Source organism: Acipenser ruthenus, chromosome 53 (genome assembly GCF_902713425.1).
Source record: "Acipenser ruthenus chromosome 53, fAciRut3.2 maternal haplotype, whole genome shotgun sequence".
Classification (NCBI taxonomy): Eukaryota; Metazoa; Chordata; class Actinopteri; order Acipenseriformes; family Acipenseridae; genus Acipenser; species Acipenser ruthenus.
The window spans coordinates 3,128,753-3,189,700 of NC_081241.1; the positions used below are offsets into that span (position 1 = coordinate 3,128,753).

The following is a 60,948-nucleotide window of genomic DNA, read 5'->3' on the forward strand; positions in this document are numbered from 1 at the left end:
TATCACATTATACATTATTTCACATTATACAGATATCACATTATTTTTACATACAATTACCCATTTATACAGTTGGGTTTTTACTGGAACAATCTAGGTAAAGTACCTTGCTCAAGGGTACAACAGCAGTGTCCCTCACTGGGGATTGAACCCACAACCCTCCGGTCAAGAGTCCAGAGCCCTAACCACTACTCCACACTGTTGGTCACATGGCCTGGCTGTGGCTTAACCATTGGAGTAAAACTGAGCAGCAGCACAGGAAGTGATTTAATTCCAGCAAGTACCAGATACTACTGTAGCTACAAACCAAACGATGAGGTAAGAAACTGGATTTATAACTTGTGTAGCATAAACCCAGTCCGGGATCGCTCAGTTCTTGCACAATTTTGTGAGTAGTTTATATTTTGTGTTGAACTGACTTCCTCCCTCACACTATGCAGTGGTTAAAATGTGGCCCAGCAGTTTTTCGAAATCTTCCCTGAGGCAACACACCTGAAATTTAGCAAGGCTGTGCAAGATCAGACCGTGTGGGTACATGGAAGTGACATCATCCTCTGAAGGAGACAGAGAGAGCGAGAGAGGGGTGGGAGAAGGAAAGAGGTGAGAGAGAGAGAGGGGAACTTTCCCTAAACATCTTTTGCCACTGATACAGTTTTAAAGTGGACAAACAAATAAGAAACATGTCTGTTATGCTTGTCCTGATTCATAGGCTAAAAAGGATTGGGTCCCACGATCACACATACAGATGCTAAAGAACCTAGGTTGTGTTGTCTTTGTATGTGTGACATGGGTCTGTTTTGACTTGTAGCTGCTTGATCTATCTGAGCAGATCACAATCCTAGAAGAAGAAGAAGAAGAAGAAGAAGAAGAAGAAGAAGAAGAAGAAGAAGAAGAAGAAGAAGAAGAAGGCCTGACTCCGTTGCTGCGGCTGCAGCTTAGTTTGTCTTTCTGAGATCTGAGCAGATCACAGTCCTAGAAGAAGAAGTACTGAGCAAGGTGGTATGGATCTGTAATTGACTTCACTGTGGATTGTTGCATCTTATTTCAAGTAGGATCGGGGGATGGGGGTGTCAAGCCTGCTTAGTTCACCAGCAGTCAACGGCCATTTATTAGAAACACAAGTCTTTTAGGGTCAGTGCTTATTTATCATCAACACAGCTTTGTCACCAAGCAACATGCCTGCATCCCAGAGATATGCTATTGTCCAGTGTGCTGTGTCTGAGAATGAGTGTGGGGGCGTGTATGTGGAGGGCTGAGAATGACTGAGGATGATTCACTGAGTTCTATTGGGAATAATAGCGCCCCACTCTGGAAACCAACAGGCTGCAGGGGGTTGCAGACGGCCATTGTTGCAGTGAATCGGGGAGGAATTCGGAAATCCTAGACAAGGGTATGCTATCGACTGAGCGATTGAAAGAAGGGGAGATGGAGGGTCAGTTGGAATTGAAAGGGAGGGGTTTTTTTTAACAGCTGGATTAACAAAGCTTTTGTTATTAGCAACGTTTTCTCAAGAAACAAAAAACATCTTTGATACTAGTTTTGTATAGTCAATAGGTGTTTTTATCTTTCCAAAATTAGGAGTTAATAAAAGACTGGACTTTTGAAAATATGCCCTTTGTAGTGTATAAAATGGATATGGCTACTTACATTTATGCATCTATCTGGAGAGCCACTTATACAATGGTGATTTCATTACAACTTTTCAATACATACTGTTGCTATATGTCATGGGCACCAGCTTCATCATCATACTGATATCTCTTATTCTATATATATAGCCTGGTGGAGGATGGATGTTAATGACATACTTGTTATTATGACTATGATTATCATTGTTATTGTTATGATTATCATTTATGATAATAAATACTTTATCAACACCGTTATTATTAATAATGCCCACTCTTTCTCTTCCCTCACCCCTCTGTGGTGGAACCAGCTACCGGAGAACTTCAGGACTGCCTCCCGCCACCTCCTCAAAACCCCCCTGTTTAGACTGCACCTGTAGATCTCTTGATCTACTCCTCCTGCTCTGCACTGGATTTGCCTGACCTCAGCACCACGTTACTGGATCCTCAGCTAATGCACTGTCCTTGCACTACTAATATGTCATTGTAGATATAACTTGTTGTAATCCTTACTTGTTGCATCCAAGTTCATATTTCATGTTAGTAGTATTATTTGCACTTACTGTAAACTACAATGTTTTTAAATATTAATCTTGCATTGTAATCTTGGACTCCTCTGTAACACCTGTAAGTCACCTTGGATAAAGACTAGGGGGTAACTATGCATCACAACTGCTGCTGCAGAGTCACATACAATAGCACCTTGTTTGTTTTACGTCTCATCCAAAGTACAGAGCACTAGGAGGCTAAGTGACTTGTTCAGGGTCACACACAGTGAGTCAGTGGCTGAGCTGGGATTTGAACCTCCTGGTAAAAAGCCCCTTTCTTTAACCACTGGACCACCAAGCCTAGTAGCAGAAGTAGTAGTAGTATCATTATGATTTATATTATTATTGTTATTTTTAATTGGACATTATGACTCAGTGTTCTCTTACAATCTTACAAGGATGCATGGTTTTCCCTGTTAAATATTAACTGTGAATGAACAGCACAACACTCCCACGCACTGAGCTCATATTAACTGTGAATGAACAGCACTCCCCCGCGCTGTGTGTGAAAGCAGTGTGCTGGAGGAAGCTCTTGAGACGTCTCTCACCTCAGCTTCAGGACTGGCATGCAGGTCTGTCTCACTCAGTGCGATTCAGACCTCAGTGAGAAAGTGTTTGTGTCTGCGAGGGTGAGTCTTACCTGTGCATTGCGTCACGCAGCGTCCAGACAGCACACACCGCTCTGAGGTAGCTTGCGAGCAGAGTGTTACCACAGCAATGCCTTAAAGCATCTTCTCTGATTCATTTCACCTTTTCCTTTATGATTGTTAACTCCAATCCTAGGATTAAACTTGAAATACTACAGAGCATCAGATTGAACTTAGTTTTTTGTTCCTGCTCCCTTATAAATGTTTCCCATAGTAAAAGCCCAGCAAAGTGGAATAATACACAGTAAAATCATGGTAACGCATAGGGAAGCATTGTAAAGCACAGCGAGGTCTGGCAAAGCATAGGGAAGCATTGTAAAGCACAGCGAGGTCTGGCAAAGCATAGGGAAGCATTGTAAAGCACAGCAAGGTCTGGTAAAGCATAGGGAAGCATTGTAAAGCACAGAGAGGTCTGGTAAAGAATAGGGAAGCATTGTAAAGCACAGAGAGGTCTGGTAAAGCATAGGAAGCATTGTAAAGCACAGAGAGGTCTGGTAAAGCATAGGAAGCATTGTAAAGCACAGAGAGGTCTGGTAAAGCATAGGGAAGCATTGTAAAGCACAGAGAGGTCTTGTAAAGAATAGGGAAGCATTGTAAAGCACAGCAAGGTCTGGTAAAGCATAGGGAAGCATTGTAAAGCACAGAGAGGCGTGGTAAAGCATAGGGAAGCATTGTAAAGCACAGAGAGGTATGGTAAAGCATAGGGAAGCATTGTAAAGCACAGAGAGGTATGATAATGCTTAGAGAAGCATTGTAAAGCACAAAGAGGTGTGGTAAAGCATATTAACCATGGTAGACTATGGTAAATGCATAGTGTAACCATGGCAAAACATGGGAAAACTGCAAAATTACACTTACATTTTTAGGATATTTGAAATTGTCCTCATCCCTTCATCATCTTCTCCAGTTATTAACCAACCAGCTGAAATGTTTTGCAGCCAATGCCATGAAGTGAACCGCCCTAGGAAATAAAGCTTTCTTTAGCCTTGTGTAATAACAGGTATCATTTTTAAAATGACGTGTTTCTTTAAGAACTCCACATGTGAAATCCACACAGTGAATGGATGACAGGTACGATTTAAGGAATGTATTTGTGTTAGGGTTGGGGTTAGGGTTAGGGTTAGGGTTAGGGTTAGGGCTGGGGTTAGGGTTGGGGTTGGGGTTGGGGTTAGGGTTAGGTTTAGGGTTGGGGTTGGGGTTGGGGTTAGGGTTTGGGTTGGGGTTGGGGTTAGGGTTAGGGTTAGGGTTAGGGTTAGGGTTAGGGTTAGGGTTGGGGTTAGGGTTAGGGTTAGGGTTAGGGTTAGGGTTGGGGTTGCTTGTTAACTGTAATCACCTTAAACGGGGCCTGGTGATAACACTGCATATGCTAATAAGAGGCAAGCAATTGGATTATATAGCCATGGTTAACACTGCTTCAGGGAATTTGAGAGATTCTTAACTTGTTTTTCAACAGCACTTTCCATTGAAGAAGGTCATATCAAAAGTTAATTCCTCATCAGCAAGCCAGTGCTGTCTGAAACAACAGAACTCCCTGCTCCCTCCCTCCCGTACCTGCCACCCTGACATCACTGCCCTCTGTGATAACATCGGCCAGGAATGCGCTCCTGCTCTGACTCACTGATACTAGTGAACCAGGCTGTCTATTGGAGCAATGTTGAGTCATCCTGCTTTGGGACAAACATGCTCACTGACAAACAACTCCACTTGGCAGCAATGGAGCCTGTTTCTGTTATTTACACTGGTGTGATCTGGTCAGAGCTCTGAAAGATTAGCTCACCAGCTGCAGGGTGAGAAAAATCAACTAAGCAGCTACAGCAGCTACAGGGTCGTGCCTGGTTAGTACTTCTTCCTCTGGGATTGTGATCTGATATCAGAGAGATAAACTAAGTGTACTGTAATCGCAACGTGTTAAACACTGCACTAATGTCAGGGAAGCTGCTTTAAATCTGGCCTCGATGCAGTACAAGTTTAAACCAGATTAAACGTTATGGGCTAGCGATTGGGCACAAGATCTCTTCGTCTCAGTCACATGTGAATAGTAAAATATTTCTTTGCTTCATTTCACACTAGGTTGTGTTAGCGCCATTCAAAAATAAAATGCACAATCGTATGGATTATTACCTGTTTAATGATTATGTGTGTTATAATTAATATTCTGTTTAACGTCCTGGACCATGACTAGGTTTTCTTTTTAAATTTTATCTTGCCAATGCCATCAGCCAAGTTAGCCTTTTAAGTTAGTCTCAATTGGGTCCTGCTGAGTTTATCCATCTACTGTATATATACTATATACAGACGTGCTCAAATTTATTGGTACCCTTACAGCTCATTGAAATAACGCTTCATTCGTCCTGAAAAGTGATGAAATTAAAAGCTATTTTATCATGTATACTTGCATGCCTTTGGTATGTCATAGAATAAAGCAAAGAAGCTGTGAAAAGAGATGAATTATTGCTTATTCTACAAAGATATTCTAAAATGGCCTGGACACATTTGTTGGTACCCCTTAGAAAAGATAACAAATAATTGGATTATAGTGCTATTTCAAACTAATTAGTTTCTTTAATTAGTATCACACATGTCTCCAATCTTGTAATCAGTCATTCAGCCTATTTAAATGGAGAAAAGTAGTCACTGTGCTGTTTGGTATCATTGTGTGCACCACACTGAACATGGACCAGAGAAAGCAAAGGAGAGAGTTGTCTGAGGAGATCAGAAAGAAAATAATAGACAAGCATGGTAAAGGTAAAGGCTACAAGACCATCTCCAAGCAGCTTGATGTTCCTGTGACAACAGTTGCAAATATTATTAAGAAGTTTAAGATCCATGGAACTGTAGCCAACCTCCCTGGGCGCGGCCGCAAGAGGAAAATCGACCCCAGATTGAACAGAAGGATAGTGCGAATGGTAGAAAAAGAACCAAGGATAACTGCCAAAGAGATACAAGCTGAACTCCAAGGTGAAGGTACGTCAGTTTCTGATCGCACCATCCGTCGCTTTTTGAGCGAAAGTGGGCTCCATGGAAGAAGACCCAGGAGGACTCCACTTTTGACAGAAAAACATAAAAAAGCCAGACTGGAATTTGCTAAAATGCATATTGACAAGCCACAATCCTTCCGGGAGAATGTCCTTTGGACAGATGAGTCAAAACTGGAGCTTTTTGGCAAGTCACATCAGCTCTATGTTCACAGACGAAAAAATGAAGCTTTCAAAGAAAAGAACACCATACCTACAGTGAAACATGGAGGAGACTCGGTTATGTTTTGGGGCTGCTTTGCTGTGCCTGGCACAGGGTGCCTTGAATCTGTGCAGGGCACAATGAAATCTCAAGACTATCAAGGCATTCTGGAGCGAAACGTACTGCCCAGTGTCAGAAAGCTCTGTCTCAGTCGCAGGTCATGGGTCCTCCAACAGGATAATGACCCAAAACACACAGCTAAAAGCACCCACCCAAGAATGGATAAGAACAAAACATTGGACTATTCTGAAGTGGCCTTCTATGAGTCCTGATCTGAATCCTACCGAACATCTATGGAAAGAGCTGAAACTTGCAGTCTGGAGAAGGCACCCATCAAACCTGAGACAGCTGGAGCAGTTTGCTCAGGAAGAGTGGGCCAAACTACCTGTTAACAGGTGCAGAAGTCTCATTGAGAGCTACAGAAAACGTTTGATTGCAGTGATTGCCTCTAAAGGTTGTGCAACAAAATATTATGTTAGCGGTCCCATCATTTTTGTCCATGCCATTTTCATTTGTTTTATTATTTACAATATTATGTTGAATAAAAAATCAAATGCAAAGTCTGATTTCTATTAAATATGGAATAAACAATGGTGGATGCCATTTACTTTTGTCAGTTTCAAGTTATTTCAGAGAAAATTGTGCATTGTTCGTTTTTTGTGGAGGGGTACCAACAAATTTGAGCACGTCTGTATATATATATATATATATATATATATATATATATATATATATATATATATATATATACAGTATATATACAGTATATACAGTAAATGGATAAACTCAGCAGCAGCAGCAGCAAGGTCGGTCCTTCTCAGAGCATTTCAATTATTCCTTATTATTTATGTTATTTGTTATAAAATGTTACAAAATGTTATTTATTGAAATCTCACAAGATGCAAAAGGCATCAAGAATATAAAACACTTAACGTTTTCCTTTTAGTTTTGAACATCAAAAATAAGACATGTGATAACTAAAACCTATTAACTGAACCTAAACTGTAATTAACTTTGGTATAAAAACAGCAAATAAAGCTGTCAGTTTAGGATCAGAGAAGTTCGTAATTCCAGGCTTTACAGGGTTCTGACGAATCCCTTTGGATAAAAGACTGTTTAGGAAAAAACTAAGAAGACAATAGCCCCCAAATCTCCCCTCCCCATCTATATTCGGGACAGTTGTTTCAGTGCAACCACCCCCCACCCCTGACACAAACAGAAATTCTACAAACAGGACTTCAGATAGAAATCTGTACTGAGCAGTGAATACACCTGCAAGTACACAGTCAAGCGATAGATCTCTCAGTGATAGATCTCATTTTCTTTTCTTTGATCATTCAGGTCCTTAACATCTCTCACTCTACTGCCTCGCCCCTTATAAAAGTGTCCCATAGTAAAAGAAAAGCACATAGAGGTATAGTAAAGCATAGGGAAGCATTGTAAAGCACATAGAGGTATAGTAAAGCATAGGGAAACATTGTAAAGCACATTGAGGTATAGTAAAGCATAGGGAAGCATTGTAAAATACAGAGAGGTCTGGTAAAGCATAGGAAAGCATTGTAAAGCACAGAGAGGTCTGGTAAAGCATAGGGAAGCATTGTAAAGCATAGAGAGGTATAGTAAAGCATAGGGAAGCATTGTAAAATATAGAGAGGTGTGGTAAAGCATAGGCAAGCATTGTAAAGCATAGAGAGGTATAGTAAAGCATAGGGAAGCATTGTAAAGCACATAGAGGTCTGGTAAAGCACAGGGAAGCATTGTAAAGCACAGAGAAGTATGGTAAAGCATAGGCAAGCATTGTAAAGCACATAGAGGTATAGTAAAGCATAGGGAAGCATTGTAAAGCACATAGAGGTATAGTAAAGCATAGGGAAGCACTGTAAAGTACAGAGAGGTCTGGTAAAGCATAGGGAAGTATTGTAAAGCACAGTGAGGTCTGGTAAAGCATAGGGAAGTATTGTAAAGCACAGTGAGGTCTGGTAAATAATAGGGAAGCATTGTAAAGCACAGAGAGGTCTGGTAAAGCATAGGGAACCATTGTAAAGCACATAGAGGTCTGGTAAAGCATAGGGAAGTATTGTAAAGCACAGTGAGGTCTGGTAAAAAATAGGGAAGCATTGTAAAACACAGAGAGGTCTGGTAAAAAATAGGGAAGCATTGCAAAGCACAGAGAGGTCTGGTAAAGCACAGGGAAGCATTGTAAAGCACAGAGAGGTATGGCAAAGCATAGGGATTCTTTGTAAAGCACAGAGAGGTATGGTAAAGCATAGGGAAGCATTGTCCACCAGCTTTCACAGGCCCGGGAGTCGTTACAGACAGACAGACAGGCAGACAGGCAGGCAGGCAGATAGACAGACAGACAGACAGACAGACAGACAGACAGACAGACTGGCAGGCAGGCAGGCAGGCAGGCAGGCAGGCAGGCAGACAGACAGACTGGCAGACAGGCAGGCAGGCACAGAAGTCTTTATTACGGATCCTACAGATGCCTTGACCAGACTGCACCCAGCTACCTCCAGACCCTCATCTCTCCCTACACCCCCACTCGACCTCTCCGCTCCGCCTGCACTAGAAGACTGGCTCTACCTCCGCTACGCTCCCCTGCCTCCCGAGCCCGCTCCTTCTCCACCCTTGCTCCGCAGTGGTGGAACGACCTTCCTACAGATGTCAGGACTGCCCAGTCCCTGACCACATTCCGGCGCCTCCTTAAGACTCACCTCTTCAAAGAGCACCTGTAGAACTCCTCTGTTGTATCCTGGGACACTATCACCCTTCATTTAAATATGCTTTATTTTGCTCTTATCTGCCCCCTATTTTACTGCATTTAATCCTGTACTTCAGAATATTGTAATCTGCCAAGTGTTTAACCTGTAGTATTTTGTACTTAATCATATCCTGATGTAACTATCACTATTTAATCATATCCTGATGTAACTTTCACTATTATCTGCTGTATTATTGAATTGTGGTTTGTCACACTTGAAAAAATTATTGTATTTCTTGCTCTTATTGTATGACTTGTATTGTAACACTTGAATGAATTTGTATTTGCTTGCGATTGTAAGTCGCCCTGGATAAGGGCGTCTGCTAAGAAATAAATAATAATAATAATAATAATAGTAAAGCACAGAGAGGTATGGTTCGGCATATTTAAAAAAAACAAACCATGTGCTTTTGGAATAATAATGAAAGGTTAGCAGTTTACAAAGCAGGTAGCAAACAGTACTAATTCAGGATCCGAAATAAAGACTTCTGTGCCTGCCTGCCTGTCTGCCAGTCTGTCTGTCTGCCTGCCTGCCTGCCTGCCTGCCAGTCTGTCTGTCTGTCTGTCTGTCTGTCTGTCTGTCTGTCTATCTGCCTGCCTGCCTGTCTGCCTGTCTGTCTGTCTGTAACGACTCCCGGGCCTGTGAAAGCTGGTGGATTGACAAAGCTAGAGACTGACACGCTCTGTCTGTCTGTCTGCCTGTCTGTCTGTCTGTAACGACTCCCGGGCCTGTGAAAGCTGGTGGATTGACAAAGCTCGAGACTGACACGCTCTGTCTGTCTGTAACACATCCAGCTCTGTCGAGCTGTTGTTTAGGATGCGCATTATCAGTCGACGCAGTCATGTTTACAAGACAGGGCCTGACCCCACTGAATCTGTGGAGCTTTGATACAGCCTCTATTGAGGGGCTTGTGTTCTTCCAGCTCTAGAATCACTTTTTCCATCGTTTCAAGCTGGTTCAAACCCTGCCAGCTTTTCTCTCGCCCGGTCTTTGCGTCAAAGCTGTGTCTGAACCCGCTAACAACTCATTGTTTCAGTGTTTAAATGTCACCCCCCCCTCCCCTCCCCTCCACCCCCCCGCTTTCTAACAATGGGCTATTCTCACGATCAGGGACACACCCTGCCCCAGACGGGACCTTTCAGGCTGTGGGACAGGGAGACACCCACAGTGGTTGTTTTTTTTTTTTTTGGGGGGGGGGGGGGGGGGGGGGGGATAATATAGTCTGGGATACAGCCATTCATTTCCAGTGACTTACACAAAAAAGCTAATTGAAGTATTTTTAGACCAACAACCTTCAAGTTATGTAAGGGAACAGTCACTTTTTCTCAAATGTATTTATTTGTTTTATTTCAGCTTGAAAAGGCCTGTTTATCTCCACACAGAGACCTTTATTGTGCTTGAATGTGGTGGCATTAAAAAATGTTGAATTCTTATGCCAGCTCGCTTAGTTCACTGCGAATGCAAACTACGCTTGGCATCGCACACAAAGTTCTCATACAAACCTGTTTGAGATGCAATGTGCAAAATACTCCCAAACAATAATTCACAGAGATGGGGTGGCATTTGATGCCTATTTTACCCCACTGCTCCTTTGCATTTAATAAAGCCTCATTTTTAACATCACACAAAAATGTTAAAGTAATCGTAGCTAACAAAATAATCTGATTCACTGTAGAGGTCTCCAATGTGCAGTTTTGAAAGAAACACATGTTTTCACAAACATGTATTTTCATTTTTAAACAGAAATCGCTATTCTAAGTGAAAAAAAAAAAGTTCTCTGTTTGCTTGCCTTGCCTCCCAGGAAGTCTGTCATTCCTCCTTGGTCATTTCACCCCAGCAGTGTCTTCTGGGTCATGTTACTGGCTGAAAGCATGTCAGTCGATAGGGGAAGCAGCTGATTGGTTATTGACAAGAAAGAAGCCAGTGAAGGGGAGGGAACAATTTCACTCTCCAGGTGGCCCAGAAAGGCTTGCAAACAGAGATGTATTTAACCTAATGAGGTACCAGATATCTTGTTTTAAAATGCAAATGCATGTTTTGCAAATCATGTGTTTCTTTCAAAACTCTATATTTGAGACCTATATAATGATGGCAATTTATGGAGTTATGGAACAATGTTTTGAGCAGTGTTTACTGTAATAAGCAATGGCAGCCAAAATGGTATGCGTTTACTGCTTCTGAAAGCAGAACGACTGGGAAGTGCCTCTTTGGATTCAGGATGTACTCAAAAGGAGCTGGCAACTAGGATTCAACAGGCTCAGATAATACCATGTGAATTCTGTTACAGAGAAATACAAATTCTGGGAGCAACATCCACTCAGAATGACTAGAAACATCATAAAAGGCACATAGATAACTCTACTTGAATTTAATCTAAAAAAAGGGAAGGTTGGGGGGGGGGGGGGGGGTATTTTAAATATTCTCAAGAGTTTTAAACTGTGGGTGGCTCCAGAACAGAGTTTGGTTCGTTTGTTGACGGGATTTTGCTGCCATGGTGTGTAAATGTGAAGTAACTTGTTTTTATCGCTCAGCACATTATTCTTTCTGCACTGAGCTCCGAGGGGGTGAGAACTTCAAACACTTTCCATTTTATTCTCTTCCTTTCAAACCATTAAAGTCTGGCGAGAGGCCAAGGTATGTGCAAACTTTGAAGCAAGATTTCTGTTAATTGCAGTTTGACTTTTTCTATATTGGGACAGGTCTAAAACCTGAGCTACTCAAATCCACTGCCTTCCACACTGCAGCCCAGCGCTTTCTTTATCTAACCACTGAGCTCCTCAAACCCCACTGCCTTCCGCACTGCAGCCCAGCGCTTTCTTTATCTAACCACTGAGCTCCTCAAACACCACTGCCTTCCACACTGCTGCCCAGCGCTTTCTTTATCTAACCACTGAGCTCCTCAAACCCCACTGCCTTCCACACTGCAGCCCAGCGCTTTCTTTATCTAACCACTGAGCTCATCAAACCCACTGCCTTCCACACTGCAGCCCAGCGCTTTCTTTATCTAACCACTGAGCTCCTCAAACCCCACAGCCCTCCACACTGCAGCCCAGCGCTTTCTTTATCTAACAACTGAGCTCCTCAAACCCCACTGCCTTCCACACTGCAGCCCAGCGCTTTCTTTATCTAACCACTGAGCTCCTCAAACCCCACTGCCTTCCACACTGCAGCCCAGCGCTTTCTTTATCTAACCACTGAGCTCCTCAAACCCCACTGCCTTCCACACTGCAGCCCAGCGCTTTCTTTATCTAACCACTGAGCTCCTCAAACCCCACTGCCTTCCACACTGCAGCCCAGCGCTTTCTTTCTTTCTTTCTTTCTTTCTTTCTTTCTTTCTTTCTTTCTTTCTTTCTTTCTTTTTCTTTTGTTATCACATAGATAAAAAAACAAAACATTATTGATACCTGATATTTTATTTGAGTGTACATTTAAATGTGCATTTCTAGCAAAATGATAGGACTTTTTTTAATATCATTTGGTAATGAACTATTTCAGAATCTATAATGTTTGCTTTAATGAAAGTAAAATGAAAGGAAAGCAAACAGCTTTGAATGGTTACTTACTGACTCTCAGTAAACATTTCCGTTGGCGGTCTCATCACCATGCATTGCTCTGCATTGTATTATATTTTAGATGTGATATTTTATAGAGAACACTAGGAATGTGCTGATGTCTTTAAGAAGTATTTATCATCAGGTATTAAATAAATCTTGATTTTATAACAATTACAATTGAGCACCAATCACCACAATTAACTTCCACATTTCAAAAGCTTATTGGAAGCAAATTTTCCAAAATAATCAAAATAGAAATCTATACACAGCATCCATAAGAATCTTATTTTTTTCAAATATTTAAAGTGACCAATTATTTTGCTGTCCCTCAACTCTGCCCTCAGTGGGTCTAAGAAAAAAGGCAGCATGTTGCAGGGGGGACAGGTTAATGGTTACACTCTGGTGTACCAGCTGTGTTTAGAAGGAAGACATGTTTGAAAGGGGTCACAGAGGGGCTTTAAACACTTTTTAAAAACTCAACAGGATGTGATAACTGAAAGAAGCAAATCTAAACTAGAAGAAGAATGCATGGGTTATTATAACCGTGAGCTAGTTGTTCTTGAAGTTAGTGATTACACTGACATGGCAAAATTAGCAGAAATGCATGTCATGCTGAAAAAAGCAGGCCTGGGGTATTTCTGACGTGCCCTCGTTATCACAGCAGGCAGGAACATGGACCAGCTGTCAGGTGTGGCCACAAGAGAAGGAGCTGGATGTGGGAAATCAAAGAGCCCACTTTGTACTGAGAAACAAAGAGAGACTCAATGAAGAAACCACATGAACAGCAGTCAGTATTTATACATCCTGATATAAGGGAGAGGGGTGAGAGTAGGAAGAAGATAGGAAAGAGGGAATGAAAGAAGGTGGAAAGAGAGGAGAGAGACCAGGGGAGAGAGAGAGGAGAGGGAGGGAGATTAAGAACATAAGAACATAAGAAATTCTAGAACGAGAAAAGGCCATTCGGCCCGCCTATGCTCGCTCGCTTAATGCAAGGAGAGGAAAAACAGAAAACAAAGCAGTAAACTTTGAGAAGGGGCTGGTTTGTTATCTTCTCTGTGCTTTACTACACCGTGCAGTGCTTACCAGGGGATGCCCAGTAACAATGTTGGGGGGGGGGTGCGGGGTGGTGGTTGCTCACACACATACTAGCTCGGACAGTTGAAAGAAAATTATTGAAAAATATTTTTTAAAAGACTCTTTTGTAAATCAGCACAAGTATTTGATGTCTGAATGACAGCTTGAGTGTATTTGTGTTTTCAGTAATTCTTTAGAAATGTTGCTTCAAACATCAAAATCCAGACACAACAAAAGTCGAATCAAGCATTCACGGTCTACTAAAGACACAATATCAAACACACTCACAGATACGTGAAATGCACAGATTTTGATTAATTATTTGTTTCCTTTTAACTCTCTTGCAAGTATCCTATAATCTTTACTTTATGTTTTCACTTATTTTACTTTGAACTCCCTGTGCAGCATGTATTAGGACCCCACATCCTGACACCCCCACACTGTAGATTCACTCTCCCTGTGCAGCAGGTATTAGGGACCCCGCATCCTGACACCCCCACACTGTAGATTCACTCTCCCTGTGCAGCAGGTATTAGGACCCCACATCCTGACACCCCCACACTGTAGATTCACTCTCCCTGTGCAGCAGGTATTAGGGTCCCCACATCCTGACACCCCCACACTGTAGATTCACTCTCCCTGTGCAGCAGGTATTAGGGACCCCACATCCTGTGACACCCCCACACTGTAGATTCACTCTCCCTGTGCAGCAGGTATTAGGACCCCACATCCTGACACCCCCACACTGTAGATTCACTCTCCCTGTGCAGAAGGTATTAGGACCCCACATCCTGACACCCCCACACTGTAGATTCACTCTCCCTGTGCAGCAGGTATTAGGACCCCCCATCCTGACACAGTGGTGACGTCAGGCCAGAAAGAAACACACACAGTACTGCGGTGAAATGATAGAGGCTCTTTCTTGAGCCGGTTTATTGTAAATCAAAATGCAACAGGTATTAGGAACCCACATCCTGACACCCCCACACTGTAGATTCACTCTCCCTGTGCAGCAGGTATTAGGGACCCCACATCCTTACACCCCCACACTGTAGATTCACTCTCCCTGTGCAGCAGGTATTAGGGACCCCACATCCTTACACCCCCACACTGTAGATTCACTCTCTATCTGTGCAGACTCTCTGTCTGTCTGTCCCACTCTAAAGACATGATTTTGCACAGATCTTCACCAAACGTTTATCACACACTCCTCGCCTCCTATAGATGCCCCGGCTATAATCCAATAAACTCCCGATTTTTTAACCATGACCATTTGTTGCAACCCTATAACAACTAAATGTAACAGCGTGAGGCTGACAACAAATCTGGGATTACGTCTAAAAGCTGTGCAACAGCGACACCGTGTGTGTAACGATTAAACTTCATGCAGTGTAAGAATCGCCTGGGGTGACATCATATGGAGAAAGTGGGATCTGTTCTGGGAAAGTCAAGCAGGGGCGGGAGGGGAGTCTGCTTGTCCCGTTATTAGAATGACCTGAAGAGTCACTGAATCGCTGCAATGCAATCAGGATCGTTGTCTATGTAGTACTGCTTATAGAAGCGTTTGAAGTTAGCAACAATCATATCTTGTTTAGCTTGGACGCTTTTAATTCATAACTTCACTAAACAAATGCTTTCAAACTTGTCCTTTTTTGTATTTGTGGCAATGTTATACATAAAAAACATAAGAAAAATTACAAACAAGAGGAGGCCGTTCAGCCCATCATAGCTCGTACGGTTCCTAGTAGCTGCTTGAACTCAGAACTTTGTTCAGTCTGGTCTTAAAGGATCCCAGCGATTCAGAATTGACAGCGTGGCTAGGTAGCCCATTCCATAAAACTGGTTTTGTATTTATGAAATGTTTTGGTCAGATATTATGTTACTGTGATTCTAGCTACATAATATACTCTGTAGTTTACCTCAATAAATTATATTATATATTATAGACTGGTCAGGATTTTCCACAACACATTACAGAGAAACTTATTCACAACATCAGCATTTAACCAGAGTCACTGCCTGTGTCAAAGATCACTTCATCGGATTGATTGATTGTAGAGTTGGACCGTGACTGCCTGGTTGAAAATACATTTGGGACCGGAGGTGATTTGCATGCTGTGTGTAAGAAAGAGATGAGACGTCAAACCGAGGTCCTATTGTAAGTGACTGTAGCAGCAATTGATGATGAGCAGAGTTCACCCCCATGTCTCTGTAAGTCGCTTTGGATAAAAGCATCTGCCAATTATAGGAGTGTATGAATTAATGCCAGATTCACATTGTGATGTCTTTTTCCATTATGCAGAAAATTAAATTTGCCAGGTGTGAGTAAAGCTCGGACACAGGTATTTCTTCTGGATTTCTGTGCTCTCCGACCTCTGTTAGATAAGATTTTACCAGAGCCAAGTATAATTTAGTTTTCTTGGATTACATTTTCTTGTTGACTAATAAAAGTCTTTCAAGCATCGGTGTCGGCTGGCTGCTGAAAACGTTAGGTTACTTACCGTAACCCTGGTTCCCTGAAAGAGAAGACGACCACCAATGACATTACGTATGAGATATGCCTGCCCATTGGGTAGGTATTACTGAGCTCTCTATACCAGAGCTGCTGATAGGCTGCTTCATGGAGGAGGTACGCTCCTCCTGGGATCGTCCGGCCTCAGGTCCTAGCATGTTAAAACAGGACACACTGCTTGCCTCTCTAGAAGACGTGGAAAAGCTTGGCCTTGCGGGGTTCCCCCCGGTAGAGTCCACCATCGCGGCCCTGGTTAAGGCCCCGCCGGAGGGTGGGTTGGCTAGAGACCCAGCGTTCCTGAACCCTCAATTCAGGGTGAGGGAAACTCATCTCAAGCGGGCTTATGCAGCAGAAGCGTAGACAACTCGCTTGTCAAACACGACAAGTGTGCTCACGGCTTATTTGGACGGTGTATTGCGCGATGCCCCGCTCCCTGAGCCGGTGGCCACAGTGCTATGTCTCCTGTCCAGCATGCTGCTACAGATCTCCTGTCTCCAAGGGCAAGTTCCTGATGCGGATAAGGCCACGCTGCTAGACGCGCCTATATCCCCAGGACATACCTTTGGGCCAGCTGTGGAGGAGATCTTACAGAGATCCCACCGGGAATGCAAGGCGTCCCAGCAGGTGGCCACGATGCTCCCTGGTACCCAAAAAAGATGGCGGCACCGTCACATTCCGTACTTGGGGCTCCGGCTGGACTCCAATACGATGCGCGCATACCTGTCGGACGACAGAGTTGCAGTTGTCCAAGGTTGCCTCTCCCTGTTTCAACAGGGATCGCAGGTCACCCTCCTATTGTGCCAGAAACTATTGGGTCTGATAGCTGCAGCCATATCGGCCATTCAGCTGGGTCTGCTTGGCACCCACTACAAGCGTGACTCATTGCGTTCCACTTCAATGCCAAGCACAACAGACACCGTCTGCTGACTGTGTCTCACGCGTGCTTGGCAGCCCTACGCTGGTGGAGGACGACCTCTCACCTGCGCGAGGGTGTGCGGATGGGAGTAGTGTTAAACTGCCAAGTGGTGACAACAGACGCCTCCAATTTGGGTTGGGGGGCGGTCTGGGAAGGCAGAGGAGTACACGGATCCTGGCCGGACCGCTGGACATCCCTGCACATAAACATGCTGAAGTTGCAAGCGGTCTCCCTTGCTCTCCACCACTTCCTCCCAATGATGAGCAGTACACATGTGTTGATCCGGATGAACAACACGACAGTGGTGGCGTATGTAAACCACCAGGGTGGCCTACAGTTCCCGGGGTTGCATCGCATGGCCTTCAGGCTATTGACATGGACTCAGAGGAACTTGCTGTCCCTATGGGCGACACACTTTCCCTGAGCGGTGAGCTGGGCAGCGGACCTCCTCTCCAGGGGCAGTCTGCATCCGTCAGAGTGGTGACTCCACCCTCGGATAGTGGAGTGCATTTGGGAACTGTTCGGGAAGGCGCAGGTCGATCTCTTTGCCTCGGCAGAGATGACACATCTCCCCCCATGGTACTCCCTCCTCCGCTTAGGCGGTCCACACGGGGTAGACGCCCTAGCGCACGAATGGCCCAAAGTGTTTTTGTACGCTTTCTCGCCTATACCGCTGCTCACGGCCTTTCTCGAAAAGGTACGGTTAGAGGAATCATCAGTTCTCCTAGTGGCCCCCAAGTGGCCCAGGAGAATCAGGTTTTCGACCCTGTGCCAGCTGTTACACGGCCAGCCCTGGGAGTTTACAAACAAGAGGAGGCCATTCGGCCCATCTTGCTCGTTTGGTTGTTAGTAGCTTATTGATCCCAAAATCTCACCAAGCAGCTTCTTGAAGGATCCCAGGGTGTCGGCGTCAACAACATTACTGGGGAGTTGTTTTCAGACTCCCACAATTAGCTTAATTAGTCCAAGTTCTTACCTTTCAAATAAGCCGTTGCAATTTGTATGCTAAGAAAAGGGGACGCTATATAAAAAGTTTGCGCACCGCTGCTCTATGTAACACGTTTAAACAAACAAATTAAAATGAGACTATGAAAAATGTGAAGGAATGGGAGTTTGTCAACAAAAATAAAGATGTAATGGTTTGTAAAATTGATGTTTAAAAATAAACGGGCTATTCAGAATAACATCAATATGCTGTATGAGTGAGTACTGTATTGCCAATATGGCGCAATTCACATCTCGTACCACCAGGCGTCGCTGTAGGTTGGAAAGGAAGTATAACTACAGTGTAGGAAAATGAAAAGAAAATGACGGTTGTGCCTTGAAAAATCACAAGTTAACTGCGCCGTGTTTACTTTCCTTTCTACACAGCTAAAGAACTGCTTTGGTCCGGAACGTCGTGAAATAAATGCTTGTTTAATCATGTTGTGTCATTTAGTGAACATTAGCCAGTAATTCAGATAGCAAAGACCAAAATACACCATTTCTGGTCGTTTATAACCACTTACGCAACTGTAAATATGTGTTCATGACACAAATACTGGCACGTTTACATAAAAATTGTGCAACGCAGCAGTGGTAGTCAAGACAAAGGAGTTGGATTCACGTTAGAGAAAATCAATAGTAACAAGCTAACAACAAAGGAAACGGCTACAGAACAGAATCAAAGAAACATGAAATACCAAAATCCACAATCAGAACATAATCAAGAAGCACCACAGAACAAATTCAACTGAAAGGCTTGAAAGAAGTGGACGACCCAAGAAAATTACGGGTACAGCAGGTAGGAGAATCGTCCGAGCAGCTGTGTGTGTGTGTGTGTGTGTGTGTGTGTGTGTGTGTGTATTTAGTCAAATACACCAAAAACATAAAATACAATTGAAAAACAGTGTTTGGTTTCTTAATTGTTAAGGCAAAACTACATACACAAAGGTACTTTTTTTTTTGTTTGTTTTTTTGTTTGTTTTTTTAATTATTATTATTCTATTAAGTCTGTGTGTGGCAATACAAAAGGGCAGACCGATGAGTTATGGAATTAATTTTAAAATGTGATATATAAAATGTATTTGAGCTGGCTCAGTCATAATTGGTTTGTTAAGTGCTCGTGTGTGTACAGTATTTATATTTCATAAGTCAAGTCCCCACTATTAGCAGCCACTACATTTATAATCATCTCATTTATAAGCATTCGATACGTTTAAACCACAACATGATCAATATAATCAGATTCAACGCGTCAATATGGCGGTTTCATCTGGTTTGTATTTAGTTTTAATGGTATAATACGTTTCTAAGTATTTGTTGGCCCCCTCTGATCAAATTGAGTGTATATTTCCTTCCACCGCAAAGAGTGCGCGAGTATACTCTCTCAACATCTAGAAACATACATTATCGTTATTGTTATAAGCATTTATCATAATACTAATAATAAAGCGACACAGTGACTATCTTTCTGTCTCCATGGAGCTGGAATAGCCTGATGTCATCCGTTTCATCACAATCTGATTTGCAGTAGTTTGACTGGCTGTATCACAGACCTTCATTTTAACCATATCTGTCTCTCTGTCTGCAGAAGAGATTCAATTTATTTATTCCGGGACCTTTTAAAATGTAGAAAACATTTGACGGTTATGATGATATCCACCCGTTCATTCACCTGGGAGATGTGAGTATACTAATGATAAGATGGAAATATAGTAATAGATACGGCTAATTTCACTTATTGCATATGCATATGGCCCTTATGTTTTGTTAATTTTTATACAGATGAACCCCATTTGTAATTTGAAATACAGCACTATGCTATGACGTCACCAGTATTATGACAGAAGCGGTGACGCCCCAGTTGAAAGGGCTTGTTGTGGTTTTGCTCTGACAGCAATGTGCTCCGGTTTACTTGACTGCAATACCACCTAGTGCCCACGCGAGGGAGACTGGACGCGGACTGGCTCCATACAGAGCCAGGCATGCTTCGGGTTAGATTCATTTCGGAGACGGAGAGAGAATAGGAGAGACTTGCAGCGCTATTGCAGCACCGTCGACCCGGATATCGTACAGAACGTGTTACTGCACAGGGAGAGCCTCACAATACAAGGAACGCCAAAGCAGCGGGCAAAGGTATCGCAATTGAGCCGGTCTGATTGTTACACAGACACACCCGCAAGCACAGTTTGGAGACAGATTTATATAAAGCAAAGGCTCGCACACCGGCTCAAGCAAAGCTTTATATTTCAAAGCATCACTTTATTTATCAAGAGAAGAAATACATCTTCGGAGACACGCAAGGAGGGAGAGCCGTACAGGAAGAAGAGAAGAGAGAGCATTCACGGTAAAACTACCGGCGCGGCCAAGTTATTCTGTAGTTGCAATTGTTATGAAATATGTAAAACTAGTTGCAAAATATATGTTTAGGCACGTGCTCTAGTACTGTCTGTAGCTAAAGAGCCAGTAAACATAGCTTCTGGGTATAATATATAGTCATCATATTGACGGGTTGTGCTCGGACTTGTCATTCGGGACCCTCTCTAAAACGAACGAAAAAAGCATTCATATTTGTTTGGTATGGTAGTACAGTATTGCATTGTGTGTGTGTGTGTGTGTGTGTGTGTGTGTGTGTGTGTGTGTGTGTGTGTGTGTGTGTGTGAGTGAGAGATAAATATATATATATATATATATATATATGTCAATGCTTGCTTTTTTCAGTGACTACTCCTATTTGCACTTCTGTTAAAAGTAAATACTGTACCCGGGAGTATTGTGAACAGAGTTGGAAAAGACTAGGATCTTTTGTCTGGTGGTGGGCGTGGCAGAAAGAAAGAAATGTATTTCTTCTTTTTTATGCCATCATCTTTTGTGCAATTGTGTTTTGTAACAGGGCGTGTTGAAATAAATGCTGTATTTTGGAAGCTGATGTGAGCGTATTGAGCATTGCAGTTCATTCGGTGATTCGTATGCTTGCGATATACTTCAGCAGAAGCCGCGCTTTATTAAATGTGCGTGTGTTTTATGTAATGCTGTCGGTAGCATTGCGTGCCACTGCTGTAGCTGGCACACCCGCTTGGCACATCTTTGGGTTCAGGAAGTTGCCATCCCCTCTCTCTCTCTCTCTCTCGCTCTGCCTCTAGTTTTTCTTGCAGACTGTGGTCGGTATAGAGTTGCGGTTTTGCAAGACCGTTATTTTGTAGCAATACTTCTTGAGGGCTGGGGCCTTTTCGACAAAGTGTGGCTGCACCAGTGGCAGAATGCATTGTACTAGAAACTGCACATTCCTGCAACTGCATTTTTGCCTGTCGGCTTTGTACTGCTGCTTGTGTCAAGAAGACCCTCTGTAGTGACTCCACAGAGCACACACCTGGCACTGGAGCCCCACAGAGCACACACCTGGCACTGGAGCCCCACTGCTGCAGGTAGCATCTGGAAGTCGCTTTAGTTTATATTAAGCTGCGGGAACAGGAAGTCACTTTATAGCTTGGAACTTATTTAGATTCACTGTCCACGTGGCTGTGCCTTTACCAGGGGAGACCCTCGGGGACCCCTGCACTCCCCTGACTGTGTGACTCCCCTATGCACACCACACGTCCGTGCCTTTACCAGGGGAGACCCTCGGGGACCCCTGCTCTCCCCTGACTGTATGACTCCTCCTGCACACCACACGACCGTGCCTTTACCAGGGGAGACCCTTGGGGACCCCTGCTCTCCCCTGACTGTATGACTCCTCCTCCTGCACACCACGCGGCCGTGCCAGCAGCTTGGAAATAGGATCACACCAGTTTCCACCACACTTGGTTTTGGGTTGAAAATGTTTCTGACAGATAACTGTCCAGAATATTTCCGGTTGGTAAAATGAATAGAAGGCGTTTTCATTCTGTTTGCGTTCATGCTAAGTGAGCAGTCACACTTTCATTTTCGTTAGAACTGATAATACAAGTGCAGGAACCTGGTTTGGACATTCCTTGCACATTGCATATTAATTAATTATGAATTAGTCATTTAGCAGACGCTTTTATCCAAAGTGACTTCCAGAGACTAGGGGGTGGACATTAACAACTCCTGCTGCAGAGTCACTTCCAATAGGACGTTTTTGTTTTACCCCTCATCTGAAGGACGGAGCACAAGGAGGGTAACACACAGTGAGTCATGGCTGAGTCAGAATTTGAACTGGAGACCTCTTGGTATCCTTAGAGCTCCAGGTTTTAATGTTCAGTCAGTACTGGAGGACTGGACTGGCTCTAAGGAGATCATATCTGGAACGTAATATCTGGATAAGACTGTCTGAATAGATCGTCTGCTCCTCAAAACCAGGTATTTTAATTACCAGGACCATTAAAAGACAATTCAGTGCAGTGCTACCCTTATACAAGTTTGCCATAGTAAAAGCATAGCAAAGTGTAATGAAGTGCAGTGAAAGCATGATAAAACATTTATTTATTTATTGCATTTATATAGCGCTTTTTATACAAAAATCTCACAAAGCACTGTACAGTACATAGCAGAAAAAAGAACCAACCACAATACATTTGTATAGCATGACACACATACAACTGCCACAATCAGACCATTTAAATAACAGATTTAAACAACAGTATACACATAATAATAATAGAAAACCAGCAATTTTAAAGTTACATTAAAACCCACTAAGATAAGAAAGCCATTTTATAAAAGTGCGTTTTTAGCCCTGACTTGAAAACTGTAACAGTCCCAGCTTCCCTGACAAACGAAGGCAGAGCATTCCATAATTTAGAAACTCTACAAAAAAAAGCCCTACCTCCCTAGGAATAACCAGCAACCTTGCATCCTGTGGTCTCCTGTGCGGTTTGGAAGATACGGGGTCAGTAACTCCTGCAAATAACTGGGTGCTAATCCATTCAGGGCCTTGTAAGTTAGCAGCAAAATCTAAAATCAATTCTATACTGCACAGCGAGCCAATGTAAAGAGACCAAAACAGGGGTAATATGTTCACTTTTCCTGGTTTTAGTCAGGATTCTAACGGCAGTATTGTGAACAAGCTGTAAGCGAGACACCACACGTTTTGGGATACCAGCAAAAAAGTGCATTACAATAATCAATTCTAGATGAAACAAAGGCAAGCATTAGTCTCTCGGCATCAGATACGGAAGTAATTGGTCTAAGTTTGGCTATATTTCTCAAATGGTAAAAAGATACTTTAGTAACTTCCTTAATATGAGTCTCAAATGAAGCATATTAAGAAACCTGGCAAACCAGGGTGCACTCTGGGAAACCCACAGTATAACCGCGGGGAAAGCAAACGTGGTAAACTTTTATAAGAGCAGTCCTGAATTATCAGTTTTCTTGAAAAGCAGATTTACACGGTGGACTCGTCTCAAGACACATTGAATTGAGTGAGGTGGTGTTTGCAGTAAAATCCTTGCTCCCTGCTTCCTTGTCTTTTCACATCGCTGCACACTGTTGTTTTGGCAATAATAATTTGTTTATAAATACCAGTAGGGGCTTTCCGTGTCAAATCAACCAAAATCGAGGAAAATCCCTGCCTCAAGATTTCGATTTTGCTTATATTTTAGTGCAAGATACGTCAGGTATGAAACCACGGCAGTGTCTCATTTTGGAGTGATTTTGAGGATCTAAATATTATATGTAGAATGTCATTAGCCCGATGAATGCTTCTGTACAGATAGTCAGGTAGTCAAGTGAATTATTTCACCACAAGTCCTTCAGGCGCTCATCTGTAACCCATGAATGCTTGATTCAGAACTTTGCTAGAATCCATTTTTAAAGATGGCAACAAAGAAGAAGTAAGAGTTGAACAGTACCTCTGTAGCCCCGTGACAAACTATTTACATATAAACATTTTATGGTTTTAGTTTTATGGATTTATTTATTTATTTATACACATTTTATGGTTTCAGCCCTTCAAAGATGGGGCCATATTCAGTACTTTAACCCTGAAGCCTTTTTGTGGGGTCATTAAATCAGACAGTAAAGTAGGCAGACAGTAGCAGAGCTGCATACAGAAACTTTAGAAGGAACATGCACTTAAAAATCACTCAGGAATTTGACAATTGGACAATTTTTCAATTTTAAGGCCTCCAGCTGCACAGAAATACTGGTGGTACTTCATTTCCATGAATTCTACAGACCTCCCTGGCTATCTGTACAGAAGCATTCATAGGGCGACAGACTGTCTATATTATTTATAGATCCTCAAAATCACTCCAAAATCTTCATATGAGCTTAAATATCTGGCCTGGTTTCATACCTGACCTGTATCTTCCACTACACAAAATATAAATCAAAATGTTGAGGTAGGAAGCTCTGGTTGAGTTGACACAGAATGACCCAGTAGTCATTCCATAACAATCTTATGTTTAAACAGAAAGGAAGTAAGTTAATAAAGGAATACAGTAACTCATCTTATATTTTCGCACCTGTTTCATTTCCTTTTGTCTGTTTTGCTTGATTCTATATTGTCTGTTCTGCTTTAATATTTAAGACTCATCAGGGCTGAGTGGAGCGGGGAAGCATATTATTGTTGCACCTGCTTCACTGCACAATGCCTGAGCACTGTGCAACGTTAATATGCTTCCCCACCTCACTTCCTCATTGTAAAACATTTTCCTATGGGCAACAACTCTCAGTAGAGCTCCCTTCCTTTATCAGATTGAAGTGCTTGCTGAGGGTTCAATTTGAATCCCAGTGTGTTGGCTGTTGAATAAGTTGTTGGTTCCCAGCACTGGCAGCAACCGGGCCAGAGTGCAGTGTCTTCTGGAAGAAGAAGTCTGTGTCAATCTTATTAAAAAAAAAAAAAAACAGGAAAGGGACGTCGCCCCCTGCCTTGACTGAAGGCTTCTGGGAAATTAAACAGCTTTTCATAGTGCCGTCTGTGTGGGACTTGTGAGTCTCTCTCTCTCTGTCTCTCTCTCTCTCTCTCTCTCTCTCTCTCTCTCTCTCTCTCTCTCTCTCCCCCTCCCCACCTCTCTTCTCATTTCTTTCTCTTCCTTCCCTCTATCTTCCCCTCTCTTATCTTTCTCTTCCCCTCCCTCTCTACCCCCTTTATCTCTCTCTGTTAGTCTATATAACCCTGATCATCTTCACATGTCACGGTGCCTGATTCCAATTCTAATCCAAAAGAGCGTTTGAAAAGGATCAGATAAACTCCAGTGATGCGCAGCCAGACTGAGACACTGCATGTCTCTGCAAAGACCTGCCCAACAAACCACAATGCAAACCAGCTTCCTCTTCGACAGGCATGTAGCACGAAAACACAAATAAAAAGTGTGACACAAATTGCTGGTGCAGACAGGAAATGGCTCTTAACCCTTGAGAGACTCATATACAAGCACAGTGAAACAGCATCTTCCCTAATCCGGTCAAAAAACATCTGCAATAATAATAACAGTTTGCTGGTTTGCTTATAATGCTTTCTGTTTATCTTTGACTGCAATTGAGATATTAAATATACTTGAGTATAAAGATGATTTGTAATCTTGTCATTGCATTAAATGGGATTTTAGTGTTTTATGTGTGATGTAATTGTCTGCATGCATCAGATTGTTGTAACAACATTTATTTGATTTTTGTGGTGCATGTTAATTGGCCGAGCGCTGCCTGGGTGGGGGAGGGGTTAGGTCGGCCAGGGTGTCCTCGGCTCACCGCGCACCAGCGACCCCTGTGGACTGGCCGGGCGCCTGCCGGCCTGCCTGTAAATTGCCCAGAGATGCGTGATCCTCTGGCGGCTGCATGGCGAGCCTGCAGGGTGAAAAGAAACGGACGGCTGACGGAGCACGTTTCGGAGGGCCCATGTGTCCGTCTTCGTCTCTCCTGAGTCAGCGCGGGGGTGGCAGTGGTGGGCCAGGTTGAAATAAAAATTAATTGGGCACTTCCAAATTTATAAAAAAAAAAAAGAAAAAGACAAACAGCTCTGATGGTAAACTGGGCGTGAACCGGTGACGCCGCGCACCGCAGGCCTTAACCGCTGTGCAAAAGAGCCTCTGCATTTACAGTTATAGAGGTTTTACCCTTTGCCACACCGACATCACACAATACTGCCTGTTACACCAGGGATGGGAATAAGACTCCTATTGCACAGCAGTTTCACCTGTTCCAGGTTTTGCTACAAGCTTGATTAGCCCCAGTGTGCATAGGCAACAAACTCAAGAGTGTCTTATTAAACTCTTAGTAAAACCAGTAATGGATCAAACTGCTATGCAATAGGAGCATTTTCCCATCCCTGTACCCTTTAGCACTAGAAACTTTCTTTTTCACTAACTCCTACCCATCAATTAGGCCTACAAAATAACCAAATTAATTTAATTTCCATAAAATACTAAGATAAATAAGCTGATTCCAAGGTATTGGGTTTGATATTCATCTAATTGGTTCCATCATCGCTGTGTTGGGGTATTTGCAGTGACGTCACTTATTAGATAAATATTGTACCTAATAGTCTGGAATCCTATAGCTAGTGCCATAGGCTTTCACCTTCCTTCTAGTAGAAGTTATAATGTAAGCTATTGCTATGAATTACTCCAACCCTTTGCTGTTAAAAGTAGGCCACTACCCACACAGATTAGCTTTCGTACGCACAGGGTCGAAACGGCATCAACAGTTTAATTGCATATGAAAGACTGAGCACAGAGGGTGTTATTTAGGAGAGTAGTGTAATTACTGCTCTTCGCTAATCCGATCCGTGCCCCTCGCTGTTTAAACACACCACCGGAGAGCAGGTCAGGATTCAAGTGCTTCAGAAGGGACTCTTCAGAGAGGTGTTTGAAGTGCTCGGGATGAAGAGGGAGGAAAGCCGTCAATTGGTGTTGATTCTCCAGCTCTCCAGAGCTGTTTTTTTTTTAAACCCTATAGATTTTTTTAATGTTTCAGAAGCAGTGAGGGGAATGTTTTTGCAGTGGTGGGTGCGTTTCGGATGTGAGAAAGCAGAAGCAGGGCTGTAGTAACACTAAGAATAGAAGATGAGTTCTCACCTCCCTCTCAACCAGAAAGATCACAAGTCGCTGTCACGCGTTCACACAACCACACACACACACACACACGCTAGATCCTGAGGGTCAATTGCAACAAACTGAAAGCAGCATATTAACTGGGGATGATCCCATGGTTAGTATGGAGGTCTGTACTAAACTAGAACACAACTTAAATACCAATTACAACGAACTTGGCAGCTCAAGATAGTCCCCAGCTGCGTATTAAAAATGTTTTCAGTTGCAACGAACCCAAAGTAACTGCTGCTGCCTTCTTGAGGATACTAAAGCACAGGACTAAGTTAGTCCAACAATTTCTATGAACCAAAGATTTATAGTACCGTACTAACCGGAACAAATGTGAAAAATCCCAAAATGTATTGACAGCTTTTATGTAACTGAACTATTCATAACCAAAAATCTGTATAGTTTACCTATATTTTACATATTAAACACATATTTACATACTGTGTGTGATTCATATGTAAAATATAGGTCAGCAGTTCTTGTGGTATTACTATGGACCACTGGATTACATATTGAATATTTTGGATTACAAACATCTGTATCACAGTTTATTGGATCCAAAAACTGTACCACTGACTAATGGAAAGTTTAAGAAAAAAAATGAATTCCTCCCCATTCATTGATAACATTTTAGGCTATGTATTGTAGCAAGGCGGGGGGCGGGGGTTGGGGGTTGGGGGCTGGGGGCTGGGGGCTGGGGCAGGGGGGAGTGGGTTAAAATCCTCCTTGCCAAACACACGTGCAATGTGTGTGTGTGATTTAATTTAATTGTTTTGTTGTTTTGGCAGTTGGCCTCATTATTGTAAATTAGAGCCAGCTGCCTATACCTGTTTCTCTGGGGCATATAGGCCCCAGAGGTAGCTCATTCAGGGCTCTGCTGTGTGAAGAAGCACAACTGATAGCGTGCGCAATCGTATTCAAAGGTACTGTGTGAAGCCTTTTGTTTTTGGTGTTTTGTGAAACTGTGTGCTGTATTTTGTCAGCCGGTCAACAGCTTACCTGTCCTGTTATTCAGGGAGGTTCCTGACATGTGTAGGTAGTGCTCCAAGAGAGCTTGTTTTGTTTTCGTTTTGTTTATTTTTGGTATTATTAAAAGTGCACGTCAGCACTAAACTTCAAGTCTGTGTCTGGTCTGTCATTTAAAGGGGCAAACGAACCGGACTGAATGCAGCTCTGCTACAAGATCTTCTTGATAAAGTTCACCCCTTGTAAATATTTTGGTTTTGTGTACATGTAGTACATTTTTAAATTGGGGCCAATATGGCATTCAATGTTTAGAATAGACACAACACCTAAGTGTGTCGGTGCCTGGGATGGGATCTCATTCTGAAAAAAAAAACATGTGCATGATGAACTTAGGGGCCCCCATCATTATACCAAGCAGCATTACACAACCGGCTACTGCTGCTCATAAGCAGTCATTTGAAAAGTAAATTTGCTACATGGGGGTTGGGAGTTGTGTCAGTTTTCAACATCACCGGAGCTAACGCTTTTTGTCGCTTTTAAGCAGTTGTAATTTTGTAAGATAATACAATTCTTTGTATTTGTGCGCTTTCTGCTTTTGTTTTAATACGTTTAACTTCTCCTCGAAGAAACATTTATCTCTTACTTCCTGTCCCAGTAATTAACTTTTTAAATTGTGTTCTTTCTCTGACAGATCTAACATTTTCTTCTCAAAATGAGGAAGAGCTTGCTGGTGTACAGCTCAACCCATTCATGGTAGCTGCACACTGTCCCTGCTCTCCCTGCATCTCCTGTCTCTGCACCGCCTCTCTCCCACATTAAACAATGAGGACTAATAAAAGTTTTGTTTATCCTCCAACACAGCTTCGTTAACGAAAAATAACACTCTTAAAATAGAATTAGCTTGCTGGATCAAATCCCTCAGATTTTGAGCCCCCTCTTCAGGTCCTGTTTGGTAGCACACCAACAAAGCTTCATCCTCAGTACAGTACTAAACCTGGGGATCAGCTAGTCCCCAAATTTGTTCTGCAACTTTTTTTCATTGCAATTGGTACTAAGTTAGTACGCAGCTGGGGATGATCCTGAGATAGTACCGTACTAGCTTGTACGCAGCTCCGTACCAACTGCAGGTTCGTTGCAATTGACCCAGAGGGTTCCCAAAGCATTCACTCCAGTCTTGAATCAACATTTTTATTTTTGTGGTTAATTTAGACCAGGGGTGGAAAATCATGGTCGTGGAGGGCTACTCCACTCCTGGTCTTTGTTACAGCCCTATTCTAAGTTGTTTAGCTGAACCAAGTAAACCTCCATCCAGACCCTGAAGTAGTTCATTATCTAATTTTTCCTGTTAAACCTGGAGTGGAGTGGCCTCCAGGTCCGTGATTGGTTGGACACCCCTGGCTTAGAGGATTGATACTACAGTCATTTTGTAAAGTCAGTAGATATTTTCTTCCTTTAAAACAAATAGGAGTTAATTAGAGACTGGAGAAAATGTTTTGAAAATACACCCTACTCTTTAGTTGCATGATGGAAATAAGCAGTTTGATCCATTCCTGGTTGCACTATGAGTTTAATAATAAGACACACCTGAGCTTCTTACCTGTACACACTGTGGCTAAACAAGCTTGTAGTAAAACCTGGAATTATTGAAACAAACGTTCCTAAATATTGAAATGCTTACCTGAAAAACAGTAATTTGTAGAATATTTTGTTCCACCTTTTAAAGACATTCTACTTGCACTGTTAGTGAGTTATTAAACAGAATTAAAAACCTAAATAAATGTAAAAGTAACAACAGACACATGAAATCTCCCCTTCTAGTACCAGACAGAGAGACCTTTAGCAGAAATATTTCCGATCTTCAATGCAGCTGCTGTCTTTTTGTGTTGAAGACATGTTAAAGACATCGTGCAGCTCTGTGCAGTGTGTGTTCAATCAAACCAAACCAGCTGCCAGGTTCCTAAATTCAGTGTAGCAGGTAGTGCGTCGATAAGACAAACGTTTGCTGTATTTATTTTTAAGTGATACAAATATGTATATTTACACTATTCTTTTAGAAATAGGAATTTTCACAGGGAACTACATATTACACAGCAATGGATAAGTTCCAGGGAAATCTGTGATTAACTGTGAAAAAAAAAAATACAGCCTTAGCTATTGTATACCAATAAACCCCATTGGTCAAGCAGTAGTGTTTCTGGTACAAGGTTGCAGTGCACTGATTGGATTGAGTGTAGACACAGATACAGTACAGATTATTGTGCTGGCTGGTACAATGCACCGAGTGTTTTACTTCATTGTTTGAAAGAGTTATTGTGTGAAGCAGTTGAGGCATGGGGCTTTGGTCGTGACAGGACGTTACGAAGGTTAGGATTAATTGGAGCAGGATTTGTCTGAACTCATTTCCTAATCAGCTGTTCCACGGGACAGTCTGACTCCTTTTTAATTCTGCTATTGCCTGATCCCCACACAAAGTAAAGGCGGACATACTATATCACACTTTAGTTTTACGGACACCTAATTTTCCCATTGTTTAGCACGGGATATGTCCTCTTCCATCACAATGTTTATTAAATTAAAAAAAAAACTAAAACAGTTTGTTCGAGAAGTCCTGCCATTACTTTGAGAAAAACTATGTATTATAAAATAGATACATAGATAGGAAACTTGGTACAATTGTACACACAGTGACTGAAGGGGATATGTCTGTCTGTGTATTCATAAAACTCATACATTCATTTAGAGAAGTCCAGTTGAAGCAGAACATCCTAAACACTGTGGCTGACGTTAGCCCAAGTCACTACCTTTTGTGCAGAGAGTAGAACAAGCAGGCACTAATGAAGCTGAGTAAAAGTTCAGAACAGAAAGTAGCAAGAACTTATTTACACAGAGTTATAAACACACAGAGTAGCCTGCTGAGTGAAGTATCTAACACACAAAGCAAGTCAGATTCTGTCCCCTTAGGCGGGGCATATGGTGTGCTCAGAAAGGAAGGAGAGTTCTTATTGAACTTGACGGGCGATATTTTCAAAGGGTTTACTCCAGTCCTTAATGAACTCCTGTTCATTTTAAAAAAACCAGAAGCAAGCAGATAAGTAACAGAATCTGAGTTGTCTTCAGCACTCTCTAAGAGTTTGTTTCTCATTTTGTAAAGTTTCCATAATGTTTTCATTTAAGGATGGTGGAGACGCGTTGAAATCTTGTCTGTCTGCCTTATATTTTCCCATGTGCATTCAGGGGAAGTGTGGCAATGTGCCCCGTCCCTGTGTGCATTTGTGTGTTGCGTGCGTGTGTTAATGTTGGTGTATAGTCATTGGTACACGGGATATAAACGGGTTTGTGTTTCACGTGTATTTAAAGTGTAGATTTGTATTTAGGCACGAGGAGAGCACAAATCACTTCACGTGCTGGTTAAATGTAATATGTGAGCACGGGGTTGCACAGAATTAATTCACGTGCTGGGATTCAAGTGAATAATTAATTAGTAATTGAATCCCAGCACAATAGTATATATAGACGCACATTTCTTGCACTCAGGGTTAGGTGTTCGGTGAGTGGAGAACGAGTGTGGAGAAGGAGAAATTAAATAATAAGAAAGAACGTAAATATAAAAGTGAATAACTGTCTCACTCACCGTGTTTCGTTTGTCTGTCTGTTTACTGTCTAGTCCGTTTTGTTTGTCTTTTTTATTTTGGCGTGTAGTGCCGTGTCCTGTGTTTTTGTTGTGTTCCAACCTTTTATTTTCTGTGCTGTTTTATTAAATGCTGAGCGAAACCATTCGCTCAGCTCCACCAAACTCCAAGTCTCTGTCTGTTTGTGTTCCTGTTTTCTGGTCTGACGCCACCCACTCTGGCCGTCTTTGTGACACGTGGTGTCCTGCGTGGGATCGACAGCGCCTCCAGGACTCAGGCCAGAGCAGGAACCGCAGTTTGGATTTAAAAAAAAAAAAAAAGAAAAAAAAAAAATGGCAGAAGACGCCATCAAAATGCGGGACTGGATGCTGGAAAATGCTGGGCTGGAGGCCCAGTCTATCCCAGTAGTCGTCCAGTTCCTGGAGTTTATGGACAGAGAGCGATGGGAGGCATATGCAAGGGAACAGACTGTAAGCACCTGGGAGGAAGGTGTGGGGTTGGTCCTCAGCTACCTGGAGGCAATTATAAGTGGAACAGCAGCCCAGGTAGCAGGTCCACCAGCAGAGGAAGAATGCCTGCTGTCCCCGTCTCCACCAGCAGAGGAAGAATGCCTGCTGGTTTTGCCTCCACAGCCCAAGCGGGAGGAGCCTGAGCGTCCACAGCCCAAGCGGGAGGAGCCCGAACGTCCTACGCCTGAGTGGGAGGAGCCCGAACGTCCTACGCCTGAGTGGGAGGAGCCCGAACGTCCTACGCCTGAGTGGGAGGAGCCCGAACGTCCTACGCCTGAGTGGGGGGAGCCCGAACGTCCACAGCCCAAAAGGGAGGAGTCGGTGCGTCCACAGCCCAACAGGGAGGAGTCGGTGCGTCCACAGCCCAACAGGGAGGAGTCGGGGCGTCCACAGCCCAACAGGGAGGAGTCGGGGCGTCCACAGCCCAAAAGGGAGGAGTCGGTGCGTCCACAGCCCGAAGAGAGGGAAGTCGGGGCTTCCACAGCCCTAGGACCCAAGCTGCCAGCAGAGGGTGAATACCTGCTGGTCCCACCTCCACCAGCAGAGGGTGAATGCCTGCTGGTTCCACCTCCACCGCAGTGGGAGGACTGCTTGCCCCTCCCACCTCCACCAGCAGAGGGTGAATACCTGCTGGTTCCACCTTCACCGCAGTGGGAGGACTGCTGGCCCCTCCCACCTCCACCAGCAGAGGGTGAATACCTGCTGGTTCCACCTTCACCGCAGTGGGAGGACTGCTGGCCCCTCCCACCTCCACCAGCAGAGGGTGAATACCTGCTGGTTCCACCACCGCCAGGAGCAGAGGAGCTGGAGCTGCCTCTGCCTCCACCACCGCCAGGAGCAGAGGAGCTGGAGCTGCCTCTGCCTCCACCACTGCCAGGAGCAGAGGAGCTGGAGCTGCCTCTGCCTCCGCCACCGCCCAGAGCAGAGGAGCAGGAGCTGCTTCTGCTGCCCGTACCTCCGCAGGGAGTACGGTGGCCGGAGCCCCAGAAAGGGGAGCTGCCGGCCACGAAGAAGGGGGAGGAGGTCTGGAGACCTGCTCCCACTGCAGCAGTTTCGCTGCCGGAGATCGTGGGGGAGGTCAGGAGACCTGCTCCCGCTGCAGCAGTTTCGCTGCCGGAGATCGTGGGGGAGGTCCGGAGACCTGCTCCCACTGCAGCAGTTTCGCTGCCGGAGATCGTGGGGGAGGTCTGGAGACCTGCTCCCACTGCAGCTTCTTCGCTGCCGGCAGTACTGTGGTCGGAGCCCCACCAAGGGGAGCTACTGGCTACGAAGGAAGGGGGTGAGGTCAGGAGATCAGCATCCCCTGCAGCAAGTTCGCTGCAAGCATGGACCAGCAGGCTGTCAGCCGTGCCACTACCGGCAGGGGTGCTGACAGCATTGCCAGCCAAAGGCCCACTGAAGCCTCCCTTCCCAGCCCGAGACTTTGTCCTGGACTGCTGGATTTTTAAGGGGGGAGGTGGCCGTTGAGGCCATGTGTGCTGCGCACAAGGGGGGGTATATGTGGCAATGTGCCCCGTCCCTGTGTGCATTTGTGTGTTGCGTGCGTGTGTTAATGTTGGTGTATAGTCATTGGTACACGGGATATAAACGGGTTTGTGTTTCACGTGTATTTAAAGTGTAGATTTGTATTTAGGCACGAGGAGAGCACAAATCACTTCACGTGCTGGTTAAATGTAATATGTGAGCACGGGGTTGCACAGAATTAATTCACGTGCTGGGATTCAAGTGAATAATTAATTAGTAATTGAATCCCAACACAATAGTATATATAGACGCACATTTCTTGCACTCAGGGTTAGGTGTTCGGTGAGTGGAGAACGAGTGTGGAGAAGGAGAAATTAAATAATAAGAAAGAACGTAAATATAAAAGTGAATAACTGTCTCACTCACCGTGTTTCGTTTGTCTGTCTGTTTACTGTCTAGTCCGTTTTGTTTGTCTTTTTATTTTGGCGTGTAGTGCCGTGTCCTGTGTTTTTGTTGTGTTCCAACCTTTTATTTTCTGTGCTGTTTTATTAAATGCTGAGCGAAACCATTCGCTCAGCTCCACCAAACTCCAAGTCTCTGTCTGTTTGTGTTCCTGTTTTCTGGTCTGACGCCACCCACTCTGGCCGTCTTTGTGACAGGAAGTCATAGTGATTCACTTCATGTTACTGATCCAATTCCAATGCCACTGACATACTTGTAACGAAATATATTTTTTGTGTCCTGTTCTCATGCATACTCAATAAAGGAGTTCCGTTTTTCAGATCGACAAAAACAATTCAGGACTGAAAGGAGTAACCTTATTGTAATTTTACAAAACCAGGTGATACATTTCCAGTCCTCTTCAGCACTCTTTTGTATGTCATTAGTTTTGGGGATCCAGTGACGTGGTGCGTAGCCCAGGGAAGTCCAGTGCATAGTAGAAGGGGTAGATAGAAGAGATCTAGAAGTGCCTCTCGAGGTGCTACCGAGAGTCTGTTTGTTTGTATTTGCAGGTTCCAGTGTGATAGAGGCACACAGACCTCCTGAGGAGAGTGTGTGTTAGAGGGGGAGAGCGTGAGGATGTCCCGGCGTAGCCAGCGCCTGGTCAAGGGGCGGTACTACCAGGGCGAGGATGATTCCATCAGCAACAGCTCCACCGGATCAGCTTCAGGGAACCCTGTGTCCTACAGAGAGAGCCCAGTCAGGTACCGCAGCGACCAGCTGTGCTGTACACAGAGCAACAACATGACATAACACTGTCCTACCCTCTAGAACTACAGCAGTTACCCAACATGCCTTTAAAAAGATCTGATCCTGTGGCATTGCCTGCTGTGTGCTGTGCTGTACACAGAGCAACAACACGACATAACACTGTACTACCCTCTAGAACTACAGCAGCTACCCAACATGCCTTTAAAAAGATCTGATCGGGTGGCACTGCCTGCTGTGTGCTGTACTGTACACAGGGCAATGCTGGCGGGACCACACTGTATAACTAATATAAAACCCTGTATAGAACTACAGCAGCGTGGTGTCTATATAAGGTTGACAGAGCCTTGCTGTGCTGTCCTGTGACAGTAACTGTCTCTTATTAAAAGCACCTGATGTTTTGTCACTTTCCTGTCTCTTTCTGCACAGGATATTTAAGAAGAAGAGCACCACTAAACGTCAGACACCCCAGTACTCCGCCTACACCTCCAACGAATCACTGGCCAGCTACACCAGTGATGCCCTGGAGGAGCCCATCAAAAACTGGGGTGGGTGTGTCTAGAATCCAAGCAGTCTTGTTGGTTTCTCCTAGTCAGCTGTTCAGAGCATTCCCAGTATACCACTGTACTTTTGCGCTGTAACTGCAGTTTTCACATGCTTTTACTTTGCATTGACCATAGCATACCCTGGTTTGCCATGTTTTTTAAATATGTTTTACCATAGCTCGATTGGTTTCATTAATTAATTAATTAGTCATTTAGCAGATGCTTTTTATCCAGAGCGACTTAGAGACAAGGGGGTGAATTATGCATCACAACTGCTGCTGCAGAGTCACTTGCAATAAACCTCGGTTTTTACGCCTCGCCCGAAGGACGGAGCACAAGGAGGTTAAGTGACTTGCTCAGGGTCACACACAGCGAGTCAGTGGCTGAGCCGGGATTTGAACCTCTTGGTATCAAGCTCCTTTCTTTAACCCCTGGGCTCACAAGCCTCCTTTATAGTATAAAGAGGCATCTTATAAAGTGTGAGCACTGCAGCAGAACAGTCATTTTGAACTGCTTCTTGGCAGCGTTAATAAGAGACTCCCAACGCAACTTGTACAGTAAGCAACATATTTTCAATTTTCTAATTTTGTCAGTATTTGGAAAACTACAAAGCGGTGTGTAATTCAATACGGTAATGTAACATTATTCAGCAGGTTTCATTCGACTTCATGAAGCAAGATGAGTTCATTCTATAGGGGATGCAAAACTACTGCGATTTGTTTTTGCTTCTAAACTCCCATCGCTGGTTTTATTTAACACTGAGCAGCTGTTTCACATGCACACGCAGTGCTCTGCTCCTCACCAGCTTGTTTCACATGCACACTCTGCTCCTCAGCAGCTTGTTTCACATGCACACTCTGCTCCTCTCCAGCTTGTTTCACATGCACACTCTGCTCTTCTCCAGCTTGTTTCACATGCACACTCTGCTCTTCACCAGCTTGTTTCACATGCACACTCTGCTCCTCACCAGCTTGTTTCACATGCACACTCTGCTCCTCACCAGCTTGTTTCACATGCACACTCTGCTCTTCTCCAGCTTGTTTCACATGCACACTCTGCTCTTCTCCAGCTTGTTTCACATGCACACTCTGCTCCTCACCAGCTTGTTTCACATGCACACTCTGCTCCTCACCAGCTTGTTTCACATGCACACTCTGCTCCTTACCAGCTTGTTTCACATGCACACGCAGTGCTCTGCTCCTCACCAGCTTGTTTCACATGCACACTCTGCTCTTCTCCAGCTTGTTTCACATGCACACTCTGCTCTTCTCCAGCTTGTTTCACATGCACACTCTGCTCCTCACCAGCTTGTTTCACATGCACACTCTGCTCCTCACCAGCTTGTTTCACATGCACACTCTGCTCTTCTCCAGCTTGTTTCACATGCACACTCTGCTCTTCACCAGCTTGTTTCACATGCACACTCTGCTCCTCACCAGCTTGTTTCACATGCACACTCTGCTCCTCACCAGCTTGTTTCACATGCACACTCTGCTCTTCTCCAGCTTGTTTCACATGCACACTCTGCTCTTCTCCAGCTTGTTTCACATGCACACTCTGCTCCTCACCAGCTTGTTTCACATGCACACTCTGCTCCTCACCAGCTTGTTTCACATGCACACTCTGCTCCTTACCAGCTTGTTTCACATGCACACGCAGTGCTCTGCTCCTCACCAGCTTGTTTCACATGCACACTCTGCTCTTCTCCAGCTTGTTTCACATGCACACTCTGCTCCTCACCAGCTTGTTTCACATGCACACTCTGCTCTTCTCCAGCTTGTTTCACATGCACACTCTGCTCTTCTCCAGCTTGTTTCACATGCACACGTAGTGCTCTGCTCCTGACCAGCTTGTGTCTCTCCCTCCCTGATAGTTAGCAACGTGAGCATGCGGAACGGCAGCCCAGGTTCCAGGGGGAGCAGCAAAGACAAACTGCTCTCCTCTTCAGGGTCCACGAGCCCAGCCTCGGACCTGCTGCCTCCCTCCAGCCTCCTCTACAACAGCAACGCCTACAGTGACAGAGTGCCAGCGAGCAGGAAAGCACTGAGCGACACCAGCAGCAACCGCAGCTCCACCTACGAGAGCCACGCACCCCACATCGACCCCTTCGGAAACTCCTCAGGGTACTCGTCAGAGGAAGACTACATCGGTGAGGAAGGGGGGGGAACGCCCTGACGTCAGATTAAACATTATAAAGTGATACAGCCATCTAAACTGTCTTTAGAATATGTGCTAGACACTGATATAAATGTGATACAGCCATCTGAAATGTCTTTATAATATGTAGCACTAGACCCTGATATTGAAGAGATACTGCACTCTGAAATGTCTTTATAATATATAGCAGACCCTGATATTGATGCGATGCAGCCATCTGAAATGTCTTTATAATATATAGCACTAGACCCTGATATTGATGTGATACAGCCATCTGAAATGTCTTTATAATATATAGCACTAGACCCTGATATTGATGTGATACAGCCATCTGAAATGTCTTTATAATATATAGCACTAGACCCTGATATTGATGTGATACAGCCATCTGAAATGTCTTTATAATATATAGCACTAGACCCTGATATTGAAGAGATACTGCACTCTGAAATGTCGTTATAATATATAGCAGACCCTGATATTGATTTGATACAGCCACCTGAAATGTCTTTATAATATATAGCACTAGACCCTGATATTGATGTGATACAGCCATCTGAAATGTCTTTATAATATATAGCAGACCCTGATATTGATTTGATACAGCCATCTGAAATGTCTTTATAATATATAGCACTAGACCCTGATATTGATGTGATACAGCCATCTGAAATGTCTTTATAATATATAGCACTAGACCCTGATATTGATGTGATACAGCACTCTGAAATGTCTTTATAATATACAGCACTAGACCCTGATATTGATGCGATGCAGCCATTTGAAATTTCTTTGTATCAGATGTTTTGTATCAGATGGGAATTGTCACATTAAAATTAGCTACACTGTTTAATTATTTTTATATAGCTATACATTATAAAAACTATATCGTAAGGTGCCATGTAAGATACAAGCAGAGTAGTCACTCGGACCTCTTGAGTAGGTATCCGCTTGTATCGTACGGCACCCTGTATTGTATTGTATTGTATTTTATTGTATTGTATTGTGTTATCAGATAGTGTTGTTGCCCTGAGATTTTATCTGTGTGTGTTTTTTAGGTCGACAGCAGTCTGATGCAGGTACAGCCCAGGGATTTGCTTTGAGGGATGTCCTACTCTTACCAGGTACCTGATTTAATAATGTGCTTATAGGATGAGACGGTGAGCTATATCAAGCAAGGTCAAACTAACTCTACAGTACGTAGAGCGACAGCCCCATCTAGTGGTAGTATGTGGAAATTACAATACATATTGAGGATTCGTGTGACCAGGGTTGAATCACCAGCAGATATTACTGTATTTTGAATGTTTGATTAAATTAAGTCATGAACTTTGACCCTTGTCTCTCTCTCTCTCTTCCCCCCCCCAGGCAAGGCGATGGGCATGCTGTTCTGGTGGCTGGGGACGGCCTGGTACTGTCTGACCAGTGGGGCCTCGCTGCTAGACGTGTTTGTACTGACCAGGTCAGGATGAAAACCTTTTTCTTTCTTTCTTTCTTTCTTTCTTTCTTTCTGTTTCTGTTTTTTTATATTTACCTTTTTTCACTTTCTTTGCTGGAAATATTTCATAAGCACCTCCTGCTGCAAGTACATAAACCTTTATAATAGTCCACATGCAGATCTTGTTGTTGTTGACATACGTATAATCATGTAAAGTAGATACTGCCATTTCTGGGAACTATCAATCAGATGTTTCTCATGAGCACTAGAGGGTGCTGTTCTCACTGTGTGTAGTAGATGTTTGTCATGAGCACTAGGGGGTGCTGTTCTCACTGTGTGTAGTAAATGTTTCTCATGAGCACTAGGGGGTGCTGTTCTCACTGTGTGTAGTAGATGTTTCTCATGAGCACTAGGGGGTTCTGTTCTCACTGTGTGTAGTAGATGTTTGTCATGAGCACTAGGGGGTGCTGTTCTCACTGTGTTTAGTAGATGTTTCTCATGAGCACTAGGGGGTTCTGTTCTCACTGTGTTTAGTAGATGTTTGTCATGAGCACTAGGGGGTGCTGTTCTCACTGTGTTTAGTAGATGTTTGTCATGAGCACTAGGGGGTGCTGTTCTCACTGTGTTTAGTAGATGTTTCTCATGAGCACTAGGGGGTGCTGTTCTTACTGTGTGTAGTAGATGTTTGTAATGAGCACTAGGGGGTGCTGTTCTCACGGTGTGTAGTAGATGTTTCTCATGAGCACTAGGGGGTTCTGTTCTCACTGTGTGTAGTAGATGTTTCTCATGAGCACTAGAGGGTGCTGTTCTCACTGTGTGTAGTAGATGTTTCTCATGAGCACTAGGGGGTTCTGTTCTCACTGTGTGTAGTAGATGTTTGTCATGAGCACTAGGGGGTGCTGTTCTCACTGTGTGTAGTAAATGTTTCTCATGAGCACTAGGGGGTGCTGTTCTCACTGTGTGTAGTAGATGTTTCTCATGAGCACTAGAGGGTGCTGTTCTCACGGTGTGTAGTAGATGTTTCTCATGAGCACTAGAGGGTGCTGTTCTCACGGTGTGTAGTAGATGTTTCTCATGAGTACTAGTGGGTGCTGTTCTCACTGTGTGTAGTAGATGTTTGTAATGAGCACTAGGTGGTGCTGTTCTCATTGTGTGTAGTAGATGTTTGTAATGAGCACTAGGTGGTGCTGTTCTCACTGTGTGTAGTAAATGTTTCTCATGAGAACTAGGGGGTTCTGTTCTCACTGTGTTTAGTAGATGTTTCTCATGAGCACTAGGGGGTGCTGTTCTCACTGTGTGTAGTAAATGTTTCTCATGAGCACTAGGGGGTGCTGTTCTCATTGTGTGTAGTAGATGTTTGTCATGAGTACTAGTGGGTGCTGTTCTCACTGTGTTTAGTAGATGTTTGTAATGAGCACTAGGTGGTGCTGTTCTCACTGTGTGTAGTAAATGTTTCTCATGAGAACTAGGGGGTTCTGTTCTCACTGTGTGTAGTAGATGTTTGTCATGAGCACTAGGGGGTGCTGTTCTCATTGTGTGTAGTAGATGTTTGTAATGAGCACTAGGGATGTGCTGTTCTCACTGTGTGTAGTAAATGTTTCTCATGAGCACTAGTGGGTGCTGTTCTCACTGTGTGTAGTAAATGTTTCTCATGAGCACTAGGGGGTGCTGTTCTCACTGTTTAGTAGATGTTTGTAATGAGCACTAGGTGGTGCTGTTCTCACTGTGTAGTAAATGTTTCTCATGAGCACTAGGGGGTTCTGTTCTCACTGTGTGTAGTAGATGTTTGTAATGAGCACTAGGGGGTTCTGTTCTCACTGTGTGTAGTAAATGTTTGTAATGAGCACTAGGGGGTTCTGTTCTCACTGTGTGTAGTAAATGTTTGTAATGAGCACTAGGGGGTGCTGTTCTCACTGTGTTTAGTAAATGTTTCTCATGAGCACTAGGGGGTTCTGTTCTCACTGTGTGTAGTAGATGTTTCTCATGAGCACTAGGGGGTGCTGTTCTCACTGTGTTTAGTAGATGTTTGTCATGAGCACTAGGGGTGCTGTTCTCACTGTGTGTGTGTGTGTTCACAGGCAGAGTCACTTCCTGAAGAAGGCTGTGGTGTTTCTCTTGGCTCTGCTCCTGCTTGGCGTTGGTAAGTTAAGCCCCCTGACAGTGATACCCAGTGCTAGGTAAGCTCATTATAAAGGAGCCCCATGGTATTGACCCCGTCTATTGATTTCAGGTAGCACGAGTGTTCTAGTTTTAGCACTGGGGTGAAAACATCAGGGTTCTTATGTGTATTCAATGAATGATAGTGTTAAAGTATTTCATTAAAAGCAACAGTTAATTCAGACAGCCAAATGAATGAATACAATAAAGCTAAGAACCTAAATATATTCAACAAATATATAATAGTCCTTCAAAGGGGGGCAGTGATAATATTGTTAGTGCTAATAAGAGGTAGGAGAATGGATTCTAAGGTAGTGGTTAGCATTGTAATATTGCTAGTGCTAATATGAGGTAGGAGAATAGAAAGTCAGTCCTTACAGAGTGCTTTAAGCTGGCTCTTCTCTTCCTGTGCTGTCTCTGTGCTCTAGGGCTCTGGTGCTTGTACCCTCTGGTCTGGAACCAGTCTGACACAGTGGTACCAGACCCGGTTTGGAAGATGGTTGACGAGTCCAAAGCGGCGCTGTCTCAGGATAGCAAAGCACCGGCATCAAAGCAGGTAAAACAGGTACCACTTCCAACAGTGACATTGCACTGGGACACTACTGATGAGGTGACCTTTCACCCCTCCCAGCACTGACACTGCAGGGTGGGAAACTGATGAGGTGACACCTCTACCGGCCTCATAACAGCTGTGTGAAGAAGGCATTAAATGCGTATTGTATTTTTTTAAAAGCATTTCTTTCAAAGCAATAAATGAACAAAAAATGACCTTCTGGTACACACAATCTTTACAAATATCACAGTGTGCGTTTTTCTGGAGATTGAACTGGTCATTTCTAAGCCTCCTGTCTTTGTGTGTCTCTGTGCCTGTGACCCTTGTATCCCTCTGTCTCTGTGTGTGTGTGTCTGTATCTCTCTGTGTCTGTATCCGTGTCTCTGTGATAGAGACGCTAGCTGATTGCATTTTGACAGCTCGTGTCTCTGTCTCTCTGTCTCTGTGTCTCTGTGTGTCTGTGTTTATCTGTGTGTCTCTCTGTGTGTCTCTGTGAAGCCACTAGCAGATTGCATTTTCACTGCCTGTGTGTCTCTGTGTGTCTCTGTGTGTCTCTCTGTGTATCTCTGTGTATCTCTGTGTGATTGAGCCACTAGCAGATTGCATTTTCACTGTGTGTCTCTGTGCCTCTGTGTGATTTGAGCCGCTAGCGGATTACATTTTGAATGTCCGTGTCTCTGTGTCTTTCTGATCCAGGACTCGGCGCTATTGACCCGGCTGGCTGCGGTGGAGAGGCAGCTGCTCACCCTGAGTTCTCTCCGAGAGTCAGCACTGGAGAAGGTGGAGAGCATGGAGAGGGAGCTGGAGAGAGAGAAGGAGGAGCGTGGCAAGCAGAGGGAGAGAGCCCTGACCAGCGAGGGCGTGACTAAACTCATCCACACCGCCATCGGAGAGAGACAGGGCAGAGTCCAAGAGGAGGAGAGGGAGATGGTCAAGGTAAGAGAGAGGAGGAGGAGGAGGGAGAGAGTCAAGGTGAGAGAGAGAAGGAGAGAGAGATGGTCAAGGTGACAGAGAGGAGGAGGAGGGAGAGGGTCAAGGTGAGAGAGAGGAGGAGGAGGAGAGAGAGAGAGAGAGTCGAGGAGAGGGAGAGTTAAGATGAGAGAGGACGAGGAGGAGAGGGAGAAAGTCAAGGTGAGAGAGAGGAGGAGAGGGTCAATGTGAGAGCGAGGATGAGGAGAGGGAGAGAGGTGGGAGGGGGTGAAGGTGAGAGGGAGAGGAGGAGATCAAGGTGTGAGAGGGGGACAGGGACATGAACAGGGAGAAAGGACAGAGGGGGTGAAAGTGAGAGGGGTGAGGGGTGAGAGGGAGACACAGAGACAGAGGAGAGGGTGAAGATGAGAAGAGAATGAGAAGGAAGGGGCTAAAGGTGAGAGAGGAAAGGGGGAGAGGGGAGATAGCAGGATAGAAGTAAGAGGGCCATAAGTGAAGGGGGAGTGGGAGAGAGCGAGAAGGAGAGAGCAGGGGAAAGCTTCAGAAAAGAAGGAGGAGAGGCAGGGAGTGCAATGTAACAAAACCCTCTATTTGTTTCCACAGGAGGAGATTAAGCTTTTACTGCAGGACAGGGAGGAGAAGTGGAGGGAAGAGCTGGAGCAGCTCCATCACAAATCAGAGGTATTCAGAAACAGGAGCGCAGCACTGGGGAAACCCATCGCCTTGAGGGGTGGAGAAGTGACAGGAAGCAGGTCACAATGTCCTGAAAACACATTTCCTTTTCTCCACTAGATCTTTTTGTATACTGCTATTAAAGAAGGACCGGCAAGTTTAACATCACAGGGCAATTCTCTGCTGATAGTTAGAGGGACTATAGACTGCTTTTGGATATGTGACTCTAAGGGTTTTAGAAACAATACTATGCTGTAATTTCCAATAGAACAGGACACAGCAGCTCTTTAAAGCTCAGCCCAGGTTGCTGAAATTCTTTTTAATCTTTTTCTCCTCAGAGAGTTCAAACCGAGCTGTCTCAGATGAAATCTGGATTCCAAGGGTATGTATGTATGTATGTATGTATGTATGTATGTATGTATGTATGTATGTATATGTACGTCTGTGGGTGTGTATATATGTATGTTTGTGAATATGCATGAGTGTATGTATGTAGGTATGTGTGTACACACGGGTGTATGTATATGAATGATATAGGATGTGTAGGTATAACAGATTTCCTGGAAGGCAAGGCAAACAAACCAAGAACTAGTATCAACGTGTGTTTCTTTCAAAACTGCACATTTGAGACTTGCATACTGGGTGGAGGTGCAGGGCAGGTAAGATTCATGGAATTATTGTGTTCGCTTCAATCACTCAAGTCCTGCCGTGGTTCCTGAGATTGTAGCGGGACAGTTTGATTGCTGAAAGTACTTGGCTGCTGTACAAACTCTTTGATAACCCGCTCCCTGCTCCCCTTGCCCAGCCGCCTGTCTGAAGATCACACCAGGCTGCTCTCTGAGCTGTCCCGTCTGGAGCAGCAGCTCCACGCTCTGCGCAGCGAAGTGACCGGACTGACCAGCGCCCAGAGCACCATGCAGAGGGAGCTGGAGACACTGCCCGCCACGCTGCACACCATGAAGACTCAGGTACTGAACTGAACTGGGCAGGGTTCCATCAGCACCGTGAAAGCTGGAGGCTTGTTGGTCAAGTGGTTAGAGAAAGGGTTCTTGTTACCAGGAGGTTCCTGCTTCAATCCCAGCTCAGCGACTGACTCACTGCATGTGACCCTGAGCAAGTCCTTGTGCTCCGTCCTTCGGATGAGACGTAAAACAAACAAGGTCCTATTGTAAGTGGCAATTCTGATGCATAGTTCTTCCCCTAGTCTCTGTGTAAGTCACTTTTGATAAAAGAGTCTACTAAATGACTAATTTAATAAAACAATTTTAAAAAGCAGGCTCGTCTCGATCCCAGCATCAAACTGGGGCTCCAGCCTCTTCCATCTGCAGTCCACAGTCCAATCTGCACCCAGACACATTACACACAACGTCACCTGGATGCGCCACGTCTCCATCAGCACCATGAAACCAGGCTGTAAAACTCAGTCTCATCGCCTTCCAATATCAAGCAGGTTCCATCTCCAACCCAGTCTGGAACCAGATATTCTACAAAAAGTAAAAGGTTCACTTGTGTGCATCTCATCTTTGTATAATTGCTCTTTATAAATCACCATCCTCCAATATTTCCTTGACAATACAATCTTCTCACAGCCCTCATGCTCTGCCTGTTTTTTTCTTCTGTAGTCTGATGTTAAAAGCCTGACTTGGCTTGCATGTTTCACATTGGACGCTTATTAGGTAACTTCCACCATCAGTGTGGAGAGGTCGAGTTCTGCCAGCCCGCAATCCTAACTGGGGCTGACAGACTGACAGACAGACAGACAGGATTTGAAATGGATTTGATCTGCTGCTGATGGAAAATGAGTCTGGTTTCAAACCACTTTCAAGTCAGTCCCAGTTAGAAATGGAAACACTGACATTTTCATGATCCAACTCTCTCTCTCTCTCTCTCTCCCTCTCTCAGGTGCAGTCGGAGGTTGGGCAGTGGCTGAAGCAGTACCTCTCCGAGACAGAGGGGGGTGCTGCTGCGTCGCTGGTGGAGCGGGAGGAGCTGCAGGGGGCGCTGCAGGAGCTGGAGAGCAGGATCCTGGAGAGACTGTCTGAGGAGAGAGTGCGCAGAGAGTCGGACACCATCGGAATGGCGCACTCCATCGGAGACACCTTGCACCTGGCTGGTGTGGGCGGAGTCACAGAGCAGGTGAGACTGACTGACACACCCAAACCAGGGAGAGTCACCAGGGACCTCATAATCACTTCATACTCTCACCTGATACTGTAAACTACTACAAAGACACGCTGGTTAATCTAACCTTTAATACAAGGTCTTGTTGTCGATCAGCCCATTCATTTTGAAAATACAGAAACCAACGTTTGTTAATACAGTACACATAAGAGGGAGGGGAGCATTAAACAAATCCTGAGCAGAAATCATCTTGTTAAGGAGAAAAGGTATACAGCCCATCCAAATGTATTGCTTTTACACTTCAAGCTGCACCGCATGATAGCTGAGGTATACTGTGCTGTACCTCGAGGTACCACAGATTTGCCGTGGCACAGGGGAAGTTTTCCACGGAACACACGGTTTATCTATGGTAAAAGAACCCATAACTCTGCTGTGAATACAGTCGATTAGAACACAAAGGAGCTTGTTAGCTGTTTGTAACGCCTGTCCTGGTCTCTTTGTGTGTGTCTGCAGGCTGTGCACAGGATAGTGCAGCGCGCTATTAATCTGTACAGAGCTGATGGGATCGGACTGGTAGACTATGCCTTGGAGTCAGCAGGTAAGAGCTGCCCATCATAATACTGAGACAGCTCTGTTACAGAGAGCTGAAAGAGTAAGTAGAGGGGTCCTTAACAGTGTAGCATCACACGTCCCCACGTGTTGCTACAACTGTTTAAATAGCTTCCCTGTAATTTTTCTTTTCATTGTTAACATCCTAACTTTTTATACTTAGAACTTTAAAGTCTGCTTCAAAGCTCTTTTCAAAATGTCTGCTGTAGTGCACTGATAGTGTAAGGATTGATGCCCACATTGTCAAACAGGTAACACAGCAAAACGATCCATGATGTGGTACGGAAAAGAAAATCCAGAGCACTTTTTTGTTGTTTTGTTTTTTTGTTGTTTTTCCAGCAGTGATTTAGAGGAGGGGTTCTCAAACCTTTGGAAACCTGTGTGACGACCCCCCCACCCCCCCCCACCCCCCAACCCCCACACCGCAGTGCGATATTATTCCTGCCGTCAAGGGCACCGGAATAAAATAAAATAAAAATATTTTTAGCTAATATAAAGTGCACCTTTATTTCAACCCATCATCTCAACTGTAAAATAAATAACCAGATTACAAAATGAAACCGTGACATAATACTAGAAACACAGAGGCGGAAGCATTTAAATCAACAGCAAGCCTATCATTCGTGTCACTTGTGTGTTTCTGCTTCAGGATGGTCGTTCTGTGTGAATTAACATTTAATTTTGCCATCAGAAATGGAGCGAAGCATCGAAAACTTGCATATAGTATCGGTACCGTCTACTTGTAACTCCTCTGATTTGCAAATAACGCCTGTTTCTTTAAGTTCCCCTTTCAAAGTCTCTTCTTTTAAGAAACATGTGTTACTGTCTGAAAAATGTGTGTTTTACCTTTCACAGACAACAGGATGCAGTTCTGAGAGCTGGAAGTACTTGCAAACAAATGGAGTTCACCAGTGATTGTGGCAATAATCATAGCATTGTCCAAGGATTGTGGCAAATTGAGAAACAGTGTGAAACATGAAAAAAACCCTTAACATTTGTACAGGCGCTAGCACTTTATACACAACTATATACACATACAAACAAGCATCTGGACACTCAGTAAACACGGCGAGAGGTCTGGCTTCATATCCTTTACGGTTAAGGATTAAGTGTATATGCTCTGTCAATATTTTTTGTGATCACGCGACCCCCCCCCCCCCCCCTTTTGGGTCGCGACCCCCAGTTTGAAAACGCTGACTTAGAGGACAGATCTCAAACCCCAGTGCACTAGAGCGGCCATTTTGAAACACTTTAAAGTCATAAGTGTAATAAATTGTCAGGGTGTTAACAATGAAAAGAAAAATGACAGGTACATTATTTAAATATGCAGCAACATGTGGGGACGAATAAAGCTATATTTTTTAGGAACCCTGCTGCTTACTCTAACTGTGGAGAAAACAATGTTAATGCAACTGTTTCTGAAGTTTCACGTCACAAACTCCCCATTGATACAGATTGCTTGATTTCCTCCAAATAACAGGGATGAAAATACCACTCTTACTGCATAGCAGTTTCACCAACACAAGGGTTTAATACAAGCATGATTAACAGCACTGTGTAGGTAACAAGCTTACTCTTAAAACCAGGAATGGAGCTGCTGTGCTATGGGAGTTATTTCCATCCCATGTTAGCACTGCACTGGATTACATTGACAGTTTGATCGACATGTCAAAGTGGTTTAAATGATATTGTTACTAGTGCTGATGAGAGGAAAGAAAATTAAGAATTTTAAGAACATAAGAAAGTTTACAAACGAGAGGAGGCCATTCAGCCCATCTTGCTCGTTTGGTTATTAGTAGCTTATTGATCCCAGAATCTCATCAAGCAGCTTCTTGAAGGATCCCAGGGTGTCGGCTTCAACAACATTACAGATCTTTGGAAAAATAACACTCCTTCAAACTTGCCACCACAAGCTTGAACATACCTGCTGTACAGTGGTAGAAATAGCACTGTACTGTCCTCTCCTTGCATTGTTAAAAACCAAAGGTAGAAGTATAAGAATCTAAGACAAGTAGACAGATGTTTGAAGAACACTGATGAAGGCAGTAGAGCCCAAATGCTTGTCTGCATGACTCAGTTTCTTCTAGTTTTCCTTCTTGTTCTGACTGAGTGTGTTGAGGTTCTGGATGACTGTTAATCCCCTCCTATGTTGTTTTGTGTGGGGTGCAGGTGCCAGTGTGATCAGCACGCGCTGCTCAGAAACCTATGAGACGAAGACCGCTCTGCTCAGTCTGTTTGGCATCCCTCTGTGGTATCACTCCCAGTCTCCGCGCGTGGTGATACAGGTAAGAGACAAGAGAGAGCAAAAACACACACAGACCTCTGCAGTACACTCAAATAACAGAAGATTTCCATGAATCTTACCTCTCCTGCACTGCCATTAGCGACACAGCTCGCACTGCCATTAGCGACACAGCTCGCACTGCCATTAGCGACACAGCTCGCACAGCCATTAGCGACACAGCTCGCACTGCCACTAACGACGCAGCTCGCACTGCCACTAGCGACGCAGCTCGCACTGCCACTAACGACGCAGCTCGCACTGCCACTAACGACGCAGCTCGCACTGCCACTAACGACGCAGCTCGCACTGCCACTAACGACGCAGCTCGCACTGCCACTAGCGACGCAGCTCGCACTGCCACTAGCGACGCAGCTCGCACTGCCACTAGCGACGCAGCTCGCACTGCCACTAACGACGCAGCTCGCACTGCCACTAGCGACGCAGCTCGCACTGCCACTAGCGACGCAGCTCGCACTGCCACTAGCGACGCAGCTCGCACTGCCACTAGCGACGCAGCTCGCACTGCCACTAACGACACAGCTCGCACTGCCACTAACGACACAGCTCGCACTGCCATTAATGACACAGCTCGCACTGCCACTAACGACACGATGATAGTGATGAAAAAAATAACTGATCATTTTGTATTTACAGGAATGATGGGATTGTACGTTACTAGAGCTTCAATGTAGTTTTCTGCAGGGATGGAAATAAGACTCCAGTTTGATCCATTCCTGGTTTTACTAGGAATTTAATAAGACTGACCACCTGAGCTTGTTACCTATACCATGGGGCTAATCCGGCTCTTACTAAAACCTGGAATGGATCACCCAGCTATGCACTAGGAGACTTGCTGTATTTTACTTCTGTATTGCTACTATGCATTTCAACTAAATTCGCTGACATGCTTTTATGGATTGTGGTTCTCATAAAAACAACATCATTTGGGAATGAAAAAGGGTGACTCAATCTCCCGATCCCCCAATCTCTCTCTCTTTCTCTCCCCTCAGCCAGATGTGCTCCCCGGTAACTGTTGGGCGTTTCGGGGGTATCATGGCTTTGTGGTGATTGAACTGGCCTCTCGCATTCGCCCCACTGCTGTGACTCTAGAACACATCCCCAAATCCATCTCTCCCATGGGCAAGATCGACAGTGCACCCCGGGACTTTGCAGTCTACGTACGTACTCACCTGATCCCCACAGAACAGACCCCACCTCAAGTGTCATGGTTATGGTATATGGGGTTAAGCCTGAGGAAAGCAGTGTGGCTCTAGTGGAGCTGAGGACTGGGAGGGAGGGAAGCATTGTGGCTGTAGTGGTTAGAGCTGAGGAGGGACTGGGAGGAAGGGAAGCAGTGTGGTTCTAGTGGTTAGAGCTGAGGAGGGACAGAGGGAAGCAGTGTGACTCTAGTGGTTAGAGCTAAGGAGGGAGGAAAGCAGTGTGGCTCTAGTGGAGCTGAGGAGGGACTGGGAGGGAGGGAGGGAAGCAGTGTGGCTCTAGTGGAGCTGAGGATGGACTGGGATGAAAGGAAACAGTGTTAGTAAATGTGTAATGAATGTGTGTTCTTCTAAGGGTTTGGACAATGACTCTCAAGAAGAGGGCACTCTTTTGGGACGTTTTACTTACGATCAGGATGGAGACCCTCTTCAGACCTACCAGCTAAAGGTGAGGACTGGATCTGTACAGAGAACACAATACACAGTAATTCCTGTCTTGTCTATATGTTACTCAACTTACTACATTTAACTAAGGCTGAGCCAATGCATCGATTTATCGATGCATCGTATCGTTTAACAACTATCGATAGTCAAGCCTGCGCATCGTTTTTGTGTAAAGGGTTTAAGCAAATTTGAAATCAGCCATTATTTTTTGCATTAAGTGCAGAGCTTCTCTGCTCCCCTCAGGTCTGACTCACTGAATCTTCTCACCTTCTCCCCCCTGCCCCGCCCCTGTGAGTGTTTACTGATGGGATTGGATCTGTGCAGGAGTTAAGAGCGTTGTGCTAGAATTACAAATACTGTCTCGACCGAGCTGCAATGCCTTCCGATGTTTGACAGTTGTTTTCTGAAGTAAGATGGCAAGACAGAATAGTATAGAAAGTAATGTTTGGGATACTCCGGTAACACAACTAATTTGCATGACCGTTTAATGAGATGCAGAGGTCACGCGAGCCTTTAAAAATGTGCATTTGTAAAAAGCAAACCATCTCACGTAAACAAGAGCGTTTGCTGGTCTGCACTCTGTTCTGACAGCTAAAACCCCGTTCTGGTGGTTCACAAGATACAGGTATCTTAATGCGTTTGCTGCAAATTTTGCGAAAGCAGGAAAGATGTTGGAATAGTTCTCAATAAAAACCCTGCAGACCTCAACCATGGTCTTAAAACCATGATTTCTGAGCATGTGTTTTACTTGTCCAAATTCATAGTCAACAGGCAAGATGCTCTGATACAGATTAGTGAGTCGCTACCAGGGACGAACGCAGTACTATATGAGATACTGAGACCTCCGTGTTTTTTTTGTTTGTATGTTTAAAGAGGATGCAGAGAGTAGTGGAACCGTTTTAGAAACGCACTGCTGTTATTTGCGTTTTATTAAAATGTCTTGCTTATTTTTTCTTTTGATTGATTTAAACTACTTTTTTTTTGGATTTTGCTTTGACACCCAACTTGTACAAATCAACATGAAAAGGTAAAAAAAAAAATATATATATATATATATATACATACACACACACATACAGTGCCTTGCGAAAGTATTCGGCCCCCTTGAACTTTGCGACCTTTTGCCACATTTCAGGCTTCAAACATAAAGATATGAAACTGTAATTTTTTGTGAAGAATCAACAACAAGTGGGACACAATCATGAAGTGGAACGAAATTTATTGGATATTTCAAACTTTTTTAACAAATAAAAAACTGAAAAATTGGGCGTGCAAAATTATTCAGCCCCCTTAAGTTAATACTTTGTAGCGCCACCTTTTGCTGCGATTACAGCTGTAAGTCGCTTGGGGTATGTCTCTATCAGTTTTGCACATCGAGAGACTGAAATTTTTGCCCATTCCTCCTTGCAAAACAGCTCGAGCTCAGTGAGGTTGGATGGAGAGCATTTGTGAACAGCAGTTTTCAGTTCTTTCCACAGATTCTCGATTGGATTCAGGTCTGGACTTTGACTTGGCCATTCTAACACCTGGATATGTTTATTTGTGAACCATTCCATTGTAGATTTTGCTTTATGTTTTGGATCATTGTCTTGTTGGAAGACAAATCTCCGTCCCAGTCTCAGGTCTTTTGCAGACTCCATCAGGTTTTCTTCCAGAATGGTCCTGTATTTGGCTCCATCCATCTTCCCATCAATTTTAACCATCTTCCCTGTCCCTGCTGAAGAAAAGCAGGCCCAAACCATGATGCTGCCACCACCATGTTTGACAGTGGGGATGGTGTGTTCAGGGTGATGAGCTGTGTTGCTTTTACGCCAAACATAACGTTTTGCATTGTTGCCAAAAAGTTCGATTTTGGTTTCATCTGACCAGAGCACCTTCTTCCACATGTTTGGTGTGTCTCCCAGGTGGCTTGTGGCAAACTGTAAACGACACTTTTTATGGATATCTTTAAGAAATGGCTTTCTTCTTGCCACTCTTCCATAAAGGCCAGATTTGTGCAGTATACGACTGATTGTTGTCCTATGGACAGAGTCTCCCACCTCAGCTGTAGATCTCTGCAGTTCATCCAGAGTGATCATGGGCCTCTTGGCTGCATCTCTGATCAGTCTTCTCCTTGTATGAGCTGAAAGTTTAGAGGGACGGCCAGGTCTTGGTAGATTTGCAGTGGTCTGATAATTTCAATATTATCGCTTGCACAGTGCTCCTTGGGATATTTAAAGCTTGGGAAATCTTTTTGTATCCAAATCCGGCTTTAAACTTCTCCACAACAGTATCTCGGACCTGCCTGGTGTGTTCCTTGTTCTTCATGATGCTCTCTGCGCTTTAAACGGACCTCTGAGACTATCACAGTGCAGGTGCATTTATACGGAGACTTGATTACACACAGGTGGATTCTATTTATCATCATTAGTCATTTAGGTCAACATTGGATCATTCAGAGATCCTCACTGAACTTCTGGAGAGAGTTTGCTGCACTGAAAGTAAAGGGGCTGAATAATTTTGCACGCCCAATTTTTCAGTTTTTTATTTGTTAAAAAAGTTTGAAATATCCAATAAATTTCGTTCCACTTCATGATTGTGTCCCACTTGTTGTTGATTCTTCACAAAAAATTACAGTTTCATATCTTTATGTTTGAAGCCTGAAATGTGGCAAAAGGTCGCAAAGTTCAAGGGGGCCGAATACTTTCGCAAGGCGCTGTGTATATATATATATACAGAGCTCCCTCGTTATAATGCGGGTCTCGGGGGGGACACAATATGAGTGTTATAACTGGGTGGGGGGTGCTGCGGGACACACAACAACACACATCTGACTAAAATACAAACTGAAATCTCTCTGTAATGCACATATAGTGAAGCAACAGTGTAACTTTCCGTGAATTAACCATGCATAATGCACCGCATAATCAATGCTATATTTAAAAAAAAAAAAATAACATTCCCACTCGTGGATCATTTTAATGAGCAGTTTTTAAACTATAAATAGCCTGGCTAAACGGCGGTCAGGAGTTCCGTTCGAAGCGACAGACGAGCAAACCTACTGCGAGAAGGAGAGGGGAAGAGGGAATGGGCTCGCCCCAGGTTCGTCTCCCAGAGAAAGCCGGAGCTCCTCTCGCAGCAAAAAAGTAAATACGTTAGGAAAGATAATCACGTTCACAGTTTGAACAACACCGGTACTGTACTTACTGAAGAAATATTGCATGAATCACTAGTATAGGGAATTGGAGGATCTGCTGTAGGAGCGTTATATCCGAGGCGCTCTATAACTGAGAGCCTTATAGCGAGGGAGCTATATATATATACTGTATGTATGTATGTGTGTATATATATATATATATATATATATATATATATATATATATATATATATACAGACGTGCTCAAATTTGTTGGTACCCTTACAGCTCATTGAAATAAAGCTTCATTCCTCCTGAAAAGTGATGAAATTAAAAGCTATTTTATCATGTATACTTGCATGCCTTTGGTATGTCATAGAATAAAGCAAAGAAGCTGTGAAAAGAGATGAATTATTGTTTATTCTACAAAGATATTCTAAAAATGGCCTGGACACATTTGTTGGTACCCCTTAGAAAATATAATAAATAATTGGATTATAGTGATATTTCAAACTAATTAGTTTCTTTAATTAGTATCACACATGTCTCCAATCTTGTAATCAGTCATTCAGCCTATTTAAATGGAGAAAAGTAGTCACTGTGCTGTTTGGTATCATTGTGTGTACCACACTGAACATGGACCAGAGAAAGCAAAGGAGAGAGTTGTCTGAGGAGATCAGAAAGAAAATAATAGACAAGCATGGTAAAGGTAAAGGCTACAAGACCATCTCCAAGCAGCTTGATGTTCCTGTGACAACAGTTGCAAATATTATTAAGAAGTTTAAGGTCCATTGAACTGTAGCCAACCTCACTGGGCGCGGCCGCAAGAGGAAAATTGACCCCAGAGTGAACAGAAGGATAGTGCGAATGGTAGAAAAAGAACCAAGGATAACTGCCAAAGAGATACAAGCTGAACTCCAAGGTGAAGGTACGTCAGTTTCTGATCGCACCATCCGTCGCTTTTTGAGCGAAAGTGGGCTCCATGGAAGAAGACCCAGGAGGACTCCACTTTTGACAGAAAAACATAAAAAAGCCAGACTGGAATTTGCTAAAATGCATATTGACAAGCCACAATCCTTCTGGGAGAATGTCCTTTGGACAGATGAGTCAAAACTGAAGCTTTTTGGCAAGTCACATCAGCTCTATGTTCACAGACGAAAAAATGAAGCTTTCAAAGAAAAGAACACCATACCTACAGTGAAACATGGAGGAGGCTTGGTTATGATTTGGGGCTGCTTTGCTGCGCCTGGCACAGGGTGCCTTGAATCTGTGCAGGGCACAATGAAATCTCAAGACTATCAAGGCATTCTGGAGCGAAACGTACTGCCCAGTGTCATAAAGCTCTGTCTCAGTCGCAGGTCATGGGTCCTCCAACAGGATAATGACCCAAAACACACAGCTAAAAGCACCCACCCAAGAATGGATAAGAACAAAACATTGGACTATTCTGAAGTGGCCTTCTATGAGTCCTGATCTGAATCCTATCGAACATCTATGGAAAGAGCTGAAACTTGCAGTCTGGAGAAGGCACCCATCAAACCTGAGACAGCTGGAGCAGTTTGCTCAGGAAGAGTGGGCCAAACTACCTGTTAACAGGTGCAGAAGTCTCATTGAGAGCTACAGAAAACGTTTGATTGCAGTGATTGCCTCTAAAGGTTGTGCAACAAAATATTAGGTTAGCGGTCCCATCATTTTTGTCCATGCCATTTTCATTTGTTTTCTTATTTACAATATTATGTTGAATAAAAAATCAAAAGTAAATTCTATTAAATATGGAATAAACAATGGTGAATGCCAATTACTTTGTCAGTTTCAAGTTATTTCAGAGAAAATTGTGCATTCTTCGCTTTTTGTGAAGGGGTACCAACAAATTTGAGCACGTCTGTATATATATATATATATATATATAATTACTACTGTATATGCATAAAATGATGTAATTAACTTAATATGCGTAAGTTTTTAAAGTGTTACTTGCAATGTTTCACAGTAAACCACAGCTCCTTACAGTATTACTGCGTTTTCTTTTTTTTTTTTTTTTTTAACTCTTTCATAACGTCGGTGAATCAATGCATTGGCTTTTTTGGAGAACTATATATTGATAGTGAAAAATTAGGCATCGCCCCAGCCTTACATTTAACAGATAGCCCTGCTCATTGTGCAACGTCTCTCAATGCAGCAGCGCTGAAACACTTTGAAGTGGTTGATTTAATGTGTTTTGACCAAATAAGACACTGCTGAAGTGAGACTGGGGCATACAAACTCAGAAATTCCTGTAACCTAACATAGTACCAGATCATGTTTTATAATGAAAATGCATGTTTGTTGTAACATGTTAGTTACAATTTGTTATACTGCGCATTTGCCATGCTTTTTACTATGCTTTACCAAACATCTCTGTGCTTTACAATGCTTCCCTATGCTTTACCAGACCTCTCTGTGCTTTACAATGCTTCCCTATGCTTTACCAGACCTCTCTGTGCTTTACAATGCTTCCCTATGCTTTACCACACCTCTCTGTGCTTTACAATGCTTCCCTGTGCTTTACCATACCTCTCTGTGCTTTACAATGCTTCCCTGTGCTTTACCAGACCTTTCTGTGCTTTAGAATGCTTTAGCCTTTGCTTTAGCTGTCACTGTGCTTTGTTACACCTTGCTGTGGGACACTGCTCTAAGGCTGTCTGCACAGATTATTGACGACTGTCTCTCTCCCCTTGCAGGCTGATCAGATGGGTTCATTCGGACTGGTAGAGTTTCGAGTGCTGAGTAATTGGGGACACCCTGAATACACCTGCGTTTATCGGTTCAGGGTGCACGGGGAGCCAGTGAAGTAGCCCCCCAACCCGCAGACAACTGTTACAACACCAGACAGCAGGAATGAACAAACAAAACAAAAAAAAAATAAAAAAAACACATGCATATTTCTAGGCTTTGCAAATGCTGCCAGACCAAAAGCAACAAAAAAGAGAGACTTCTGAGAAATAAAATGAAACAACATCCCGTACTTGCACTTTTTTGTTTTTTTTTTGCAACTAAACGGCGATTGTGAAATGCTTTTCTTTTTTTTTAATAATAATACTATTTTCAGATACTTTGAACTGGCTTGAGGATGTTCAAAGCAGCTACTATAGAAAGCCTCAGAATTAATTCTACATGCATTCCTTTTAATGAATAACAGTTGTTTGAAGGTCTGCTCTAGGGGAGTCAGAATCTGCAGGCTGCTTCGTATAGTTGAGGGAACAGGTTTTCATTTAAAGTCAGATTTTTCCGATGCATTTTGGCTTTTCTGCTCATTAATGTGTCATACTGCGTGCGCCACCTACTGTACCCTAAGGGTATTGCACTATACCGGCCTTCCGCCACCTCGTAGGACTTGGGAGGCATTGCGCTGCCCCCTCTGGTCGCTGATGACACTTGGGATCAGGAATGGGTTGAATGCCATGGCTGCCCCAGAAGCTGTTATTTCAACACACATCTCTTGTGTCAAGCTCTAGTATTTCAGCGATATATATCCTGGCTATGGGCTGTTATTCATGTTAGTACGACTACCTTATAGTGTTTGAATGAGTTGGAGCTCAATCCCATGGATCTTACCCGCCCTTTGCCTCCATTCTCTATGTGGGTGTGCATGGGCGATTTTCAAAGGGACACACATTACAGCAAAAAATCAATGCAATGATCAAAGCACAGCACTGGCTGGAAAGCATGTCCGTCATTGGAAGAAGCAGCTGATTGGTTAATAACAGCAAAAAAGGCATCGAAGGGGCGGGGACAGTTTCACTTTCCACTGGTGAGCTGAGAATTGTATGTAAATATCATTTAAATTAAATCTTGCTGAAGTCCACAATGATTTTTGTAATTATTGTATTAGCTAGACCATGTGATTGGTCCAACAAATCTATTTAATTGTCAAACTAGCATGCTGCACTGAAGACTAATATGTGTGTATATATGTTTAAAAAGTTACATGCATCTTTGTATTGTTAATGTTTTGCAAACATGCAGGGAATGTAGGACTAGATTTCCCTGCCTTTGTATTCTGAATGAATCTGCAGTATTTACTATAATGAATGTTTGGGTAGATAGGTCAAAAGCACAGCTCTATGAAGTGAACAGTATTAATGTGTCTGCCTTCCTTTCTTGTTTGAGGGAGAATACAGTTTGGGTGTAGGGCTAGAGCTCATAAGGACATCTTTGTCCCCCATTGCTCCCCTTATAAATGTTTACCAGGGTATTTGTGCAGTTTTCCCATGCTTTACCCATGGCTATACTATGGCTGGTATGTCATTTCTATTAATAAGCTTTACCAGACCTCTCTGTACTTTACAATGCTTCCCTATGCTTTACCAGACCTCTCTGTGCTTTACAATGCGTCCCTATGCTTTACCATACTTCTCTGTGCTTTGCAATGCTTCCCTATGCTTTACCACACCTCTCTGTGCTTTGCAATGCTTCCCTATGCTTTACCATACTTATCTGTGCTTTGCAATGCTTCCCTATGCTTTACCATACTTCTCTGTGCTTTGCAATGCTTCCCTATGTTTTACCATACCTCTCTGTGCTTTGCAATGCATCCCTGTGCTTTAGATTTCACTGTACTGTATTAGACTTTGCTGTGCTTGTACTGTGGGACACTTTTATAAGGCGCTCTCTCTCATGCTCGCAAGGGATCTTCTCTGTCCTTCTAATTAGGTAGCAGGCTACAGAAACTGCAGCTATTTCTGCTGTGTATCTCTCACCCTTTCATCTAAAAAACCTCCTTTTTACATCCAGCTCCCTGAGAGGGTGACTGGTCCATGTTTGGTACTGGGAGAACGTTTAATTTCCTCCACTGTAACACTGCTTAGAGTCCGTCTCTCTGGGCTTGCTGTTTCGTTTGTGTCTGTCTGGTTTGCACTCCCTGATTCTCTGGTTTTTATTTGGTTACGATCTGCCAGTGTTTTATATTTCTTGCTCCCATTTTGCCATTTCTTACCCTCGAGCAAAGAACTAGGTAGAAAAAAGGCTGGTTTTGAGTATTTTTTTTTTCCATGGTAAATGTGTTATTTGTTAAAACAGTTATTTTATTGTATTACATGTTCCCATGTGTTGCTACAACTGTTTACGGAAGGTGTGTGTATTGTCTTAATAATTAGAACTACATTTCCCATCATCCTGCTGCTCACTGGTAAATCCATCTGAGTTACATATGTGAGCAGGAGAGTGATGGGAAATGTAGTTCTAAGTGGTCCATGTGGGTACATATGAAGCCATCTTGAGGCAGGTAATGCAATTTAAACGTTTAAAAAAGTGGTCAAAATGTAAAAAAATTAAAACAATACACACACCTTCCGTAAACAGTTGTAGCAACACATGGGAACATGTAACACAATAAAATAAAAAGGCCCTTATGTGCCCTTTAAGATCAGATTATTTGTCACAAACTGCCGGAGCAGGATTGTGATAGAGACGGCTTGTTTTGAGTCTCTTGTTTTCCATGGTAAATGTGTTATTTATTAACACAGTTCAGATCAGATTATTGACAGTGTCACAAGCTGTCGGAGCTGGATTGTGATAGAGACGGCTTGTTTTGAGTCTCTTGTTTTCCATGGTAAATGTGTTATTTATTAACACAGTTCAGATCAGATTATTGACAGTGTCACAAGCTGCCGGAGCTGGATTGTGATAGAGATGGCTTGTTTTGAGTCTCTTGTTTTCCATGGTAAATGTGTTATTTATTAACACAGTTGAGATCAGATTATTGACAGTGTCACAAGCTGCCGGAGCTGGATTGTGATAGAGATGGCTTGTTTTGAGTCTCTTGTTTTCCATGGTAAATGTGTTATTTATTAACACAGTTGAGATCAGATTATTGACAGTGTCACAAGCTGCCGGAGCAGGATTGTGATAGAGGCGGCTTGTTTTGAGTCTCTTGTTTTCCATGGTAAATGTGTTATTTATTAACACAGTTCAGATCAGATTATTGACAGTGTCACAAGCTGCCGGAGCAGGATTGTGATAGAGACGGCTTGTTTTGAGTCTCTTGTTTTCCATGGTAAATGTGTTATTTACTAACAGTTAAAATCAGATTATTGACAGTGTCACAAGCTGTCGGAGCTGGATTGTGATAGAGATGGCTTGTTTTGAGTCTCTTGTTTTCCATGGTAAATGTGTTATTTATTAACACAGTTCAGATCAGATTATTGACAGTGTCACAAGCTGTCGGAGCTGGATTGTGATAGAGACGGCTTGCTTTGAGTCTCTTGTTTTCTCTTGGGCTTCACCTGAGTCAAAGAGAGTGGAAATAAAGAAGTGTGGAAAACAAAACGAGCAACAGCAAAACAAGAAGGGACTTGAGAGAATGATGTTCTGCTGATGAGAGGGAAGACACTGTTTAAAAGCCTTGACACCTGTGCAATATTTCTGTAAAAAATAATAAACATTAGTACACTTGCTAAGGTTTGAAAATTAGGCTCCTTTGTTGTATAACATTGTATTCCTTTTTTTTTTTATTTGCACTGCTGTACATTACTGGTTAATGTTGTTTCAGACATATAATTATTATTTTATTGTTTTGCTTTTTGTAACTGTTTGTTTTCTAATTAATGTTCATTGAGAAACCTGACCTCAGAGCTGCTGCCCTTTTCACTGTTTCTATCAAAAGTCTGCTTTGCAAATAAGCCATCAGAGCTTCATTAAAAAAAAGATTCAACATCAACCCTGTGTCTGAGTGTCTGTTCTGTATACAATAGTTTAATCACTCATAAAATCAGCACTATAATAAATAAATACAGTATGTCAGTAACGTACATACCCTGTCTGATAATACTCAGCTTGTGCTAAACAATGTCAGCTTCTCTGAATATATGGAGGGAGCACCCTTTATCTTTGGGGTGAGGGAGGGAGGGAGGGAGCAGTTCAGTCTCCATCCTCCTGCTCAAAGTTATGCTGGACCTGGAGGTGTGCCGTGTGATGTCTGCACTGGGAGAAAGTTCAAAGCTGTGAAATCCTGTTTGACGTGCCTGGCATCTTTCTGTGAAACACACGTCAAGCCACACTATGAAGGGGCTGCTTTCAAGAGGCACAAGCTGATCAATGCAATTGGAAATCTGGAGCAGAAGCTTTGTGCTGAACACCAAAGGGTTCTGGAGGTCTTAAGTAGAGCTGTGCGTTTTGCACAGTCAAGGAACTCCGGAGCCATGATAGTGTCAGCTGAGACAGAAAGGACTGAAACAGGTAAGGGTGTGAACCATTTCTTTGATATTTAACAAGTTTACAATGTTTTACAGTTTCACACTGGATTAATTAATTTATTGGTTTTATTTTAACCCAAGTATAATACAATGCAATACAATTAAACCATTACATGAAAAACAGTCTAATACAAAATGTGGTTACGGTGCACTTAACTAACACTCAATAATAGAATATTCTGCCAAATTGTCATTAAGCTTTAATGGGTCATTTTAAGAAAAATAAATTGAGAAAAATGCAGAGATTATGTATTTATTTCTGAAATATAGGTACAAATATTATTGCGTATTACCGCATATTACCTTTCAGATCAGGTGGTGTACGTCGGATGTAGCCGCTAGAGGGTGTAAAACAAGAGGTGTTGAAATAATAGTAGCAGTTAGTTTAATAGTGACAGAGTTAGGTTTAAGGGTAGATTTAGGGGTTACGTTTAGCGGTATAAGTCGCATATGATGTGGCACGGACGCAGCGTAAAGGAATGTCCACTAGAAAGCGTCCTGAGGGCATCAGATGATTCTAAGGCATTTGCCAAGCACTCCCACCTTTCACTTCCACAGCTCGGCAACTCTACAAAATCATCCCACCCTGACCCTAACCCAACCCCAACCCTAACCTTAAGCAAACCCAGCCCTAAAACCTAACCCTAACCCAATACCTAACCATTACAAATCATCTGATGCCCTCAGGACTCTTTCTAGTGGATATTCCTTTGTGCTGCGGCGCAGACTGAAGTTGCGCATGGACAAATAAATGGTGTTAGTCATTGACATGATGTTTAGTTCAATTAGTTCTGTTGAAGGGGGGAAAAGAAGCTTTTAAAAATATGATTTGCTA

At 43.5% G+C, this 60,948-nt stretch overlaps 1 protein-coding gene across 5 annotated transcripts; it reads left to right on the top strand.

Moving 5' to 3' along the window:
• The first annotated feature begins 18,188 nt into the window (after nt 1-18,188).
• Nucleotides 18,189-59,578, top strand: LOC117433097 (SUN domain-containing protein 2). Of its 5 annotated transcripts, XM_059016759.1 has the most exons (19): nt 18,189-18,664; nt 19,454-19,546; nt 34,443-34,634; nt 35,068-35,186; nt 37,057-37,332; nt 38,399-38,464; nt 38,709-38,802; nt 40,857-40,918; nt 41,364-41,491; nt 42,185-42,424; nt 43,022-43,099; nt 43,429-43,472; nt 43,896-44,058; nt 44,993-45,226; nt 45,725-45,809; nt 47,990-48,105; nt 49,115-49,282; nt 49,677-49,769; nt 55,602-59,578. In XM_059016759.1, the coding sequence occupies exons 3-19, from the start codon at nt 34,510-34,512 to the stop codon at nt 55,713-55,715; spliced, it is 2,205 nt and encodes a 734-aa protein (XP_058872742.1). In that variant the 5' UTR covers nt 18,189-18,664; nt 19,454-19,546; nt 34,443-34,509; the 3' UTR covers nt 55,716-59,578. The 5 variants fall into 5 exon arrangements, with proteins under 5 accessions (XP_058872742.1, XP_058872741.1, XP_058872739.1 ...); XM_059016758.1 differs by lacking the exon at nt 19,454-19,546; XM_059016756.1 differs by lacking the exons at nt 18,189-18,664; nt 19,454-19,546 and adding an exon at nt 19,751-20,209.
• Nucleotides 59,579-60,948: the final 1,370 nt, after the last annotated feature.

Coding starts and splice junctions, on each gene's coding strand:
- LOC117433097 (XM_059016759.1), top strand. CDS start 34,510: ATGTCCCGGCGTAGCCAGCGCCTGGTCAAGGGGCGGTACTACCAGGGC. Junction 38,803..40,856: donor GACGTGTTTGTACTGACCAG/GTCAGGATGAAA, acceptor GTGTGTTCACAG/GCAGAGTCACTTCCTGAAGA. Junction 45,227..45,724: donor TGGGCGGAGTCACAGAGCAG/GTGAGACTGACT, acceptor GTGTGTCTGCAG/GCTGTGCACAGGATAGTGCA.